Source organism: Coregonus lavaretus, assembly GCF_964263955.1.
Source record: "Coregonus lavaretus genome assembly, contig: HAP1_SCAFFOLD_288, whole genome shotgun sequence".
NCBI classification, from domain to species: Eukaryota; Metazoa; Chordata; class Actinopteri; order Salmoniformes; family Salmonidae; genus Coregonus; species Coregonus lavaretus.
In genome coordinates, this window is record NW_028165217.1 from 404,958 (window position 1) to 468,382 (window position 63,425).

The 63,425-nt window shown below is 43.6% G+C and overlaps 2 protein-coding genes across 6 annotated transcripts; both read right to left on the minus strand.

Moving 5' to 3' along the window:
- Positions 1–9,511: 9,511 nt before the first annotated feature.
- Positions 9,512–18,551, minus strand: LOC311116114 (histone-arginine methyltransferase CARM1-like). 5 transcript variants are annotated; one of them, XM_084191241.1, is made up of 16 exons: positions 18,168–18,551; positions 17,211–17,336; positions 17,003–17,109; positions 16,647–16,751; positions 16,362–16,472; positions 15,640–15,817; positions 14,952–15,042; positions 14,491–14,572; positions 13,869–13,954; positions 13,442–13,531; positions 13,159–13,296; positions 12,942–13,031; positions 12,525–12,622; positions 12,337–12,420; positions 11,710–11,778; positions 9,518–11,479 (listed from the first exon to the last, which is right to left on the minus strand). In XM_084191241.1, exons 1-16 carry the CDS (start codon positions 18,307–18,309, stop codon positions 11,337–11,339), a joined length of 1,740 nt encoding a protein of 579 aa, XP_084047367.1. In that variant the 5' UTR covers positions 18,310–18,551; the 3' UTR covers positions 9,518–11,336. The 5 variants fall into 5 exon arrangements, with proteins under 5 accessions (XP_084047368.1, XP_084047367.1, XP_084047366.1 ...); XM_084191240.1 differs by having other exon boundaries at positions 12,495–12,622; XM_084191242.1 differs by lacking the exon at positions 11,710–11,778 and having other exon boundaries at positions 9,512–11,479; positions 12,495–12,622.
- Positions 18,552–26,843: 8,292 nt separating this feature from the next.
- LOC311116125 (pancreatic secretory granule membrane major glycoprotein GP2-like) lies at positions 26,844–59,601 on the minus strand (the record flags this gene model as incomplete). Its single annotated transcript, XM_084191256.1, has 13 exons — positions 26,844–26,969; positions 34,251–34,429; positions 37,394–37,480; positions 37,794–38,057; positions 54,822–54,897; positions 55,263–55,422; positions 55,652–55,897; positions 56,426–56,577; positions 56,779–56,984; positions 57,387–57,873; positions 58,120–58,193; positions 58,496–59,152; positions 59,535–59,601. 13 exons carry the CDS (start codon positions 59,599–59,601, stop codon positions 26,844–26,846), a joined length of 2,781 nt encoding a protein of 926 aa, XP_084047382.1.
- Positions 59,602–63,425: the final 3,824 nt, after the last annotated feature.

A 63,425-nucleotide genomic window follows, 5' to 3' on the forward strand; every position in this document is an offset into this window, starting at 1 on the left:
GGGGATGTTTTTCATGGTTCGGGCTAGGCGCCTACAGCATACAATGACATTCTAGACCAGCCAAACTCAATTGGCGGACTGCGGTCTGGGTCCGGACCCAGAGAAAGGTCAATCCGGACGGGACAACATCACATTGTTATATAAAAGTAAATACATTATTTTTAGACAGCTTAAAAAAATTAAACGGGTGCAGTGGCCTCAAACTCAGCAACCTCTCGCTCTCTCTCGAAGCAACGCCCACCTCTACTAGTTCCCTGTCTAATCCAATCGCGTGGTTATATGTAAATACAAGAGGCAGCGTTTTACCCAATCACATTAATCAAAATATCCTCAGCGGAACCTTGGGACAAGCAGGCAGAAAGAAACAGAAATATCTGACTGCGGTTCAACTGTGAATATCACAGATAGGAGCTTAGTTACCAGTATCTTTGTTAATATGGCTTGTTCAAAAAAATTTAAACTTTACTCTGAAAACCGTATATTCAAAGACGATTGGACGGAACAGTATTTATTCATTCTCCCCGAAACTAGCATAAAACCAATGTGATGATATGCAGTGAGTCCGTAGTTCTCGTGAAAAGTGCCAGTGTTAAGCGCCATTATGACACCAGACATAGTAAATTCGATCAGACGTATCCTATGAACACGGAGGTGAGAACAAACAAGATTAAACAACTCAAATCCCAATATGAGAGGTCCACCAAAGTCCTTTTCAATTCCCTGACAGCCCAGCAACGTGCAACGGCGTGTTCACTGAGGATAGCTTGGGTTTTGGGAAAACACAAAAAAACATTTTCAGACTCTGAGATGGTAAAATAATGCGTGTGTGAAGTTGCTGACACCTTGCTTGAAGGTAGACAAAAAGATGAGGTCAGTGAAGAAAATGTGGCTTTGAAGGATCAGGTTGGTGATGGTGACCCTGTCCCTTTCTGGGGAAAGATGGTGCCTGCAGCGGACGTCCCTGTTCGCTAGAATCTGGCACTAGACATCCTGACTATGTTTGGCTCCACATACAGCTGTGAAACAGCCTTCTCCACAATTAACTTTATTAAAAACAAATACCACACCAGGCTCACCAATGAACACCTGCACCAGTGTCTCAGAGTTGCTCTCACACCAATTGTGCCAAAGTTCACAGCATTGGCAGGAGACAGAAAGTGTAATTTCTCTCATTAATGCAGGGCAAGGACCAGACTGACTTATATATTAATATTGCATGGCCCACAGTGACGTTCTGTGCATTCAGATTATTATTTTTGTTCAACTCTCCTTTGTTCTTCAGAAAACATGCACTTTATTTTAATAAAATACTTTCTATTTTTTTTTTATTCAAGGCCCATGTACAAATGGTTCACAGTGCACTTTTTGCACAGACAGTTATGCAACCACTTTTGTTCTTCAGAAATGTTGATGCAATGTTGCACATGTTTACATTCAAAATAAGTTGTATATTAAATGAGACTAAGAATTTGAATTAATTACATTTGATATATCAACTAAGTTGTAGACGGCTATGTTTGTTACTACGCTGTACCACAGTGCCGATAAAGGACAATATCCATCCGGATCTTTGCCACCTAGGAAATTTGTGTCACTGGACCTTCTCAAATAGTAGTTGAATACCCCTGCGCTAGACGATTCTGTGCTTCCAACTTTGTGGCAACAGTTTGGGGAAGGCCCTTTCCTGTTTCAGCATGACAATTCCCCCGTGCACAAAGCCAGGTCCATACAGAAATGGTTTGTCGAGATCGGTGTGGAAGAACTTGACTGGCCTGCACAGAGCCCTGACCTCAACCCCATCAAACACCTTTGGGATGAATTGGAACGCCGACTGCGAGCCAGGCCTAATCGCCCAACATCAGTGCCCGACCTCACTAATGCTCTTGTGGCTGAATGGAAGGAAGCCCCTGCAGCAATGTTCCAACATCTAGTGGAAAGCCTTCCCAGAAGAGTGGAGGCTGTTATAGCAGCAAAGGGGGGACCAACTCCATATTAATGCCCATGATTTTGGAATGAGATGTTGGACGAGCAGGTGTCCACATAGTTTTGGTCATGTCGTGTATGTATATAACATGATATATGCTGACTCACTGAGGACGGTGCTCTCTCTGCTGTTGTGACGCTGCAACGTCTTCCACAACGGACAGTCAAACAGATACTGCTGCTTCACCACACAGGCCCTCTGCTGCTCAAACTCACACCTCTGCACATGCAGACACACACTGTAAATACATAATAAAATAACCACAGTCTAACAACACTTCACTAACCACCCATTCCTTTAATCTTTCAATCCAAGGAGCCTGTTTTCACTCCCTCCCCCCCCTCCTTTGTGGCTCTCCCTTCCGGTCCCTCACCTCGTGGCCCAATCGGATGGCGGCGTCGGTGAAGGCCCGTCTCTCCCTCTGGAAGCTCCGCTTCTGGAGTTCTAGCTCCGCCCAGCGGTCCTGAAGCCGCTCCCACTCTTCCAGGAAGTAGCAGTCTGTCAGAGCGGCCGGGACCGGAGTGATCACACTGTCCTGGGGAGAGGAGGGGAGGAGGATGACATGGAGAAAAGGGGAGGGAAAGTAGGTAGAGATGGAGGAGAGGAGAAAGCGAGAGAAGGGGGAGAGAGAGAAGGGGGAGAGAGATGAGCAAGTAACCGTCCGAAATGTCAAAGCTTGCCTTAGCTGCCAAAGTTAATGCATAGACTAGCTCAGCGGGTTAACATTCTTGTGGTGCACGGGTTTGAACCCAGCTGGTCACATACTTGTGTTTCTATGAGCCCCAGTGTGTGTCGGTTTCTTTAGTAACGAGCTGTACCATTGTAATGTGGGTTGGTTTCTTTAGTAATGAGCCGTAACATTGTAGTGTGTCGGTTTCTTTAGTAACGAGCCATAACATTGTAGTGTGTGTCGGTTTCTTTAGTAACGAGCCGTAACATTGTAGTGTGTGTCGGTTTCTTTAGTAATGAGCCGTAACATTGTAGTGTGTTGGTTTCTTTAGTAACGAGCCATAACATTGTAATGTGGGTAGGTTTCTTTAGTAACGAGCCATAACATTGTAATGTGGGTAGGTTTCTTTAGCAACGAGCTGTAACATTGTAGTGTGTGTCGGTTTCTTTAGTAATGAGCCGTAACATTGTAGTGTGTTGGTTTCTTTAGTAACGAGCCATAACATTGTAATGTGGGTAGGTTTCTTTAGTAACGAGCCATAACATTGTAGTGTGTGTCGGTTTCTTTAGTAACGAGCTGTAGCATTGTAGTGTGTCGGTTTCTTTAGCAACGAGCTGTAACATTGTAGTGTGTGTAGTCCACCTGTAGTAGATGCTGCTGCAGTTTGACCAGCTGTTGACTCTGATCCAACTCTGTCTCTAGCTGAGCCAAGAGCTTATCCTGGTCAGTCCCCACAGCCACGTGACCTAAACACACACACACTGTCAAACCCCTGTAGTAACATTGTTTTATTCATAAACTAATTCATGTTAATCTCCTACTAGTCGCTGTGTGCGTCCGAAATGGCCCTATGGTCAAAAGTAGTGCACTACATAGGGAATATGGTGCCATTTCGTGCCTCATCCCCCCCTCACCCTGACTCAGGAGGTTCCCTAGTCTCCTCTGCACACCCTTCCATCCATGGACCACACCCCCTGTCACATGGTCGCCCAGGGACTCCTCTGATTGGACCAGCATCTTGTCGTCGTTAGGGTCCTCTTCCTGGTCACCTACAGTGTCCAATAAGGTCTGGGGGAAAAGTTACAAAGTAGTAGCTTTAAGCCAATCAGCTCAATCCTCTCTCGCAACCATACCCAGTGTTGGGTCCAGTTGCCAAACGTTGCTGAATATTGCAGATAGAAATGCCATAAATAGACTTTACATTATTCCATATTTCTACATGTCGGAAAGGCATGTTAGTTCTACATAACATATTTCTATCTGAACGTTCCAAAACATTGTGTCCTGCTGACCATGCCCAAGTTCCAGTTCCCATCCATAGCGCCGTTACTCCAGCCCCAAGACCCTACTCATTGAATGGTTACAGATCTGAAGGGACTTAATACAAGGGTTGATAAGTTGTTGCTTTTGCTGTACTGCTTTCACCCATTTATTCCTCTCAGATCTGTGCACTAGGAAGGGCTGTAGGGGCTAGGGCAGTGTTTCCCAATCCTGGCCCTGGGGACCGGAAGTGGAACCAATTGTGTTAGTGCTAAGGCCCCCCTTTTGGTGGAGACCACTCCCCAGGACCAGGAAACACACCGGGAGGGAAGTTTCGCCTAGCTACAAACCTAGGACCAGCATCCCCTCCCCCAATCACAACCTTTACCATTAGTGGGGAAAATGCAAAACAGCGTCTAGGGCCACCTTCACCTCTGAGCTATAGGAGCCGTCTAACCTGCTCCATGTCTGCTCTGAGCTATAGGAGCCGTCTAACCTGCTCCATGTCTGCTCTGAGCTATAGGAGCCGTATAACCCGTTCCATGTCTGCTCTGAGCTATAGGAGCTGTCTAACCCGTTCCATGTCTGCTCTGAGCTATAGGAGCTGTCTAACCCGTTCCATGTCTGCTCTGAGCTATAGGAGCCGTCTAACCTGCTCCATGTCTGCTCTGAGCTATAGGAGCCGTCTAACCCGTTCCATGTCTGCTCTGAGCTATAGGAGCTGTCTAACCCGTTCCATGTCTGCTCTGAGCTATAGGAGCTGTCTAACCCGTTCCATGTCTGCTCTGAGCTATAGGAGCCGTCTAACCTGCTCCATGTCTGCTCTGAGCTATAGGAGCCGTCTAACCCGTTCCATGTCTGCTCTGAGCTATAGGAGCCGTCTAACCCGTTCCATGTCTGCTCTGAGCTATAGGAGCTGTCTAACCTGCTCCATGTCTGCTCTGAGCTATAGGAGCCGTCTAACCTGCTCCATGTCTGCTCTGAGCTATAGGAGCTGTCTAACCTGCTCCATGTCTGCTCTGAGCTATAGGAGCTGTCTAACCCGTTCCATGTCTGCTCTGAGCTATAGGAGCTGTCTAACCTGTTCCATGTCTGCTCTGAGCTATAGGAGCCGTCTAACCCGTTCCATGTCTGCTCTGAGCTATAGGAGCTGTCTAACCCGTTCCATGTCTGCTCTGAGCGCGTGCAGTAGAGTGGTGAGTTTGTGTCGGAGCTTCATGGCCTCCCTTAACTCCGCCTCTCGCCGCTCCAGCATCACACGTAGCGCCGCCTCCTCCTTCCTGGGGTACATTAAAATCAGGTACATTAGTGCTAGGCTGGAACAAAAGCCTGCGTCTCAATCTCCTGGATCAGAATAGGTGACCTCTGGGGTCCGATTTGGGGACAACCGGAGTCTACAGCCCCAGTGGTCAACTATGGGCCCTGGTCTAAAGTAGTGCACTATAAAGGGAACAGGGCGCCATTTGGGACGCAGCCTCCTACCTTCCGTTGGTCCCGGCTGGTCGGTCTCTCTTCACCTGGCCTCTGGGCACTGGGTTCAACAGTTCCATGGCTACAGAGAGAGAGAAAGGAGGAGGGAGAGAGACACAGAGAGAGAGAGCGAGAGAGAGAGAGAGAAAGGAGGAGGGAGAGAGACACAGAGAGAGAGAGCGAGAGAGAGAGAGAGAAAGGAGGAGGGAGAGAGACACAGAGAGCGAGAGAGAGAGAGAAAGGAGGAGGAGAGAGACACACAGAGAGAGAGAGAGAGAGAGAGAAAGGAGGAGGAGAGAGACACAGAGAGAGAGAGAGCGAGAGAGAGAAAGGAGGAGGAGAGAGACACAGAGAGAGCGAGAGAGAGAGAGAAAGGAGGAGGAGAGAGACACAGAGAGAGCGAGAATTTACAAAAAAACAGAGCAAACTAGAATGCTATTTGGCCCTAAACAGAGAGTACACAGTGGCAGAATACCTGACCACTGTGACTGACCCAAACTTAAGGAAATCTTTGACTATGTACAGACTCAGTGAGCATAGCCTTGCTATTGAGAAAGGCCACCGTAGGCAGACCTGGCTCTCAAGAGAAGACAGGCTATGTGCACACTGCCCACAAAATGAGATGGAAACTGAGCTGCACTTCCTAACCTCCTGCCAAATGTATGACCATATTAGAGACACAGACTTCCCTCAGATTACACAGACCCACAAATAATTTGAAAACAAATCCAATTAGGATAAACTCCCCTATCTATTGGGTGAAAAACCACAGTGTGCCATCACAGCAGCAATAGTTGTGACCTGTTGCCACAAGAAAAGGGCAACCAGCGAAGAACAAACACCATTTTAAATACAACCTATATTTATGTTTATTTATTTTCCTTTTTGTACTTTAACTATTTCCATAATATGACATTTGAATAATGTTTACTGTTAATGTTTTGTTTATTTCACTTTTGTTTATTATCCATTTCACTTGCTTTGGCAATGTTAACATATGTTTCCCATGCCAATAAAGCCCTTAAATTGAAATTACATTGAGAGAAAGAGAGAGACCGAGAGAAAGGAGGAGGAGAGAGGAAGAGAGAGAGTTTGAAAAAGAGAGAGAGAGTGAGACAGTGTGTGTGTAACACAAACAGAATGGGTAAGAGAGTGATTTAGGTAGGTAGAAGGCGAGTGATAGAATGGTGTGTGTGTGTAAGACTGGGAGAAAGTTAGAAAGATGGAGTGATATAGAATGTGAGAGGGCACATTAAGTGAGAGAGAGGGTTAGACAGACATCCTTACAGGCGCCTCTCTCTCTGTGTCTCTCTGTGAGTTGGCTTAGTCTCTCCTTCAGTCTGGCGCTGTGCTGCTCTTTACGCCTCAACTCTGACCCCTGCTGGCTACACCGAGACTGCAGGCTGGAACCCTTCAGAATGTGTGGTTGTGTGTGGGGTTGAAAGAGATGAGAAGGGGAAAAGGTTATTCATCAACATCGTCAATATTTTCCATCAAACTCATGATACATTACACACACCTTCTCCCTCTCTCGCCTCAGTGCATCCTGTAGTCTGGCAACGTGCTGGTCTCGCTCAGACAGTTGCTCCTGAGAAGAAAAGACAGAAGTTGTTAACACACACAAACACACTATTCTAGCGCTCTCATTCTCACCTGACTGACTCTCAAACCCACACAAATGTTTCTTTGTTAAGCACACACACACTAGCTTACCCCAAGGGAGGGCCCGATCTCCCTGTGCTCGTCCCTGCCGGTCCACCAGGAGGCATGGAGAGACAGGTCACTGAGAGGTGGGCTAGGCTCCCCATGGAGGAGGTATGTGTCCTGGAGGTCTGGGGAGAGAGAGAGGGAGGGAGGGAGGGAGAGAGAGAGAGGGAGGGGGAGAGAGAGAGAGAGAGAGAGGGGGGTTGGATGGTGGTGTGAGCGGAGTGAGGTAGATAGGGAGGTAGAGGTAAGACAGGAGGGAAAGAGGTATATACAGTGCTGGACTTGGACTGAAATAGATTCCGGTACTAATTTTGGGTGCCAGTACTGATTATATTTAGGTGCAGGAGCTCCACAATACTTCTGAGCTAATATTCTGTAAAAGGAACAGGAGCTCAAGCAGTAGAACATGTGAGGTGCCGGTACTCCGCTCCGGTGAGCTCCTGCCCAAGTCAAGCACTGGGGTATATAGATGCAGAAGTGAGAGATTGGGAAGGATGGTTATCATGAGTGTAGGGCCACGTTCAGTAGATTGTCCTCCTATATCAAGATGTGTGTCTTAATATACAGCTTTACCTGAATACTCCTGTCCTCTTCTCTGAGGCTGGGACCATGCTGCCCGTCCCTGCCCCCGTCTATAAGCCATCTGGGTCAACATTTATGAACATTTACTATCACAAAAGGTAAATACCTTAACAGGTATTCAGGTGTGTGTACTGTAGGTGTTGTGTTTGCAGTTTTACCTGAGCGGAGAAGTTTTCTGCTACACTGGCAGCCATCTTGAATTACCACCTGGCAAGTGGCAACCAGGTGCTAGCATTTCAGCTAATCAATAACCTCATTAATTGACAAGCTCACAGCACTCTTTTTTCATACTGTTTGGTCGTGTTTCTCTGCTCAGACGTTGGTGACGCATACCAGATCTTACAATGCCTGGATAGGTATTTTACGTACACTATATATACAAAAGTATGTGGACACCCAAAGTAGTGGATTTGGCTATTTCAGCCACACCCGTTGCTGACAGGTGTGAAAAATCGAGCACACAGCCATACAATCTCAATAAACTAACATTGGCAGTAGAATGGCCTTACTGAAGAGCTCAGTGACTTTCAACGTGGCAATGTCATAGAATGCCACCTTTCCAACAAGTCAGTTCGTCAAATCTCTGCCCTGCTAGAGCTGCCCGGTCAACTGTAAATGTTGTTATTGTGAAATGGAAATGTCTAGGAGCAACAACGGCTCAGCCACGAAGTGGTAGGACCCACAAGCTCACAGAATGGGACCGCTGAGTGCTAAAGCGCGTAAAAATCATCTGTCTTCAGTTGCAACACTCACTACCGAGTTCCAAACTGCCTCTGTTAGCAACGTCAGCACAATAACTGTTCGTCGGGAGCTTCATGAAATGGGTTTCCAAGGCCGAGCAGCCGCACACAAGCCTAAGATCACCATGCGCAATGCCAAGCGTCGGCTGGAGTGGTGTAAAGCTCATTGCCATTAGACTCTGGAGCAGTGGAAACGCGTTCTCTGGAGTGATGAATCACGCTTCACCATCTGGCAGTCCGACGGACGAATCTGGGTTTGCCGGATGCCAGGAGAACACTACCTGCCCGAATGCATAGTGCCAACTGTAAAGTTTGGTGGAGGAGGAATAATGGTCTGGGGCTGTTTTTCATGGTTTGGTCTTGGCCCCTTAGGTCCAGTGAAGGGAAATCTGAACACTACAGCATACAATGTGTATCAGCTAACCACGTTATAGCAATCTGATGCCCAACAGCACAGTTGATGACATAGCACGCAACCATCGGTTGATGCATGCAACGTCTGAGCAGGGGACGACCTATGTGTGCAAAACAATTGGGGAAATGGAAGCTATTTTGATTACTGACAATCCATTTAAAATGGCTTGGAATAAAATGATGTACTGTTGGCCTATAATAGTGTGTAATGTAAATGTTGATTGTCTATATCAAGGGTTGCAAACTCATTTCCTGGAAGGCAGTAAAGTACAAGGGAGGAGTGAAAAGCAGCAGATACTCCCGGAACGGAGTTTGACACCCCTGCTTTATATACTAGGGCAGAAGGATTCAACTATTAACCTACGAGGAGCCTGCTGGTTTTCTGTTCTACCTAATAATTAACTGCGCCCACCTGGTGTCCCAGGTCTAACTCAGTCCCTGATTAGAGGGGGAACAATGAAAAAAATGGAGTAGAACTGGTTTAGAGGTCCAGAGTTGAGTTTGAGGATTCTAGGGCCTACAGTAAAGTATCAACATATATCACCATGTCCCTATGAAATGGATGGGGCTCATCTAATACTTAATACTGCCATGAGACAATCCACATACATTAGAAATCTGAGAATGCACACAACTATATATTAGGAAGAATCCATACAATATATACAGATTAGAAAGCCGATTAGTTCTCCAGCGATGTTTAATTTCCCCCTTTGGAGGGCCTTTCTGTTTTATCTTTATATTTTTTTGGGAAATGGAAGAAAACAATTAAATAAAAACTAAACTAAACCATTAACATTTAAGACCATTTGACCAAACAGAAGATGGACTGAGTCTTTAGCTCAGGGATGGGTAACTCCAGTCCTCTGAGTGTCACACTTTTGCCCCACCCACTTGGGAGCCAGGCCAAACCAATCAGAATGAGTTTTGCCCCACAAAAGGGCTTTATTGCATACAGAAATGCTCCTCAGCACTACCCCCTCCTCCTCAGACGATCCCTCAGGTGAAGAAGCCGGATGTGGAGGTCCTGGGCTGGCGTGGTTACACGTGGTCTGCCAAATTCTCAGAAATGACGTTGGCTGCGGCTTATGGTAGAGAAATTAACATAAAATTATCTGGCAACAGCTCTGGTGGCTATTCCTGCAGTCAGCATGTCAATTGCACGCTCCCTCAACTTGAGACATCTGTGTTATTGTGTTGTGTGACAAAACTGCACATTTTAGAGCTGCCTTTTATTGAACCCAGCACAAGGTGCACCTGCGTAATGATCATGCAGTTTAATCAGCTTCTTGATATGCCGCACCTATCAGGTGGATGGATTATCTTGGCAAAGGAGAAATGCTCACTAACAGGGATGTAAACAAATTTGTGCACAAAATTTGAGGGAAATAAGCTTTTTGTGTTTATGGAAAATTGCTGGAATCTTTTATTTCAGCTCATGAAACATGGGACCAACACTTTACATGTTGTGTCTGCCGGGAGACTCTGTCTATACCCTATATAGCGTACTACTTTTGACCAGAGCCCTAACGGACCTGATCCAAAATAGTACACTAGGGAATATGGTGCCATTTGGGACATCCTAGGACGTTGCACGAAGTCTCTCACAGTTCCCGCTAAACACTTGTTAAACAGCTAAAATATTATACCCTAAACACCATATAACAGGGGCCCTATTCAGTAAGGTGACATGTTTCCTTTTTTAACATGACAGACATAGTAGTGTTGCATTTCTATCAGCAGCGATGCACCCTACAGAACCGAACCCCTGGCTAGTCTAAAGCTACTACAAACCCCAACCTACAGAGACAATCTTGTGTCCCGATTGGCTAAAACCTGGATCACCCTCTCTCCCTTGCAGCTGCCGGTCGGCTAGACACTCAGACCGTTTGCTTTGATTGGTCGGTTGAATCGGTAACCTGGGGTGAAAGGTCAGGATTCAAGAATTTATCGATCGGGACGTTCCGTCAAAAGCGACGGGCTGGGGAAGAGGGGAGTGATTGGTAAAACTTCACAGAAGCTCAAAGTCCTTTCTGTCCTGCAGGAGGCTGTGTGTGTGTGTGTGTGTGTGTGTGTGTGTGTGTGTGTAAGTTTCTAAAACCCCTATAGCAACAGTAAGTACATAGGATCCTTATAAATGTTTCTATGTGGGCTGTGGATACATAAACATAATTGTTACAAGCAAACACCTTTTAGTCAGCCTCAGAATGTGTTGGGACGAAAGGAGATGTTTAGCCAACATTACTTAAACCTATCCACGGTTGCAATTAAGTGGGAATAAGTAGGAAATCAGAAAATGTGGGAATTCTACAACGCTAAACCTAACCAATCCTTTCAGTGTCTAGTTGATTCTGGACCGGGCCTGATAGATCAGGGATGAAAGAATGGAGGGATGAATGGAGGAGTGAGGGACGTCCATATTATCAGTCCGTTTTGGTTTCCTTCCAGCTGTTGGAAGTCCAGAGAAGTGGAGGAAGGAGGGGGACAGGAGAGAAGAGGTTGGGAGGACTTAGCTCCCATAGTGCATTGTATTGCTAGGGATTGCCATGGGAGACGCCATGGAGATGGAAGGCCCGCCCATGGTGAACTGGCTGTTGTTGTTGATTGGGTAGTGAGGACTGTTGCCGGGCCCTGATTGGCCAGTCACCGCTCCTGAGGAAGAGAGAAACAGGAAGTGAATTGGGGTCTTCAAAGAACGGTTAGGGCCAGTTTCCCGGACCCAGATTAAACCTAATCCTGGACTAAAAAGCACTTTATCTCTAAAATAAAACACAAACATTAAAACAACTAATGTCAGGCCATACATTAGCTGAACTGTCGACCAGACTGGAAGACATTAGCAACAGAGCTGTAGCTCTGTAACCATGGTGACACTCACTCACCCTGGCCCACTCCTGTACTCATGATAGACCCAACTCTAGAAGATGTATGGTTCACTACCCCTGTGTTCACTGCCCACACACACACACACACACACACAGAGGAGATAATTCACAAATTGGCCAATTTTATTTGGATCAACAAAACACAGCAAAACCAATATACAAAAGGTCAGTTACAGATGGATTATCTGGAGTCAAACATATAGATACAAAACTGCCATTACACGCAGCACAGCACAGTTAGGTTTGCAACATTCCAGTAACTTTCCCGACATTTCCAGAAATCCCAGTAGGAGGATTCCCGTATTTCCTGCTTTTTCCGGTAATATTCCAACTGGGATTTCTGGAAAAACTGGGAATTTGGGGAACATTTCAGATATGTTGTAACCCTATACAGCAGGGGTATTCAAATGTTACCCTGTGAAGTCTAGACTACTGCTGGTTTTCTACCTGGTAATTAATTGCACCCACCTGTGTGTCCCAGGTCTAAATCAGTCCCTGATTAGAAGGGATGCATTTTAAAAAAGCAGTGAAACTGGCTTAGAGATCCAGATTGGGATTTGAGGGCTATATAGCACAGCACAGTAAGGAGGGTAGGGATTGGTCAGTCACACACACATAGCGTACCAAGAGGGATGAGATTGTTGTGAGACACTGTGGAGCCCATGCCACCAATGACTGTACTGAGGTCATACGCTGCAGGCATCCCTCCTGATAGACAGAGAGAGAAATTAAAAACAGGAAATAAACAATTCTGTATTCACCTGTGTGTGTGTGTGTAGTACCTGATTCATGCAGTGTGTGTGGGTGTGTACCCTGGTTCATGCTGTAGACTCCTCCATTGTTCCACATGTTCTCTGAGGGGGAGGAGTAGTGAGAGCCTGGGGGCGGGGCTGACGTGCTGCCTGTGTACCTGCGGAACACACATGTCAACCAATCAGATGGGGACATTGTGCTAAATATCCAAATCAGATGGGGTCGGTGGCGGCGAGCTCAGGGACAGCCAATCATATACAGAGGACTTGAAGATGTCTATCAGGGAGAGAAAAGAGGAGGAAGAGGAGATTTTAGAGGATGAAGAGAGAGAGAGACAGACAGTAGGAGAGAGAGAACAGAGAGACAGACAGTAGGAGAGAGAGAACAGACAGTAGGAGAGAGAGAACAGAGAGACAGACAGTAGGAGAGAGAGAGAAAGGGAGAGCGTGAGAGGAGCGGTATAGAGTGTTTCTGACCTGAAGAATGGGTTCTTGAGATCCAACAGGTTGCTTGACTTGCTTCCTGTCTGGTCCACCTGGGCCACCATGCTGATGTCATAGCTCTGTCTGAGTGCACAGGTCAGATTAACCCTTTAGGGTGGGGGTACCTTTGCAGGTGTGTGTGTGTTCAGTGTGGGGGTTTACTTTTCAGGTGTGTGTGTGTGGTAAAGTTATCCGGGTGTGTGTGTCTCACCTCTTGTTGGCGATGAGCGTTGCGGTGCCGGAGAGGGTGTCTCCTGCCTTGGTGAAGAGAGGGGACTGGAGCAGACAGCGGACCTGGTACCAGTGGGTTAGAGGCTCCGTAGGGGAGGTGGAGAGCCACACTGTCACCCTGGACACACACACACACACACACGGTTAGATGAACACACAGGCACACACAAAAGATGAAGGACAGCAAGTCAATCAAGACTGACAGAGTTTACATAATACCACACGGACACACACACACACACACACACACACAGGGGACTCACGCTGAGCCGATGAAAGCCACGTCGAACCAGAAGGCCAGACCATGGACCAGACCTGATGTCATCATGTGGAACTTAAAGGGAATCTCCATCCTGAGATGAATAAAGAAAGAGATGGAGGTTTAAGGAGGAGTAAACTCTCAGCAGTATCCTCAGTCACCACAACCCTCAGACTAAACACAACATCAGGGCCTGTATTCATAAACCGTCTCAGAGTGCTGATCTAGGATCAGGTCCCCCCCTGTCCATTCATTATAATCTAAAAAAGGCTAAACTGATCCCGGATCAGCGCTCCTACTCCAAGTCTCTTTCTGAAGGAGAGAGAGGAGGGGCAGATGTCATCATGTGGAACTTGAAGGGAATCTATCCTGAGAGAGAGAAGAGCTTTCTGAATACAGGCCCTGAAGGAGAGAGGAGGTGATGGACTCACCTGTGCAGATCCCCCTCTTTCGCGTCCAGGAAGTTGACGGTGTATTTGACAGACTTGGACATCAGGATACGGATATCAAAGGTGTCCTGAGAGAGATCATTACATTTATGTAATGGATATTTTTTTCATTATATATATATATATATTTTTTTCTTTAGTATTATAGCTACTATTCTTATTGTTGTCTGTTCTTTTCATAATTGTTGTGTATCACTTCGCTTTGGCAACATTCACCTTTTCATTCATGCCATTAAAGCATGTTGAATTTGAGAGGGAAAGTTGGTGTAGAGAGAGAGAGAGAGAGAGAGAGACAGAGAGAGAGAGAGAGAGAGAGACAGAGAGTGAGAGAGAGAGAGACAGACAGAGAGAGAGACATAGAGAGACAGACAGCGACAGAGAGAGAGAGACAGAGAGAGAGAGAGAGAGAGAGAGAGAGAGAGACAGACAGAGAGAGAGAGACAGACAGAGAGAGACAGAGAGAGACAGAGACAGACAGACACAGACAGAGACAGACAGACAGAGAGACAGAGACAGAGACAGAGAGAGAGAGAGAGAGAGAGAGAGAGAGAGAGAGAGAGAGAGAGAGAGAGAGAGAGAGACAGAGAGAGAGAGGAAGTCTCACCACTATGGGTTGTCTGAAATACTCATCTACTGCAGCTTCTCTCAGTGATGACAGATCAACACCATGGAACGATGGCTGATACCTGAGAGACAGAGCGGGAGAGAGAGAGAGACCGTGGGAAGTGGGTTTAGTTAGATGACTTAGTGACAGTTAAATATTTTTGTATCGTTGTAACAAAGGCATGGTGAATTTGCTTTCTCGCTCCCCAGCAATACTTTCCAGGTAAAAACTGCTTTAAAAATAAAGTAAATGTAAGTGTGTTTGTTCACCAGAAGTTAGCCTAAGAACACAATACTTTCCACATGTAAAAAATAAGCTTTGAAAATAAAGTAAATAAAGTGAAAGGTTATTTACCAGAAGTTGGAGAAGTAAGAACTAGGCTAGTAAGAACATGTGTCTCTGTCTAGGTGTTAAAAGGTGTGTTGACTGGAGCTTGTTAAATGAAGTCAAAGGTTATTCACCAGAAGTTGGCCTTGGTGAACTGTTCCATGTATAACTGTTCGTCTGTGAAGGGAGCCAGGTGGACGTCGCCTAACGTGGGGAACATGTTACCTAGGGGACGAGGGAGGGTTACCATCGGCAAAACACCTGGATACGCGTTCTACTAATTCCATTTCCTCCATCCCCATCTTTCTTTCCTCCCATATCTCCCGTTCTCCATCTCTTCCTCTCCATATTACCATTGAGCCGTAGGAACTTCTAGGCGTGTAGGTAACTCTCCAGCATTCTCTCTAACTCCCTCTCTCATCTCGCTCCCTCTCTCTTCTCTCTCACCGTTGGGCTTGAGGAACTTCTAGGCGTGTAGGTAACTCTCCAGCATTCTCTCTAACTCGCCAACTTCTTCCATCCATCCCTCCCTCTTCTCTCTCACCGTTGGGCTTGAGGAACTTCTTGGCATGTAGGTAACTCTCCAGCATTATCTCTAACTCCCTCTCTCATCTCGCTCCCTCCCTCTTCTCTCTCACCGTTAGGCTTTAAGAACTTCTAGGCGTGTAGGTAACTCTCCAGCATTATCTCTAACTCCCTCTCTCATCTCGCTCCCTCTCTCTTCTCTCTCACCGTTAGGCTTTAAGAACTTCTAGGCGTGTAGGTAACTCTCCAGCATTATCTCTAACTCCCTCTTTCATCTTCCTCTCTCTTCTCTCTCACCGTTAGGCTTTAAGAACTTCTTGGCGTGTAGGTAACTCTCCAGCATTCTCTCGTTGAAGAGCATGTATCCCATGGGTTCAGAGATGATGATGTCCACCTGCTCTGGTAGAGAGATCTCCTCCACCTTCCCTGCTATCACCACCACACGATCCCCCATACCGTTGGAGTTTACCAGCACCTACACACACACACACACACACACACACACACACACACACACACACACACACACACACACAGGGGGTTAGTGTGTGTGTGTGTCACAGGAGGTTGGTGGCACCTAAATTAGGGAGGACGGGCTCCTGGTAATGGCTGGAGCAGAATCAGTGGAATGGTATCAGATACAAACACATGGCTTCCTGGTGTTTCATACCATTCGCTCCGTTCCAGCCATTATTGTGAGCCGTCCTCCCCTGGTGTGTGTATGTGTATGGTAGGGTGTGTATGTGGTAGTGCGTATGTGTACGGTAGGGTGTGTATGTGGTAGTGCGTATGTGTACGGTAGGGTGTGTATGTGGTAGTGCGTATGTGTACGGTAGGGTGTGTATGTGGTAGTGTGTATGTGTGTGATAGTGCGTGTGGTCGAGGAGGCCTCTCAGTGTAGTCTAATTAACAACAGCTTTAGCACTAAGAATCACCATAATAAAACTGATCACAGCCAAAGAAACAAACCGACTCTCGTACCTTTTGCGTGGTAGTTAGTGTGTGTGTGTGTGTGTTACCTCTGCATGCTGAGCCATGGTGCTGGCCTCCACAGCGTAGACCTTCCTGGCTCCGGCCTGCGCCGCGAAGAACGACAGAATACCTGAACCACAGCCCACATCTAACACCACCTAGAACGAGGGGGAGGGAGGAAGAGGGGGAGAGAGGAAGAGGGGGAGCGAGAGAGGGGGTGGGGGGGGGGGGGAGAGCAAGAGAGGGGGGAGAGCGATAGAGAGATCACAGATCATTGGATTGGCAGCACACATCTAAATCAGTCACTGTGTGTGTGTTTGTGCGTGTGGTACCTTGTCCTTGAAGTCAACGTGGTTCTGAAGGATGGCACGTTGGTAGGTTCCAGTCCGAACATAGTCCTGCATCATGTTCTGCTGCTGAGAGAGATAGCCATAGAACTGGAGGGAAACAGGGGTCAAAGGGCAGAAGGCAAAGGTCATTGAGGCCAATCGGTCAAAATTCAGCAGTTATTTCCAATGTCTTTTAGACTTGATAACTCTGTGTGTGTGTGTGTGTGTGTGCAGTGGTTCAATGAATTTTACGGCAAAGGGTGTGTAAACAGCGTTTACTTGCGTTACCCCTCCAATACACCACTGTGTGTGTTGGACCACTCACAGTGGTCCCCCGCAGATGTGTGTGCATTTCTCACCTGAAAGTATTGCACGGCAGAGGACTCTTCCGTCCTGTCACTGAAGACGGAGTGTTCTGCATTGTGGCCCCGGCAACTCTTCAGAATATTATAGAAGGAACTGAACTCTACACAAACACACACAGTTAGACACAGACTGAACATCACCACTGATGAGGCAATCATTGCACAACTTCTGTAAACATCCACACACAGACCCACACCCTACCTGCAGGTGTGGAGAACTGTAGCAGGACACTGTTGCAGCCCAGCGTGATGATGAAGGACTGTTTCCCCACACGACTGCATTCCGTTTCCCTGGACAACGAACACTTAAAGACTGAGGTCTCATCTCCTGTTGACAAACCATCAGAGACAGGTAAGATATAGCCACACACGGCAATATTTCCGCAGGAAAGTATAATTAAAAACTTTTCAAAGCACTGGTAGTGAGTTCCGATTTATATCACCTGAAGTATGCGCAGAACCGTGTAAACACGTGCAAGAGCTTGGCAAGTAAGCCTGCATGCTTGATATACATTTGAACACACTAGTACCAGCGCTTTGAAAAGTTGATTTAATTATACTTTCCTGTGTTGTCTCATATTCCTACATGTAATGGACCAACCGCACGGGTAAAGTAAGTTAAATATAATTGTATTCAACACTCTGGCATGCAGAGGTCGAGAGAGGAAACTTTACTGATCACAACGACTCATTTATGCCCAATAATATAATTAAATTAAATTCAACGTCGGGTTTCCAGGCTAACTGACCGGCTACTCTACAATGAATATTTGTAACTACAGGACAAAGCCACCAAGACGCATATAGGCATAGCCAGCCTCAAAATTAGCATGCTAGTTAACTAGCTATCTCATAACGTTAATAAGATAATATTTTACATGTACTGTATCGATAGTGGGAATAACCACCCAATTTCTACAACAGCAACATTTGCTTGCTTTGAAAAACACATTTTCGGTAACTTGTACTATCCCAACGCACCGGCCCATCACAGTGAAATGCTACCTGGTTAGCTAGATGCTAATTAGTTAGCCACCGACTTACTCAACCCTATTCATTCTTCATAGCATCGTGAAGGGGTCTCGGGCTACCACAAGGTAAGCGCTAGCTAACTCGCGGATAATCAACACGCCGGGAGCTGGTTATAGCAGCTACTTACCGTTGGAGAGATTTAGGAGAGCCGTGTCTGGGGTGCTTTTAACCTCCAATCTCAGGGGCTGTTGCTCGGAGTGTCGCTGGATCTCTCCGTTCGCGTCCCCGATGGACCGCAACCGCACGCAGGGAAACACCGATACCGCCATCTTCGCTTCTGGCTGCTTGACTGGTTCGTCGGCTCACACTTCACGATCAAGCAAACTACGGTGCTGCTCACTACTGCTACCCCAACAGTCAGTCGGGGCATAACAGAAGCTGCATCTTGAGAAATACCAAGGCTATATATCCTTGTTTCTCAAACCTGGGGGATAGAGGATAGTCTAATGATGTATATGTACACTAGATGACTGTTTTGAAGCCAACGCCCGTAGTCTGCGCTCCAGCGGGTATATCTCACTGGTCATCCCCAAAGCCAACACCTCCTTTGGCCGCAATTCCTTCCAGTTCTCTGCTGCCAATGACTGGAACAAATTGCAAAAATCTCTGAAGCTGGAGACACTTATCTCCCTCACTAACTTTAAGCATCAGTTGTCAGAGCACCTTACCGATCACTGCACCTGTACACAGCCCATCTGAAATTAGCCCGCCCAACTACCTCATCCCTATATTGTTATTTATTTTGCTCATTTGTACCCCAGTATCTCTATTTGCACATCATCTCTTGCACATCATTCCAGTGTTAATACTAAATTGTAATTATTTTGCACTATAGCCTATTTTATTGCCTTACCTCCATAACTTGCTAAATTTGCACACTGTATATTATATGTATTTCTGTTGTATTTTTGACATTGTTTTGTTTTACCCCATATGTAACTCTGTGTTGTTGTTTTTATCGCACTGCTTTGCTTTATCTTGGCCAGGTCGCAGTTGTAAATGAGAACTTGTTCTCAACTGGTTTACCTGGTTAAATAAAGGTGAAATAAAAAAATAAAAATAAAAAACGCACCTCCATCTTGGCACTCCCCCGCCGTTGTAAAACATATTTTGGAAGCTATAGAAATACAATGTCTACTGTTGTTTTTGCCACCTGTATTCTAGTACAGACACCTTAATGCATACTATTAAATGATACTTTGTGAGCTAAACAAAACAACAAAAACATTTTCCTTAAAGTATAATTTGTAGAAAGTATTAATGTTACTGTTCCCACTACAACAACAAAAATACTTACATGTAATAGTGTCCTTGAAACATTTAATTGAAATACTGTAGAATTTCAGTTGTTCCTATGGAGGACTGCTCCTTCTGGGGAGTGCCAATATGGCCGACCGGTGGCTTCAAAGCCTATCATTGGCAAATACATAGCATCGGCAATCCATGGTTTATATACATCATTGGGGTAGACTGCTGGACTGTTCCTTTACACAGTACCCTGTCCTGTTTATTCTGTTTAGCCTTAGCCCAAACGTTATCGCTATTACCAGTTGTTGTCTTAGCTCTCTCTAATAACACCTGTGACTGCTTTATGCATCTCTCCCATGTCAATTATGCCTTGCCTATTGCTGTTTGGGTTAGTTCTTATTATACAATTTCACTGTAGAACCCCTAGTCCCTCTCAAACTGCCTCAAATAGTTCCTTTGTTCCACCCCCCATACACGCCGAGACCGGCTCAATCGGTGCCTCCAGTGATGCTATCTCTTTCATTGTTACCCAACGCTTAGGGTTACCTGAACTGTACTCATATCCTTCCATATCCTTTTCTGTACATAATGCCCTGAATCTTTTCTACAACGCCCGGAGAACTTCCCCCTTTATTCTATGTACCCAACGCACTAGAAGACCAGTTCTTAAAGCCTTTAGTCGTATCCTTATTCTAGTCCTCCTCTGTTCCTCTGGTGATGTAGAGGCTAACCCAGGCCCTGCAGCCCCCAGTATCACTCCTACTCCCCAGGAGCTATCATTTGTTGACTTCTGTAACCGTAAAAGTCTTGGTTTTCTGCACGTAAATATCAGAAGCCTCCTTCCTAAGTTTGAGTTATTCACTGCGTTAGCACACTCCGCCAACCCTGATGTTCTAGCAGTGTCTGAATCCTGGCTTAGGAAGGCCACCAAAAATTCTGAAATTTCCATCCCCAACTATAACATTTTCCGTCTAGATAGAACTGCCAAAGGGGGTGGAGTTGCAATCTACTGTAGAGATAGCCTGCAGAGCTCTATCATACTATCCAGGTCTGTGCCCAAACAGTTTGAGCTTCTACTTCTAAAAATCCACCTTTCCAGAAATAAGTCTCTCACTGTTGCCGCTTGCTACAGACCCCCCTCAGCCCCCAGCTGTGCCCTGGACACCATATGTGAATTGATTGCCCCCCATCTATCCTCAGAGTTCGTATTGCTTGGTGACCTAAATTGGGATATGCTTAACACCCCGGCCATCCTACAATCTAAACTAGATGCCCTCAATCTCACACAAATTATCAACGAACCTACCAGGTACAACCCTAAATCCGTAAACATGGGTACCCTCATAGATATCATCCTGACTAACTTACCCTCTAAATACATCTCCGCTGTCTTCAACCAGGATCTCAGCGATCACTGCCTTATTGCCTGCGTCCGTAACGGGTCCGCGGTCAAACGACCACCCCTCATCACTGTCAAACGCTCCCAAAAACACTTCAGCGAGCAGGCCTTCCTAATTGACCTTGCCCAGGTATCCTGGATGGATATAGATCTCATTCCGTCAGTAGAGGATGCCTGGTTGTTCTTTAAAAGTAATTTCCTCTCAATCTTAAATAAACATGCCCCATTCAAAAAATACAGAACTAAGAACAGATATAGCCCCTGGTTCTCCTCAGACTTGACTGCCCTTGACCAGCACAAAAACATCTTGTGGCGTACTGCATTAGCATCAAATAGCCCCCGCGATATGCAACTTTTCAGGGAAGTTAGGAACCAATATACACAAGCAGTTAGGAAAGCAAAGGCTAACTTTTTCAAACAGAAATTTGCATCCTGTAGCACTAACTCCAAAAAGTTTTGGGACACTGTAAAGTCCATGGAAAATAAGAGCACTTCCTCCCAGCTGCCCACTGCACTGAGGCTAGGAAACACTATCACCACCGATAAATCTACAATAATCGAGAATTTCAACAAGCATTTTGCTACGGCTGGCCATGCTTTCCACCTGGCTACCACTACCCCGGCCACCAGCTCTGCACCCTCCGCTGCAACTTGCTCATGCCCCCCCCGCTTCTCCTTCACACAAATCCAGACAGCTGATGTTCTGAAAGAGCTGCAAAATCTGGACCCCTACAAATCATCTGGGCTAGACAATCTGGACCCTTTCTTTCTAAAACTAGCCGCCGAAATTGTCGCAACCCCTATTACTAGCCTGTTCAACCTCTCTTTCGTAACGTCTGAGATCCCCAGAGATTGGAAAGCTGCCGCGGTCATCCCCCTCTTCAAAGGGGGTGACACTCTAGATCCAAACTGTTACAGACCCATATCCATCCTGCCCTGCCTTTCAAAAGTTTTTGAAAGCCAAGTCAACAAACAGATCACCGACCATTTCGAATCCCACCGTACCTTCTCCGCTATGCAATCCGGTTTCTGAGCTGGTCATGGGTGCACTTCAGCCACGCTCAAGGTCCTAAACGATATTATAACCGCGATCGATAATAGACAGTACTGTGCAGCCGTTTTCATTGACCTGGCCAAGGCTTTCGACTCTGTCAACCACCGCATTCTTATTGGCAGACTAAATTGCCTTGGTTTCTCAAAAGACTGCCTCGCCTGGTTCACCAACTACTTCTCTGATAGAGTTCAATGTGTCAAATCGGAGGGCCTGTTGTCTGGACCTATGGCAGTCTCTATGGGGGTGCCACAGGGTTCAATTCTTGGGCCGACTCTTTTCTCTGTGTATATCAATGACGTCGCTCTTGCTGCTGGTGACTCTCAGATCCACCTCTACGCAGACGACACCATTTTGTATACATCTGGCCCTTCATTGGACACTGTATTAACAAACCTCCAAACGAGCTTCAATGCCATACAACACTCCTTCAGTAGCCTCCAACTGCTCTTAAACACTAGTAAAACTAAATGCATGCTCTTCAACCGAACGCTGCTTGCACCCGCCCACCCGACTAGAATCACTACTCTCGACAGGTCTGACCTAGAGTATGTGGAAAACTACAAATATCTAGGTGTCTGGTTAGACTGTAAACTCTCCTTCCAGACTCACATTAAGAATCTCCAATCCAAAGTTAAATCTAGAATCGGTTTCCTATTTCGCAACAAAGCCTCCTTCACTCATGCTGCCAAACATGCCCTCGTAAAACTGACTATCCTACCGATCCTTGACTTCGGCGATGTCATTTACAAAATAGCCTCCAACACTCTACTCAGCAAATTGGATGTAGTCTATCACAGTGCCATCCGTTTTGTCTCCAAAGCCCCATATACTACCCACCACTGTGACCTGTACGCTCTTGTTGGCTTGTCCTCACTACATATTCGTCGCCAAACCCACTGGCTCCAGGCCATCTATAAATCACTGCTAGGCAAATCCCCGCCTTATCTTAGCTCATTGGTCACCATAGCAACACCCACCCGTAGTCTGCGCTCCAGCAGGTATATCTCACTGGTCATCCCCAAAGCCAACAACTCCTTTGGCCGCCATTCCTTCCAGTTCTCTGCTGCCAATGACTGGAACAAATTGCAAAAATCTCTGAAGCTGGAGACGCTTATCTCCCTCACTAACTTTAAGCATCAGTTGTCAGAGCACCTTACCGATCACTGCACCTGTACACAGCCCATCTGAAATTAGCCCGCCCAACTACCTCATCCCTATATTGTTATTTATTTTGCTCATTTGTACCCCAGTATCTCTATTTGCACATCATCTCTTGCACATCTATCATTCCAGTGTTAATACTAATTGTAATTATTTTGCACTATGGCCTATTTATTGCCTTATCTCCAAAACTTGCTACATTTGCACACACTGTATATATATATTTTCTGTTGTATTTTTGACTTTATGTTTTGTTTTACCCCATATGTAACTCTGTGTTGTTGTTTTTATCGCACTGCTTTGCTTTATCTTGGCCAGGTCGCAGTTGTAAATGAGAACTTGTTCTCAACTGGTTTACCTGGTTAAATAAAGGTGAAAAAAAATAAATAAATAAATAAACAAGGACAGTTTTGTTCTAGCCCAGCACCAACAACATACCTGATCAGCCAATCATCATCAAGCCCTTTTGGATTTGGTTGAATCAGACAGGTCTGGGCTAGAACAAAAAGTACACCCATTTGCAGTGGCCTCTAACCTAAAAATAATGTTTGTTTTGATGGCACATTGGAAGTAGGCCTTTCAAAAACGTTTAGGCATCAACAATCTATCCAAAGAACCACCCAGCTCAGCTGGTAGAGCACGGCGCTTGTAACGCCAAGGTAGTGGGTTCGATCCCCGGGACCACCCATACAAAAATAATAATAATGTATGCACGCATGACTGTAAGTTGCTTTGGATAAAAGCGTCTGCTAAATGGCATATTATTATTATTATTATTATTATTAAATAGTCACACACACACGTAGTTGTAAATGTGATTTACTAGGTCTGGAAACTCCGTTACAAAGTTAGTTAAGGCACAACAGAGGATTGACAGTGTATCAGGTATCAAATTAAAACTCATCATTTAAGGCAGGCAGCTAGACTCGACAGTTACTGTTCAATGATAAAAAGGAAACATAGACTGATGGAATCATAAAATGGCCACCATGGTGATGATGTGGCTAATCAGTAACCTGAAACAAGCTGGAGGACCAGCTGTGGCATTTGGAAATAAGTTAGTGTTGTTTATCTTATTGAAATACTTTCCCATTTGCTGTAATGTTATTGGTGACTGAATGTAGGCTGGGGGGGGGACAGGAGTATTTCTAGGGAGAAAGGCCAGGACAGGAGTATCTTCCTAAAAAGGTACAGGAGAGCACAACAATTTAACATTTAAGATCACTTCAGTATCATCATCATAATGGAACGAAACCTTTGATAAAAAGGTTGAGTATTTCATAAAATCTTAAATAAAATAGGTAGACGAAAGTTTAAAAGAAATATGTAACTACCAGTCTCTTGTATAGACTACAATTTTGGGATATGTGGGTAGTGTTTTGCATGAATTCTATATTCTAATTATATGGTTCTGTATCCCTGGGTTGATAATATCAACCTGTACCATGTGTTAGTTTGTACCAGGAAGTATACTGCATGTGGAACACAAGCAATAGAACTGACAGCATGTAGGCCAATAGGCTAGAACTGTAGGCTAAATATCAATACATACCCTGGTTAAAACAAACATTCAATTGTTGGTCACTTCCTTATTGTGCTGTATACGTTGTACACATAAGTTTGCATCCCAAATGGCACCCTATACTCTATTTAGTGCACTACTTTTGACCAGGGCTCATAGGGCACTGGTCAAAAGTAGTGCACTATATATGGAATAGGGTGCTATTTGGGACACAACCAGGGACACAGCCAGAGACAACATCAAAGGCACATTCACTGGCTGTCTGCCTGTCAGAGGCTATCATACTGGTGGAACGTACAGTGCATAGATACAATGTAGGGTTGCAAAACTACACTAACTTTCCAAAGCTTGCCAGATTTTCCAGAAATTCCTGTGGAGGATTCCTGGATTTTCTGCTTATCCCCTCCTGATTACAGGAATCTTCCAAAAGGAATTTCTGGAAAACTGGGGAATTTTGCAACCCTAATACAATGTCATCATCATAACAAATAGGATATCACATCAACATCCTGAACATACATGTATAATGGCACAACTAGGCTTTATCTTAATACATGGACTGTCTAGCCTGGTCCCAGATCTGTTTTTGCTGTCTTGCCAACTCCTATATGGTCATTGTTGTGCCTTAGCATGCCAGATCTGGGATCAGGCTTGAGGATAACATTGAGGAGAGGAAAGGGGGCTTCCATAGGACATACAGCAAGAACTCCTCCTCCACACACTGTGACTGCTACTGCAACGAGAGAGACAGAGAGACTGAGAGGGAGAGAGACAGACAGAGAGAGAGGGGGGAGAGAGAGAGAGACAGACAGAGAGGGGGGAGAGAGAGACAGAGAGAGAGGAGGGAGGAGAGAGGGGAGAGAGAGAGAGACACAGAGAGAGAGAGAGAGAGCGATATGGTAAATAAACAAAACACTATCATCAACCACACATAATTATTATAATTAGGAGCATCTGACATATTGCCAATTTACCAGCATCTATCCCATCCTAAAACACAGACAGGAGAGGAGACTGGAACACAGACAGGAGAGGAGACTGGAACACAGACAGGAGAGGAGACAGGAACACAGACAGGAGAGGAGACAGGAACAGGTGTGAGAGGAGACTGGAACACAGACAGGAGAGGAGACTGGAACACAGACAGGAGAGGAGACTGGAACACAGACAGGAGAGGAGACTGGAACACAGACAGGAGAGGAGACAGGAACACAGACAGGAGAGGAGACAGGAACAGGTGTGAGAGGAGACTGGAACACAGACAGGAGAGGAGACTGGAACACAGACAGGAGAGGAGACTGGAACAGGTGTGAGAGGAGACTGGAACACAGACAGGAGAGGAGACTGGAACACAGACAGGAGAGGAGACAGGAACAGGTGTGAGAGGAGACTGGAACACAGACAGGAGAGGAGACTGGAACACAGACAGGAGAGGAGACTGGAACACAGACAGGAGAGGAGACTGGAACAGGTGTGAGAGGAGACTGGAACACAGACAGGAGAGGAGACTGGAACACAGACAGGAGAGGAGACTGGAACACAGACAGGAGAGGAGACTGGAACAGGTGTGAGAGGAGACTGGAACACAGACAGGAGAGGAGACTGGAACACAGACAGGAGAGGAGACTGGAACACAGACAGGAGAGGAGACTGGAACACAGACAGGAGAGGAGACTGGAACACAGACAGGAGAGGAGACTGGAACAGGTGTGAGAGGAGACTGGAACACATACAGTAGAGGAGACTGGAACACAGACAGGAGAGGAGACTGGAACACAGACAGGAGAGGAGACTGGAACAGGTGTGAGAGGAGACTGGAACACAGACAGGAGAGGAGACTGGAACACAGACAGGAGAGGAGACTGGAACAGGTGTGAGAGGAGACTGGAACACAGACAGGAGAGGAGACTGGAACACAGACAGGAGAGGAGACTGGAACACAGACAGGAGAGGAGACTGGAACACAGACAGGAGAGGAGACTGGAACACAGACAGGAGAGGAGACTGGAACAGGTGTGAGAGGAGAGAATAGAAAGGGAGGGAAAAGAGGAGGAGAGGAAGAGGAGACGAAGGTGTACATCATTAGAACAGGCTGCAAGGACTCTGGAGAGAGAGAGAGAGGTAGTAATAATAATAATAACTATTATTATTATTTGGGGGGGGGGGTGCTAATATTTGTCCTGTTACACACACAAGTGTGTAATGTAAATGTGACACCCGCAGGGAGTGGGGTCATGGCCAGAGTCATTAGGGTTAAGAGCCTTGCTCAAGGGCACAGCGACAGATATTTCACCTTGTCGGCTCCGGTATCTGAACCAGCAACCTTTCAGTTACTGGCCCAATGCTCTAACCTCGAGGCGACCTGCCGAGAAGAGGAGGAAGAAGAGGAGGAGAGTGGATGAAGGTGTCGTAGGCTACCTCAGAACAGGCTGCAGGACTTGGGGGGTCTGAAGGGGTTGTCACTGGAGGGTACCCCCATCAGGAGAGGGTCCTTGTGAGCGTTCTGCAGACAGAAGTTCTTCAGGTCGACTGCAGCCTGAGACACCTGGGGTTAATTATAATAATAATTAATGACAGAGTCGAAGAAGAAATATGACTGGGACTGATGTATTATGGGGCGGCTTCCCAGACACAGATTAAACCTAGTCCTGGACCAGACAGTGATCTCAATGAAGAATGTCTATTAAAAGCTGTTTTTAGTCCAGGACTAGGTTTAATCTGTGTCCGGGAAACTGCCCCTAGATACTATATACCAGGGCTCTCCAACCCCATTCTTGGAGAGAAACTGTCCTGTAGGTTCACTCCAACCCTGTTCCTGGAGAGATACCCTCCTGTAGGTTTTTGCTCCAACCCTAATCTAGCGCACCTGATTCTAATAATTAGCTGGTTGATACGTTGAATCAGGTTAGTTACAACTGGGGTTGGAGCGAAAACCTACAGGAGCTATATGCACTATGGACCGGTTTTCCAGACACATCTCAAGCCTAGTCCTGGATTAAAATGAGCTTTCAATAGAGAATCTCCATTGAGCATGCTTTTAGTCCGGGACTAGGCTTAATCTGGGAAACCGGGCCTGTATGCTACTAATACATTCCAGGTGTAGACACAGTGGTGAGGTGACATGGAGTAAACAAGGGGTCCATACTGCATATTGACTGGCTGCATCACTGCTTGGTATGGCAATAGCACCGCCCTCGATCGCATGGCGCTACAGAGGGTTGTACGGACAGCCCAGTACATCACTGGGGCCGAGCTCCCTGGCATCCAGGACCTCTATATCAGGCGGTGTGAAAAGAAGGCCTGGAAAATCGTCAAAGACCCCAACCACCCAAGCCATAGACTATTTTCTCTGCTGCCGCACAGCAAGAGGTACCGGTGCACCAAGTCTGGCACCAACAGGCTCTTGAACATCTTCTATTCCCAAGCAATAAGACTGAGAAATAGCTAACAAAAAAGCTACACGGACTGAGTTAACCTTGTATCTTTATTAACCTTTTAATTCAAACTCTGCACTGTCTACACACACTCACAGGGCCATACACACTCACACTGTCACTCCAACACACACACAAACACTCACAGGGCCATACACACTCACACTGTCACTCCAACACACACACAAACACTCACAGGGCTGTACACACACACACTCACACTGTCACTCCAACACACACACAAACACTCGCACATAATATGCACATACATTTATACTGACTCTACACCCCCGCACACCAACTCACATACAAGCTGCTGCTACTCTGTTTATATTATATCCTGTTGCCTAGTCACCTTACCCCTATACATATCTACCTCCATCACTCCAGTATCCCTGCACATTGTAAATATGGTATCGGAACTGACTCTTTAAATATTTCCTGTATATAGTATGCTGACCTACTTACTTAATCGTGTATTTCATATTTCCTATTCTTATTTCTTGTGTTTTTTTCTTTCTTTCTAGTAATACATTGTTATTGATTATTGCATTGTTGGGTTTTGAGTTAGCAATAAAATAATTTCACTGTACTTGTGCCTGTGACATTAAAACTTGAAACCTATAGCGCACTGTACTGTAGCCTCCTGTACTGCACTGCTGCTACTACACAGCCTCATTTCCATAGTAACAGATCTCAACACAGAAGTTTTGAATACATTTGCTAGTGACTAAACTACAGTTGGGCTACAGCTGGATTTCCAATGCAAAGAAGAGAGTACTTCATGCCCTGTACAGGAAGTAGCCTGCCCCACTCATAGACGCTAACTACTTTAGCGCTTATTGACGATACATGTCTTCTGACCAGGGGAGGTTTGTTAGGAGTCCCGACGCTTGCTCTAAACATTAACTGCTTGCAGTCCTGTTTTGGAAACATAAGGAGCGCATCTTTCATATCAGCGAGAAATAAAATAAAAACACAATGTTTATTACTACACAACTTTATAGAGTTATGGTTAGTGTTCCCACACGGCCATATGTCCATGTTACAGCACTTGTTTACGGAAGACGGAGCTAATTAGCACATGTGGCGGCAGGTAGCTTAGTGGGTAAGAGCGTTGTGCCAGTAACCGAAAGGTCGCTGGTTCTAATCCCCGAGCCGACTAGGTGAAAAATCTGTTGATGTGCCCTTAAGCAAGGCACTTAACCCTAATTGCTCCTGTAAGTCACTCTGGATAAGAGCGTCTGCTAAATGACTAAAATGTAAAATGTATCTAGCTGCTCAGAACACCTGTGTGTAAAAGCCGATTCATACTTAATCCGAAATGAGGTCTGGAGGCTCCGTATACAGAGGCTGTGACGCAATTGTGGAGGCCAAATCGAGATAATCGTCGATTTCGAAACGAAATGTATGCTGATATGCCCTTTTTTATGCTGATATGCCCTTTATCTTTAATGTCAGCTAGAAATAATCTTTCAAATCAAAAATATAATGGCTACAGTAACTGTATATTATTTTCTTCAAAGATTCTACCTGAGAAAAGATAAGGGGCATATCAGCATAGGTTTCGAAAACTGTTTAACAGACGTTAAAACACAGCATCAGAATTGTAGCTTACATACACAGAGCCAAATGTGGGCGAATATAATGGCTGAAAACCCTACATACGGAGAAGGGTTTTCGGGAGCTAGAAGCAGCCTAGCATGTGTAGGCAGAGGCAGTTATATGACAAGTTTACTTGGAGAAGGAAAAACCGGCTTCGGAATATTACTAGCCCGTGGGAATGTTAGTGAACTGAGAACTGACCCATCCAAGATAGGCCTACACTCTGACTTTCAATCTATTTCACGCTTTCTACCCCGCAGGCCACCGATACAGGACCAGGGTCCTAGGACTGTCTCGATAACCAAAATAATAAAGGCTATCAAATAGGATAGTAATTCATAATTCCATCAACTTTTGCCTACTATGTCAACAATACTAGCCTACTGACAGGAGGCGACGATGTAGGCTAGCCTACTGTTCAATAGACATTTGTAACATGACAACATTGATACAAGGCAGCAACATGTATAACTGCATTATACCTAACATGAAAACTTAATTAAGAAAACTTTGCAACATTGTAACTTCGTGTTTGCTACTTTGTTTCACGTCACTAGCCTAGCCTGCTCAAGACGGCTATGCTGTCCCAGCGACAGGAATGTCGTTTACAGCTCTTCCGTGTTTGTTTGGTGCTAGTGTTGTTAATGTGATCATTTTTTACCTTGATCCTCCGGACACTGGCTTCCAACCGCAGCTGTTTCACGACTCTCTGCGCGATGACCAAGTTGCTGCTGGCGTTGTTGTTTGACATGTCGAGGGTCAGAAGTGTGACAATAGGTTATCCTACTAGGGCGACCGTGAGAAAGTAGCAGAGTTTGTGAAGCAGTCTGTCTGTCGCTCTGTCTCCGCCCACTCGACACAATGTTCCCTCAACAACATTGTAATTGGTTGTCGGTCAATCGATCACTAAGTACGTTTACATGCGCACTAATAATTTGATATTAAACTGATTATGGGTGAAGGCCGAGTATGGCATTAGTAATGTAAGTACCTTACTCGGCGTAAGGTCACTATCGAAGTAAGCATATGCTGATTAAAACACCTGGGTTTCTGAGCAGTCTTCCGAATGATTAGGACATGAAAACAGTTTAATCTGCGTTTCTGCGGTGTATTTGATATGCGCATGTGCAAGCCTCGCTATTACACGCGAGTGGAGTTCGTTCGGAAACACTGAAAGTATGCGTTTTAGAAAGAATTAACATATACATTGACATTTGAAGCCCCACCTCTTTAAAGAATACCTGGGATAGGTATAAAGTAATCCTTCCACCCCCCCCCCCCCAAAAAAAAGAAAGTGTAAAGTGGTTATCCCACTGGCTATAGGGTGAATGCACCAATTTGTAAGTTGCTCTGGATAAGAGCGTCTGCTAAATGACGTAAATGTGCCCTTGAGCAAGGCACTTAACCCTAATTGCTCCTGTAAGTCGCTCTGGATAAGAGCGTCTGCTAAATGACTAAAATGTAAATGTAAAAATATACACTTTATATCTCCTAACTCAGAATCAGTATTCGCAAAAATAACGTGGTCACTGCGGTAGAAGGTTTATTTTGATTGGCGATTTTCTGCATTTATCAAAAGGCCCATCAGTATGATATCCTAATTTCAGATGTGCCCATATAAACAGGCTTATTAGGGAACTCGTTCTTCTTGCAAAACGTGCTTGATGTGGTCGTTTCTTGACATCAGGAAACGCCCATTGGTGCCTGTCTTTGGTCAGTTCCGATTATATTAGACTGACCGTTTCTCGACACAAATGATTTGTTTATATAGCAGGCTAGGAGAATGAGGTTAGGAAAAGGGTTAGGTTTAGCTACAATGAATAGGTTGGATTAATCTTGCCCAGGCGCCGGTGTAGCGTGTTTTGCACCAGAATGTGCGGTAGTGGAAAGACATAGGAAGAAGGGAGATCATGATACAGAAAGCAGTGGAGCGTCTAGTAAAGAAAGCATTAAGAGGGCCAAGGTAGGAAGCAAGAGTAGTGATGTGGTGGAAAGTGGTGAGTGATTGTGTTTGATGAGACCACAGGGCCTCACTTACACCCTCACCGACTAACTAATGCCGTAGAGAAAGAGGTAGGTGAAGTGAAATATGCTCGGTTCATTGGAAATGGTAGATATGTTAATATTTTGTGGTAGCCAGGTTCAGCAAGATAATATTTTGAAAATGGAAAAGCTTAATGGGAAGAAGATTAAAAGCCATGTCCCTGGTGTTTATGCTAGATTAAGGGGAGTTATCACTGGGGTCCCAATATCTATGTCCACAGATGATATTAAAGAAAATGTGGCAGAGCGATTGAGGCCAAAAGGTTGATCAGTAGGAAAGAGTCCATTATTGGATTAGGAGTGAGGACTTTTCGGAAGAAGCCATTCTTCTACTTCGTTTTACACTTCAAGTCACTCACTTCTTGTTAGAGATGTATTTCAATTTAAGTGTCCCTAAATGCAATGTTAATTGGGCTCCCGAGTGGCGCAGCGGTCTAAGGCACTGCATCTCAGCGCTTGAGGCGTCATTACAGACCCACTGTATCATTACAGACCACGGCGTCATTACAGACCCACTGTATCACAACCGGCCTTGATTGGGAGTCCCATAGGGCGGCGTCCGGGTTTGGCCGGTGTAGGCTGTCATTGTAAATAAGAATTTGTTCTTAACTGACTTGCCTAGTTAAATAAAAAATGTATTATTTGGCATTGAACAAATGGGCGGGCAGGCAAGTTCCCTATGTGGTCAGAGAAAGCATTATATTTGTAACAAACAATATATATGGCTCCAACAAAATAGAAAAAGTGCACACGTTTACCCACAACAGACGCCCCTAATTAGCCCAGAGACAGAAAACACCTGAATGCATTTTGCCTCACGGTTTTAAAGGGGTAATCTGCAGTTGAAACAATAACAAAGTGTACACCCCACCACTGTTTAAGGTGAAGGATGGGGATGGAGAGAGAGAGCCACTCTGATTCATAGAAAGAGCTATGGATGCAAGGACTGACCGTCCATGATATCAAAATGATAATTTTAACCATGTTTTGGGGCAGTAGTGTTTGTTTACATTTACATTGTTTACAAACATGGGGATGGGGTACAACAGTTGAACTAAGCTCATGTTATGAGGCATTTATAATATATATTCTTCACGAATCAATGGGTATTTCATGTATTATTCAGTAGATATACCATGTCATTTATTAGTATTTATTAGTTTTTTTCTTATGATTGATTGTACGGTACACATGCTATCAGATTGCCGGGTGGGAATGCGCACCCCGCAAATAATAATTATATATGTGTGTGTGAATGTATGTATTGTATGAATCCTATGAATTGAAATAATAAAAAATTGATGTGAAAAAAATGTAATCAATGGGTTTATCATTAAGTTCAAAAATCGATGTAGCAACTGCAGATGGCCCCTTTATAGCCTACATTAAGAAATAACTAGGCAACAGTTCGAAGTCAAATGACGAAGGGACGGGAAACTCGCATGGTGTCCATTTGACACGGCTAGTCTATTTATTAGTCTACATTACCCCCTGCTGGCGTAAACTGTTTACTGCAGGGCAAATAGACACCTAAATACATTTTACATTTTAGTCATTTAGCAGACGCTCTTATCCAGAGCGACTTACAGTTAGTGAATACATATCTTTTTTATACTGGCCCCCCGTGGGAATCGAACCCACAACCCTGGCGTTGCAAACGCCATGCTCTATCAACTGAGCTACATCCCTGCCGGCCATTCCCTCCCCTACCCTGGACAACGCTGGGCCAATTGTGCGCCGCCCATGAGTCTCCCGGTCGCGGCCGGCTGCGACAGAGCCTGGATTCGAACCAGGATTTCAAGTGGCACAGTTAGCACTGCGATGCAGTGCCTTAGACCACTGCGCCACTCAGGAGCTTAAATAGACTATTATTAGACAATGAGCATCATCATCATCATCATCAGAGTTATTAATTGTCTTCATCAGATCACAGCAACACACACAGCAACTCAGGTTTGGTTGGCACTTACACAATGATTTGAGGAAATGATCAGTCCTCAAAAACAATGCAAGTCTATGTGTAAACAACATATACAGTACAATGAAAACACACTGTAGTGCATATATTCATTACTAGAATCAAAACAAGTATTTCTGTGCCCTTGAGAGTTATTTGGTTGTGCTGGGCAGTTTATTAGGCTCCAGATGAAATAAGTTATGATGAACTTCACAGGGTGGTGAAAGTGCACTGGGATCTTGACGCTCCTTTCCAATAAATATCCAGGGTCTTATTCCGGTGACATGATGATCAATGCTCGACTGCTGTTTGACAAATAAAATATTATTGCTATTATCCATAATAATCTCATCATGTAGACTAGCCTACCCGCTATCTGCGAGCTGTTGGCTAGAACGCACGTGCCAAGACCAGAGTAGGCACATTTGCTATTTAACGCAACAGTTTTTGTGACAAAACTATCGGTAGAGTTGGAAATGAGATGGAAACACATTGAACTTTAGATTTTATTTGGTACATGAAAACTTAAGTGAAAAAGTACATTTTGTGAGCACTACATTATCACCCACTGATTTTTATCTGAAACAAGTCCGTTTGGTAGAAACACACCACTGGTGGGAAAATACGCATATTTTCTTTCGCAGGTTTTAGAATATTCGCATGAAAATCTGTCACCAATTGGATGGAAACCAAGCTAATAATCATCAAAACTCTTCCAGTATTGAACAACCTACAGTCAGACAATGAGGTAATTTGTTCTAATCTCCCAAGTGTTTCTACAGCGTACCTCCCTGCACGCCATCTGGTACCACACCGTGCCGTGAGCCTCCTGGTGGGCGGAGCAACTGGAGTCGGCCAGGTGAGCTGTGGAAGCGTTCAGACCAGCAGCCTCCAGGTAAACCCTGTTGAGACCCACCTGTACCAGGCTCCGCCCACACACCAGCTCTGGAGCTGTGATAGTGTTGCCTTGGTGGTGGTGACGGGTATGGTGTGAGTTGATGTATTTGTTGCAGGTTTAGGGGCTGCTGTGGTAGTGGTCTTAGTCGTCGTCGTTGTTGTGTCAGCTACAGGTGCTGTTGTTTTGGGTTCAGGTGTTGTTGTGGTTGTTGTTTCAGATACTCAAGTTGTTTTAGTGGTGGTTTCATGTACTCAAGTTGTTGTAGTGTTGGTTTCAGGTATTGGAGTTGTTGTAGTGGTAGTTTCAGGTACTGGAGTTGTGTTGGTGGTTTCAGGTACTAGAGTTGTGGTGATGGTTTCAGGTACTCCAGTTGTTGTAGTGGTGGTTTCAGGTACCCGAGTTGTTGTAGTGGTAGTTTCAGGTACTCAAGTTGTTGTGGTGGTTTCAGGTACTCTAGTTGTGGTGGTGGTTTCAGTTACTCGAATTGTTGTAGTGGTTTTAGGTACTCGTTGTGGTTTCAGTTACTGGAGTTGTTGCAGTGGTGGTTTCAGGTATTGGAGTTGTTTTAGTGGTGGTTTCAGGTACTGGAGTTGTTGTAGTGGTGGTTTCAGGTACTGGAGTTGTTGTAGTGGTGGTTTCAGGTACTGGAGTTGTTGTAGTGGTAGTTTCAGGTTCACGAGTTGTTGTAGTGGTAGTTTTAGGTACTCGAGTTGTGGTGATGGTTTCAGGTACTCATTTACATTCACGTCATTTAGCAGACGCTCTTATCCAGAGCGACGTACAGTAGTGCGTTCATACATTTTCACACTGGTCCCCCGTGGGAATCAAACCCACAACCCTGGTTTTGCAAGTGCCATGCTCTACCAACTGAGCCACACGGTACTCCAGTTGTGGTGGTAGTTTCAGGTACTGGAGTTGTGGTGGTGGTTTCAGTTACTGGAGTTGTGGTGGTGGTTTTAGGTACTTGAGTTGTTGTAGTGGTAGTTTCAGGTACCCGAGTTGTGGTGATGGTTTCATGTACTTTAGTTGTTGTGGTCATTTCAGGTACTCGTTGTGGTGGTAGTTTCAGGTACTGGAGTTGTGGTGGTGGTTTCAGTTACTGGAGTTGTTTTAGTGGTGGATCAGGTACTGGAGTTGTTGTAGTGGTAGTTTCAGGTACTGGAGTTGTTGTAGTGGTAGTTTCAGGTACACAAGTTGTTGTAGTGGTAGTTTAAGGTTCTCCAGTTGTTGTAGTGTTGGTTTCAGGTACTGGAGTTGTGGTGGTGGTTTCCGGTACTGGAGTTATGGTGGTGGTTTTAGTTACTTGAGTTGTTGTAGTGGTAGTTTCAGGTGCACGAGTTGTGGTGGTGGTTTCAGGTACTGGAGTTATGGTGGTGGTTTTAGGTACTTGAGTTGTTGTAGTGGTGGTTTCAGGTACTGGAGTTGTTGTAGTGGTGGTTTCAGGTACTGGAGTTGTTGTAGTGGTGGTTTCAGGTACTGGAGTTGTTGTAGTGGTAGTTTCAGGTACTGGAGTTGTTGTAGTGGTAGTTTCAGGTACACAAGTTATTGTAGTGGTAGTTTTAGGTACTGGAGTTGTTATAGTGGTAGTTTCAGGTACTGGAGTTGTGGTGGTGGTTTCAGGTACTGGAGTTATGGTGGTGGTTTTAGTTACTTGAGTTGTTGTAGTGGTAGTTTCAGGTACACGAGTTGTGGTGGTGGTTTCAGGTACTCCAGTTGTTTTAGTGTTGGTTTCAGGTACTGGAGTTGTTGTAGTGGTAGTGTCAGGTACTGGAGTTGTGGTGGTGGTTTCAGGTACTAGAGTTGTTGTGATGGTTTCAGGTACTGGAGTTATGGTGGTGGTTTCAGGTCCCCAAGTTGTTGTAGTGGTAGTTTCAGGTACTTGAGTTGTGGTGATGGTTTCAGGTACTCGCGTTGTTGTGGTAATTTCAGTAACTGGAGTTGTGGTGGTGGTTTCAGGTACTCCAGTTGTTGTATTGTTGGTTTCAGGTACTGGAGTTGTTGTAGTGGTAGTTTCAGGTACTGGAGTTGTGGTGGTGTTTTCAGGTACTAGAGTTGTGGTGATGGTTTCAGGTACTGGAGTTATGGTGGTGGTTTCAGGTACTTGAGTTGTGGTGATGGTTTCAGGTACTCCAGTTGTTGTAGTGGTGGTTTCAGGTACCTGAGTTGTTGTAGTGGTAGTTTCAGGTACTCGAGTTTTCGTGATGGTTTCCGGTACTCTAATTGTTGTGTTCATTTCAGGTACTCTAGTTGTGGTGGTTTCAGGTACTCGAGTTGTTGTAGTGGTTTTAGGTACTCGAGTTGTAGTGGTAGTTTCAAGTACTCTAGTTGTGGTGGTTTCAGGTACTCGAGTTGTTGTAGTGGTTTTAGGTACTCGAGTTGTAGTGGTAGTTTCAAGTACTCTAGTTGTGGTGGTTTCAGGTACTCGAGTTGTTGTAGTGGTTTTAGGTACTCGAGTTGTAGCGGTAGTTTCAAGTACTCTAGTTGTGGTGGTTTTAGGTACTCGAGTTGTAGTGGTAGTTTCAAGTACTCTAGTTGTGGTGGTTTTAGGTACTCGAGTTGTTGTAGTGGTTTTAGGTACTCGAGTTGTAGCGGTAGTTTCAAGTACTCTAGTTGTGGTGGTTTTAGGTACTCGAGTTGTAGTGGTAGTTTCAAGTACTCTAGTTGTGGTGGTTTTAGGTACTCGAGTTGTAGTGGTAGTTTCAAGTACTCTAGTTTTGGTGGTGGTTTTTGGTACAAGTGTAGTTGTTGTAGTTGTGGGTTTAGGGATAGCTGTAGAAGATTTCTCTTTGGGAGAGTAAAATGAGAGGAGGGTGACTGAGAGGGAGAATGGAGAGAGAATGAAAGAGACAGAGAAAAAACAAGGTATAGAGTTACTATCAGTCAATATGAGCATGAGTACTCCCTACTGTCAAAAATACAGACATTAAGAAACTCAACTACAATACATTGTACACCTTTGCCTTCCACCATGGTCCTGACACAACAAACTGTATATACACTAAGGAGTAAGATGTGTTTTTCTTAACACTCACCTTTCCTCTTGAACCTCCAGTTGATCTTGTTGTCACTCATACAGGTCTCATCGTTTCTACAGGTAGAACACACCTTGGTGTTGACGTCTGGAACAGCAGAGGGGAAGGGGGGTTCATGGATTTGGTGTGACTAGTTAGGTTATTCCACACACTATTGTCTTAAACATTCTTGATAGAGAATTCCACACACTATTGTCTTAAACATTCTTGATAGAGAATTCCACACACTATTGTCTTAAACATTATTGTCTTTAAAAGTCAGTGACAAGAACATTACGATGGTACATACCTGCACAGTAGGCCAAGCTGCACGCTGTTGGATGGACAAACTTGTAGACATAGTAGTTTCCATAGCAGGCTTTGACAAGGATAGGATTTTCTCTTAACATGCAACAGTTACCAGCAAAGCTCCCACAGACGCCCCTCTGAACCACCCCGTCTGACAGCTGGGGATGGGGATCTGTTAGCCACATGGGGAAGGCAGTTCCACACATGTACCTCTCCACACACCTCTCTGGCATTTGAACACTGGTGTTCTCCAGGAAAAGGCGATACCAGCCCTGCCAGTTGACATACTTGTCGCAGTGGTAGCCATTAACGTTGACATTGTTGTTGGTGGCACGCCAGCCATCATTCAGTACGGTGTAGTGCTGGCAGGGATCAGCTATTAAGGGAGTTGTAGTTGAATGAAAGAATGAAAGAGAGAGAAACAAGGGAAGGTACAATTACTGTCAGCCAAGGTGAGAATGGATACTCCCTACTGTCAGAAACACAGTCATTAAAAAGAAACTAAACTACAAGGCATTGCACACCTTTGCCTTCCACCATCCCAGCTATCAATTCTAGGGAGAGAGAACGTTTTTGTAATATTACCTGTAATGTTCCCGTAATGTTTGAGTTTCCAGTTTTCCGTTAGTTAGGGGAACATTCTATCTATGTTAACAAAAACCTTCGGAGAACCTTTGTAGCATGTTTTGGTGTTAAAGTTAGGAGAACATTCCTTTAATGTCAAGCAGAACTTATCTAGAATGTGGTTACAATGTTCTCCGAATATACAACATTAATGTTCTAGACGCATTTTAGAACATTAATGTGACCAGTTTTCTGTGGGTTAGGAGAATATTCCATCAACGTTCCACCAAACATACACAGAACATGGTTGCCATTTTCTCATAATATACAGTGCATTCGGAAAGTATTCAGACCCCTTGACTTTTTCCACATTTTGTTACATTACAGCCTTATTCAAAAATTGATTAAATTGTTTTTCCCCCTCATCAATCTACACACAATACCCCATAATGACAAAGCAAAAATAGGTTTTTAGAAATACTGAAATATCACATTTACATAAGTATTCAGACCCTTTACTCAGTACTTTGTTGAAGCACCTTTGGCAGCGATTACAGCCTCGAGTCTTCTTGGGTATGACGCTACAAGCTTGGCACACCTGAATTTGGGGAGTTTCTCCCATTTTTCTCTGCATATGTTCTCAAGCTCTTTCAGGTTGGATGGGGAGCATCGCTGCACAGCTATTTTCAGGTATCTCCAGAGATGTTCTATCGGGTTCAAGTCCGGCCTCTGGCTGGGCCACTCAAGAACATTCAGAGACTTGTCCCGAAGCCACTCCTGCATTGTCTTTGCTGTGTGCTTAGGGTCGTAGTCCTGTTGGAAGGTGAACCTTCACCCCAGTCTGAGATCCTGAGCGGTCTGGAGCAGGTTTTCATCAAGGAGCTTTCTGTACTTTGCTCCGTTCATCTTTCCCTCAATCCTGACTAGTCTCCAAGTCCCTGCCGCTGAAAAACATCCCCACAGCATGATGCTGCCACCATCATGCTTCACCGTAGGGATGGTGCCAGGTTTCCTCCAGACGTGACGCTTGGCATTCAGGCCAAATAGTTCTATCTTGGTTTCATCAGACCAGATAATCTTGTTTCTCATGGTCTGAGAGTCCTTTACGTGCCTTTTGGCAAATTCCAAGCGGTCAGTCATGTGCCTTTTACTGAGGAGTGGCTTCCGTTTGGCCACTCTACCATAAAGGCCTGATTGGTGGAGTGCTGCAGAGATGGTTGTCCTTCTGGAAGGTTCTCCCATCTCCACAGAGGAACTCTAGAGCTCTGTCAGAGTGACCATCGGGTTCTTGGTCACCTCCCTGACCAAGGCCCTTCTCCCCCGATTGCTCAGTTTGGCTGGGCGGCCAGCTCTAGGAAGAGTCTTGGTGGTTCTAAACCTCTTCCATTTCAGAATGATGGAGGCCACTGTGTTCTTTGGGACCTTCAATGCTGCAGAAATGCTTTGGTACCCTTCCCCAGATCTGTGCCTCGACACAATCCTGTCTCAAAGCTCTACGGACAATTCCTTTGACCTCGTGGCTTGATTTCTGCTCTGACATGCGCTGTCAATTGTGGGACCTTATATAGACAGTTGTGTGCCTTTACAATTAATGTCCAATCAATTGAATTTACCACAGGTGGACTCCAATCAAGTTGTAGAAACATCTCAAGCATGGTGAATGGAAACAGGATGCACCTGAGCTCAATTTTGAGTCTCATAGCAAATCCATTTTAGAATAAGGCTGTAACGTAACAAAATGTGGAAAAAGTCAAGGGGTCTGAATACTTTCCCAATGCACTGTACAACATTAGTTTTCTGAGGGTTAGGAGAATATTCCATCAACGTCACATCAAACATACACAGAACATGGTTGCCATAATGTATTGTACTGTACAGTACTGTACTCTACTGAGCTCTACTGTGCTGTCCGCTGACATCCAAACTTGTCTAACATTGACGTCTATGATTGGTTCAGATTTGGTCCGGTCCAAATTTGGTCTTGTTTGGGGGCGGAGCTCATTAAAATAATAACCAGTGTGTAGAATAATACCCAATATGCAAATGAGGATATCATATTTCCACCTTTGTGTACCTGATACATCACCATGAAGAGAATGACATTCATATCCATAATTATGTATTTCTGTGTAGTACAGATCAGGGACCCATGATGAAATTCCGTTACCTCAATTCTGTTACCGGGTGTAAATTCACTTCACTCACTGTAGTTCAATAACCAAAATATTTTTTTTCAAACCCAAGGAGTCATATAATAGCTGACAAATCTTTGAATCTTTATTCGGAGCTGATATTTCACAGAGTTTGTGAAAAACGTGGTCACATAAAAAACGGAGGTAGATTTGACTGAAATTCTGTTACCAAACTTTGCATCTGCACAGTTCTTCCAGTAAATGTGTTTTTGTAAAAATGTCTGTGTAAATTGTTTTAAGTAGTCATTCTGCATAGAGTTGTATGGTTTGTTCAACTTTGAAATATATATATATTTTTTGGCATACATTTTAACGTAAACCGTGGAATTTCCCAGCAGCCTATAATTTTGTCTGTCAAAAAGGGGTGTTCTCTTATCAGGGGTGTTTCTATACTCTTTTAAATGGGGAAGCCAAGGGTGGGACCAAGAACCAGTCAAGGGTGTCCATTGGAAATCACCAAATTGTGTCATGAATAGCGATGAAAATTGGCTTAAACTACAATGCATTGTATTGAATAACTGTTTCAACTGTTAATTTGTATCTGCCCTAATTTATTCAAATAAATCATAGGGAAAATATTCAAGTTAAATAAGTTCAGTGGCAACTATTTTTTTACCTCCAAGGAAGTTTTTGAAGCTTATTTACTGCATTTCTACACAATAAAAAAAAAAAGCTTTAAAATTATATTTGGAGAACAGCAAAAACAAGCAAGAATTACTCCAGCCGTCATCACCTTGGTTACTGTCACTTCATTCACCTCAGTTGATAAGGGACATACAGTGGGGAAAAAAAGTATTTAGTCAGCCACCAATTGTGCAAGTTCTCCCACTTAAAAAGATGAGAGAGGCCTGTAATTTTCATCATAGGTACACGTCAACTATGACAGACAAAATGAGAAAAAAAAATCCAGAAAATCACATTGTAGGATTTTTAATGAATTTATTTGCAAATTATGGTGGAAAATAAGTATTTGGTCAATAACAAAAGTTTCTCAATACTTTGTTATATACCCTTTGTTGGCAATGATACAGGTCAAACGTTTTCTGTAAGTCTTCACAAGGTTTTCACACACTGTTGCTGGTATTTTGGCCCATTCCTCCATGCAGATCTCCTCTAGAACAGTGATGTTTTGGGGCTGTCGCTGGGCAACACAGACTTTCAACTCCCTCCAAAGATTTTCTATGGGGTTAAGATCTGGAGACTGGCTAGGCCACTCCAGGACCTTGAAATGCTTCTTACGAAGCCACTCCTTCGTTGCCTGGGTGTTGTGTTTGGGATCATTGTCATGCTGAAAGACCCAGCCACGTTTCATCTTCAATGCCCTTGCTGATGGAAGGAGGTTTTCACTCAAAATCTCACGATACATGGCCCCATTCATTCTTTCCTTTACACGGATCAGTCGTCCTGGTCCCTTTGCAGAAAAACAGCCCCAAAGCATGATGTTTCCACCCCCATGCTTCACAGTAGGTATGGTGTTCTTTGGATGCAACTCAGCATTCTTTGTCCTCCAAACACGACGAGTTGAGTTTTTACCAAAAAGTTCTATTTTGGTTTCATCTGACCATATGACATTCTCCCAATGCTCTTCTGGATCATCCAAATGCACTCTAGCAAACTTCAGACGGGCCTGGACATGTACTGGCTTAAGCAGGGGGACATGTCTGGCACTGCAGGATTTGAGTCCCTGGCGGCGTAGTGTGTTACTGATGGTAGGGTTTGTTACTTTGGTCCCAGCTCTCTGCAGGTCATTCACTAGGTCCCCCCGTGTGGTTCTGGGATTTTTGCTCACCGTTCTTGTGATCATTTTGACCCCACGGGGTGAGATCTTGAGTGGAGCCCCAGATCGAGGGAGATTATCAGTGGTCTTGTATGTCTTCCATTTCCTAATAATTGCTCCCACAGTTGATTTCTTCAAACCAAGCTGCTTACCTATTGCAGATTCAGTCTTCCCAGCCTGGTGTAGGTCTACAATTTTGTTTCTGGTGTCCTTTGACAGCTCTTTGGTCTTGGCCATAGTGGAGTTTGGAGTGTGACTGTTTGAGGTTGTGGACAGGTGTCTTTTATACTGATAACAAGTTCAAACAGGTGCCATTAATACAGGTAACGGGTGGAGGACAGAGGAGCCTCTTAAAGAAGATGTTACAGGTCTGTGAGAGCCAGAAATCTTGCTTGTTTGTAGGTGACCAAATACTTATTTTCCACCATAATTTGCAAATAAATTCATAAAAAATCCTACAATGTGATTTTCTGGATTTCTTTTCCTCAATTTGTCTGTCATAGTTGACGTGTACCTATGATGAAAATTACAGGCCTCTCTCATCTTTTTAAGTGGGAGAACTTGCACAATTGGTGGCTGACTAAATACTTTTTTTCCCCACTGTAAATAACATTCTCGGACAAACGCATGCAGCAGGGTTAGGCAACTAGATTCAGCCGTGGGCAAATTGACCACAAAAAGAGATTTGTATTTGAAAATAACAATAATTTCATAGCTGTTCAGTGGCTCTCTCCATAGTTCTAAAGCCAGCCAGCCAATCACAGCTGTCAAATCAGCTGATTTTGACCAGCATACACCCAAACCACTCTGTTGTTTCCTAACAGGCCAAGCAGGAGAAACAAAAAAAAAAGCTGCTTTTTAACATCATTAATTATATTTATTTGTACGGACGTTTAGCTATTTATTTCATATTGTAATTCATTTTAGGGGAATATTTCATAGAAATCTGGAACACTGGACAGATAGTTTAAATAGGAAGAAATAGGCTCCATCAAAAAGCCCTCTTGTTGTTAGTTAAGTCTAATTAAAATGAAGACGGCTGAAATGAATTACTGCCACCGTACACAGCACAGACATTGGTTAGGCACCACAAAAAAAACCTTACAGCCAGTGGAACCTGATGAGGCGAGGACAGCTCATAAAAATGGCCGGAATGGAGTAAATGTAATGGTATCTAAAATGTTTTTTTTTTCTCATGAGTTTGATACCATTCCATTCACTCCATTCCAACCATTTACTCCATTCCAGCCATTATTATGAGCCGTCCTCCCCTCAGCAGCCTCCATTGATTACAGTGTAATGCAGCCTAGTTTTATTTACACCATCCCAGCAGCGCAAAAGACTTGGGAAGGAAGTACATTTTCTTAGAAATATAACTTTGCTCTGTGCCTCTCAGAGCATGCACCTCGTATAGCCTAAGTCTATAAACTATGGATAATTTGATTGAGACCACACTAAAAAGCCTGTAGGCGAACTTCATATTTTGCGGCCAGTGGAGAATCAGAACTGAGGGGTGGCATCGGGCACACATCGAGATATAACCTAATAAGCAACTAATTCTAAAACACTGACAAATGTTGAAATGTCATCAATTACAAATTACATGATCCTCCTCTGGACTAGATGTAAAAAAACAAAACACAAAAAACATCCCCTTCACTGAGATTTAAAAAGCATGGCCCTCCCCCATTTTCCTCCAGGTCCCCGTTCTGTAAATGTAGAACCGTCCCTTGTGATAACCATAGGCTGTGGTCAAAAGTAGTGCACTATATAGGGATTAGGAAGCCATTTGGGATGAAAGCTAATCTCTCTCTCCAGAATTGAAACATTGGCAATAAATCATCCTAAACTTGAGAATACAAGTGCTGGGCAATTAATACATAATACAGTGAGATAAAGGAACGAGACGTCCGCACACGGAACATGGCTGTTTTGGGTGCAGGAATAAAGCAAGCAGCAATATTCTGAGTGGAGCTCTCATTCCTTCACCTAAACGTGAATAAGACAATCAACCCTTTACCTGAGCTGTCTGCAGTAACATGCTTAAAGAACAGGAGCACCAGCAGAACACCCAGTGACATCATTCCATTCAGCATCTCTTCAGATCAGACACAGGACTGAGAAAAAAAAATACCAAGAAGTGTAAAATTGTGAGGAGCAAACTGAAGTGAAGAGGAAATTCAACAATCTTGGAGGGCAGTGGAAACTAAACCCCCCCAAAATATAGCTGAATATACCAAAAACAAGATGAGAAATTTGATTAACAGCAACTCAAAGCTTAGGTAATCTTACCAGTCTGGAGTGAGCCTGTTTGTGGTATTGTCTTGATGCTTACGTTATGGCCTCTGTCTCCTAGAGTATGGTAGAATGTACCAAACCTGCTTGATTTATATACAAATGCCGAAGAGGGGAGTGATCGTTTCAAATGGCCAGTGACTGACATTAAAGGTTGCCCTATTGCCTTGGGCAAGTGAACGGAGCAGTCACGCAAGTTGAGCCTGCTCCGAGGTTGACCCATTGGGCAGGTGACTTAAACAAAACAGTAGCTGGCCGTGTCTGAAATCTGTCTTGCCTACCACTTACTTAAACTACATACTGTGTACTAATCCTACTACTTACTTAATATACATACTGTGTACTAATCCTACTACTTATTTAAACTACAGTGAGGGAAAAAAAGTATTTGATCCCCTGCTGATTTTGTACGTTTGCCCACTGACAAAGACATGATCAGTCTATAATTTTAATGGTAGGTTTATTTGAACAGTGAGAGACAGAATAACAAGAACAAAATCCAGAAAAACGCATGTCAAAAATGTTATAAATTGATTTGCATTTCAATTAGGGAAATAAGTATTTGACCCCTCTGCAAAACATGATTTAGTACTTGGTGGCAAAACCCTTGTTGGCAATCACAGAGGTCAGACGTTTCTTGTAGTTGGCCACCAGGTTTGCACACATCTCAGGAGGGATTTTGTCCCACTCCTCTTTGCAGATCTTCTCCAAGTCATTAAGGTTTCGAGGCTGACGTTTGGCAGCTCGAACCTTCAGCTCCCTCTACAGATTTTCTATGGGATTAAGGTCTGGAGACTGGCTAGGCCACTCCAGGACCTTAATGTGCTTCTTCTTGAGCCACTCCTTTGTTGCCTTGGCCGTGTGTTTTGGGTCATTGCCATGCTGGAATACCCATCCACGACCCATTTTCAATGCCCTGGCTGAGGGAAGGAGGTTCTCACCCAAGATTTGACAGTACATGGCCCTGTCCATCGTCCCTTTGATGCAGTGAAGTTGTCCTGTCCCCTTAGCAGAAAAACACCCCCAAAGCATAATGTTTCCACCTCCATGTTTGACGGTGGGGATGGTGTTCTTGTGGTCATAGGCAGCATTCCTCCTCCTCCAAACACGGCGAGTTGAGTTGATGCCAAAGAGCTCGATTTTGGTCTCATCTGACCACAACACTTTCACCCAGTTCTCCTCTGAATCATTCAGATGTTCATTGGCAAACTTCAGACGGGCATGTATATGTGCTTTCTTGAGCAGGGGGACCTTGCGGGCGCTGCAGGATTTCAGTCCTTCACGGCGTAGTGTGATACCAATTGTTTTCTTGGTGACTATGGTCCCAGCTGCCTTGAGATCATTGACAAGATCCTCCAGTGTAGTTCTGGGCTGATTCCTCACCGTTCTCATGATCATTGCAATTCCACGACGTGAGACCTTGCATGGAGCCCCAGGCCGAGGGAGATTGACAGTTCTTTTGTGTTTCTTCCATTTGCAAATAATCGCACCAACTGTTGTCACCCTCTCACCAAGCTGCTTGGCGATGGTCTTGTAGCCCATTCCAGTCTTGTGTAGGTCTACAATCTTGTCCCTGACATCCTTGGAGAGCTCTTTGGTCTTGGCCATGGTGGAGAGTTTGGAATCTGATTGATTGATTACTTCTGTGGACAGTTGTCTTTTATACAGGTAACAAACTGAGATTAGGAGCACTCCCTTTAAGAGTGTGCTCCTAATCTCAGCTCGTTACCTGTATAAAAGACACCTGGGAGCCAGAAATCTTTCTGATTGAGAGGGGGTCAAATACTTATTTCCCTCATTAAAATGCAAATCAATTTATAACATTTTTGACATGCGTTTTTCTGGATTTTGTTGTTGTTATTCTGTCTCTCACTGTTCAAATAAACCTACCATTAAAATTATAGACTGATCATGTCTTTGTCAGTGGGCAAACGTACAAAATCAGCAGGGGATCAAATACTTTTTTTCCCTCACTGTATAACTTCTAGTCCTACTAAAGCACATAGCTAGATAAAGGCACAGCAGGCAGCAGGCTGCAAATCTGTTTTCAAAGATGTACAAAAACAACTTACATTTGAACACCACCGCAGAAGCTTCGCTATTCGCCATCTTCCAAGTTGTTTACTTGAAGAGCTCCAGCTATCAACAAAGGCTCTAGCTGTGTGCAGCAAAAATTTTTCAGAAAAGTGTGCCACAAATTTTACTACATGAAAAGCAGAAATGAGTATAACATCCTGTCATTTAAAGCATACTCGATTTTTGAAAATTCATATACTATCACACTTATTTTCACATACTGAGAATGTGTCATGCACGAATGTGTCGTTTTCCCGCTATTCGTTCATTTCGGTAGCACATCCCCATTTCTAAGAGCACTTCCAGGGTTGTGGGTTCGATTCCCTTGGGGGACCAGTACGAAAAAGAAAGAAAATGTATGCACTCTGGATAAGAGCGTCTGCTGAATGACTAAAATGTAATTATCAGCTGTTGTCAAAGCCAAAATGAGTATGACATCCAGGTATTCAAAGTATACTTGATTCTAGAAATGTCACATACTATATATAAATGTAAAAAATCTGCATGTTCATACGGCCTACTATTTAGCACGCCACTGTGTGACCGGATTCTTTTCCCAATGGGCTAAACAACCGCACCTTCTGCACATGTGCTAGTTGGGCTGCCCAGAGGTGGAACAGGCTACTCTGGTGAATTTCAAATTGTTAGGTGTTGCATAATCATTGAGAAGCAAAATAACCGTTGTATGTGGTTAAAATGCAGAATGATTGCACCAATGCAATGTGTAGACAGGGCTAGGCTACATGTTACATGTGATGTTGTCATGTAGGCTAAATGCGTTTGGTTTCACCCCACATTTAGAATAAGGATATTGCAACGGTCGTCCAGCCTCTGCCTTTTCAAAAACTGAAAACAACCAAACTGCAAAGAATTCCAGTACCCTAAAACTGATCTTTCTGGTTCCTGTTTAGGTAAAAAAAACAGAAAATGGCAGTTGCTCAAATTGAGCCTGCTCTGAGAATTTTCTCCTGATAACAACCAACATTCAAAGAATTCCAGCACTGGTCTTTCTGATTCTTCCCCTATGTGTAGTTGAAAGGCAGGCAATTAAATGAGTTTTTCTGTGTCAATTTCATTTGATCTACATTTCAATCAGGCTTCAGAAAACAGCATGGCGCTACTACTGCGGCAACAAAAGTAGTTAATGGTAGAATTGATAAAGAAAAGGAAAGCCGCACACTCTAGGAGCTCAGATGCAATAATTTAATATCCTAATAACCAACGTTTCGACAGACAAGCTGTCTTCATCAGGGTATAATGACAAACACTGCGGGTCACTAGTTTATATAGTGTCAAAGGTCACACACAGGGAGAGGATCAAGAGATTCAATCATAGAGATCATACTGCTGGTGTCTTTTACAAAGGAGGGGAGCTGTTCTGCGAGAGGTCTAATAAAAACGTCAACAAAGGTTGATAAAGGGGCTGTTACTGCATCAATGCCCGCTACAATATGGCGCCCTGGAGGTTTTGTAACATTCTTGTGTAATTTTGGCAAAGTATAGAAAGTGGTAATTTTAGGGTGTTGAATAGCCCAAAAATCGTGTTATTTTATTCCAGAGAATTTTTTTTTGTATGTTCTGTTTATCTGTGAATTAACCAATGCTATTAGGCCACACCCGGCCATGATTACAGACACCTGCGTGTGTCCTTTGACACTATATAAACTAGTGACCCGCAGTGTTTGTCATTATACCCTGATGAAGACAGCTTGTCTGTCGAAACGTTGGTTATTAGGATATTAAATTATTGCATCTGAGCTCCTAGAGTGTGCTGCTTTCCTTTTCTTTATCAAGTGTTCTACTCCGTCAGCCAGCACCTCGCCTAAATAGGTGTGCGTTTCTTTCGCCTCTATATTAATGATAGAATTGATGCCATGGACAAGAAACAGCACTATGTCTCCCTTTTCATTGATCTGTCAAAGGCTTTTGACACCATTGATCATGACATCATGTTGCAAAGACTTGTCAACATAGGATTATCTGATCAGGCAGTCTCATGGTTCAAGAGCTACCTGTCAGATAGAACTCAGTGTGTCCAGTTTGATGGCAACTCTCCAGAAGGGGGTGCCACAGGGCTCTGTTCTTGGACCCCTGTTGTTTACTGTTTATATTAATAAAGTTGGTAAAAATGTGTCAAACGCTAGTTCATGTTTATGCTGATGACACGGTTATTTATTGTGCAGCAACACTGAATAAAGGCCTTTGATGAACTGCAATGTGCCGTTACTGTTGTCCAGGCTCAGCTCTGTCAGCTGAAGTTGCTTTTCAGTTCAAATAAGACAAAGTTTATGGTTTTCAGAAAATCTAAGATGAAACCTCAGACTCTTCTATGTATAGTCACTATGCAGGACATGCAGATAGAAAGGGTATCAACTTACACGTACTTGGGTTTCTTGTTAGATGAGTGTCTCACCTTGAAACCCACATAGAAGGTCTTGAGGAAAAAGCTTAGGCTCAAGTTGGGGGTTTATTTTATTTTATAGTCTTTCTTTTGAAGCGAGAAAGGGACTTGTTTCCACCATCTTCTTGCCTGTAATGGACTATGGTAATACCCTGTTCATGTTTGCCCCTGTGGCGTCTTTACCTGTGATGGAGACTGTGTACACTGTGTTAAAACCCCTTAGAGTCGATGTCCACGCCCCTGCGGAAATGTAATTAGCATCATAAAAAAATCACCATAAAAATCTGTCTGTTTAAGCTAGAGATATCTGTTTTTTTGCATGGGCTGCTTCTCAATCCATCGCATCCGCCGATGTCGGCCTTCCGCATCTGAAAGGTGAAAGGTGGCAGAGCTACAGCGGTGTGTGTCAGACCATGAATGGAAGTATGCTGAACAAAAATGTAAGCGCAATATGTAAAGTGTTGGCCCCATGTTTCGTGAGCTGAAATAAAAAGATCGCAGAAATGTTCCATACGCACAAAAATCGTATTTCTCACTCTCTGTTAGTGAACATTTCTCCTTTGCCAAGATAATCCATCCACTTGACAGGTGTGGCATATCAAGAAGCTGATTAAACAGCATGATCATTACACATGTGCACCTTGTGCTGGGGATAATAAAATACCAGTAGTGGTATTTGTAGCTGGTCCTCTGTAGCTCAATTGGTAGAGCATGGTGCTTGTAACGCCAGGTTAGTGGGTTCGATCCCCGGGACCACCCATACATAAAAATGTATGCACACATGACTGTAAATCGCTTTGGATAAAAGAGTCTGCTAAATGGCATATTATATTATTATTATTATACCACTCTAAAATGTGCAGTTTTGTCACACAACACAATGCCACAGATGTCTCAAGTTTTGAGGGAGCGTGCAATTGGCATGCTGACTACAGGAATGTCCACCACAGCTGTTACCAGAGAATTGAAACTTAATTTCTCTACCATAAGCCACCTCCAACGTCGTTGTAGAGAATTTGGGAGTACGTCCAACCGGCCTCACAACCGCAGACCACGTATAACTACGCCAGCCCAGGACCGCCACTTCTGGCTTCTTCACCTGCGGGATTGTCTGAGACCAGCCACCCGGACAACTGATGAAACTGAGGAGTATTTATGCCTATAATAAAGCCCTTTTGTGGGGAAAAACTATTTCTGATTCAAATCAAATCACATTTATTTATAAAGCCATTTTTACATCAGCAGATGTCACAAAGTGCTATACAGAAACCCAGCCTAAAACCCCAAACAGCAAGCAATGCAGATGTAGAAGCACGGTGGCTAGGAAAAACTCCCTAGAAAGGCAGGAACCTAGGAAGAAACCTGGAGAGGAACCAGGCTCTGAGGGGTGGCCAATCCTCTTCTGGCTGTGCCGGAGGAGATTATAAGAGTACATGGCCATTAAGGCCAGATTGTTCTTCAAGATGTTCAAACGTTCATAGATGACCAGCAGGGTCAAATAATAATCACAGTGGTTGTAGAGGGTGCAACAGGTCAGTACCTCAGGAGTAAATGTAATTTGGCTTTTCATAGCCGAGCATTCAGAGGTCGAGACAGCAGGTGCGGTAGAAAGAGAGAGAGAGAGAGAGAGAGTCAAAATAGCAGGTTCCGGGACAAGGTAGCACGTCCGGTGAACAGGTCAGGATTCCATAGCCGCAGGCAGAACAGTTGAAACTCAATCAGCAGCACGACCAAGTGGACTGGGGACAGCCAGGAGTCATCAGGCCAGGTGGTCCTGAGGCATGGTCCTAGGGAGAGGGGAGGGAGAGAGGGAGAGAGAGATAATTAGAGGGAGCATACTTAAATTCACCCAGGACACCAGATAAGACAGGAGAATTACACCAGATATAACAGTCGGACCCTAGCCCCCTGGCACATAGACTATTGCAGCATAGATACTGGAAGCTGGGCCTGGCTCCCCATTGGCTGGGCTTGGCTCCCAAGTGGGTGGGCCTATGCACTACCGGGCCCACCCATGGCTGCGCCCCTGCCCAGTCATGTGAAATTGGTCTCCATTTTGCTCTATGTCCCACAAGTTTCATGGGACTCCTCTGAAGGTAACCGGTAAAAGTTTTAAAATGAATGGAAGTATGGAGGTAGTTTTGTGCCTACCCCAAAAAATTGGGTTAAATACATGTAAATAATATACATATATATATTTCCTGAGCTTTTTTATATCTCCTAGATAAAGGACAGACAATTCAAAAACATTTTCATAAAGATTTTTTAAAAACTGTCTTTTTTTCCATTTATGAATGTGTTATTCAATGTGTTTCTATGGGCTTTAGTAGTCAAAGTCCAAATTCAATATTTTATCAAATCATTTATTTATTTTTTCGGGATACCTAAAGTTCAAAATTCAAAATCAAATAGCTAAAGGATCCATGGTATGAACATCTTAAAACAATTCCATATGTTAGCTTTGAACCCCCAAACGGCTTAGACTCTTAGGAATTAACCTGTCTCCTCCCCTTCACCTACACTGATTTGAAGTGGATTTAACAAGTGACATCAATAAGGGATCATAGCTTTCACCTGAATTCACCTGGTCAGTCTGTCTTGGAAAGAGCGGGTGTTCTTAATGTTTCGTATACTCAGTGTGAAAATAAGGATATACATTCCTGAGGCACTAAAGTAAAGGCACTAAAGTAAAACTGCTAAAAATGTTAGCAAATAAATTGACTTTATATATCTGAATACAAAGCTTTATGTCTGGGGAAAATCCAACACAACACATCACTGAGTACCACTCTTCATATTTTCAAGCAAGGTGGTGGTTGCAACATGTTATGGGTATACTTGTCATCGGCAAGAATTAGGGAGTTTTTTTTTTTAAGGATAAAAATAAACAGAATACAGCTATAAGCACAGGCAAAATCCTAGAAGAAAACCTGGTTCAGTCTGCTTTCTAACAGACACTGGGTAACAAATTCACCTTTCAGCAGGACAATAACCTAAAACACAAGGCCAAATCTACACCGAAGTTGCTTACCAAGATGACATTGAATGTTCCTGAGGGGCCTAGTTACAGTTTTGACTTAAATTGGCTTGAAAATCTGTGGCAACACTTGAAAATGGCTGTCTAGCAATGATCAACAACCAATTTGACAAAGCTTGAAGACTTCTTAAAATAATAATTTGTAAATATTGTACAATCCAAGTATGCAAATCTCTTAGAGACTTACAAAGAAAGGCTCACAGCTGTAATCGCTGCCAAAGGTGATTCTAACATGTATTGGCTCAGGGGGTTGAATACTTACATTGCATTTGGAAAGTATTCAGACCCCTTCCCCTTTTCCACATTTTGTTACGTTACAGCCTTATTCTAAAATTGATTAAATTAATTGTTTTCCTTATCAATCTACACACAATACCCCATGACGACAAAGTGAAAATAAGTTTTTAGAAATGTTTGCACATTTATTAAAAATAAAAAACAAAATACCTTATTTCTTTACAAAATAGACCGCTGCACCACTCGGGAGAATATAATGACTTTTAAACAGATGAAGAGATTGAAAACATGAAGAAAGAATATTAAAAGGAGAATTCCCCCACTTTTCAACCTCATATTAATTATCTCCAGCACGATGTCAGTATCTACGTACAGTGTGGTCCGAGATTATTGACACCCTTGAAAAAAGATGATCAATTATGATTGTATAAAATAAATAATTCAAATAATGAGCTATATTGTATGCTAAAAAAATTGGGGAATGATGTAAGGGATAAACGCAGACGTTCTGTACATTGCCTTGGAAATAATGGATGACACAGCGGGACGAGACAGAGCCGAGTTTGATTGCAAGGTGTCCCGATATCTTATTTTTTAAATCTTATTTTTTTCAACTGTCTCATTATCTGGTTTTAATGTCCATTCTAGAATGCCCTTCTAGCCAATCAGAAACTAATATTCAACAATGCTGTGGTATAAATAATTTTATACTTATACAATTGCTCAGATACAAAAAAATATTTTAACAAGTCATACTTTTTCTCTCAAAAAGGTAATTAGTGACACCCCTAAAGATTCTTATCAATAAAGTAGTCAAAAATGTAGTATTTGGTCCCATATTCCTAGTACGCAATGACTACATCAAGGTTGTGACTACAAACTTGTTGGATGCATTTGCAGTTCGTTTTGGTTGTGTTTCAGATTATTTTGTGCCCAATAGAAATTAATGGTAAATAATGTATTGTCATTTTGGAGTCACTTTTATTGTAAATAAGAATAGAATATGTTTCTAAACACTTCTACATTAATGTGGATGCTACCATGGTTACGGATAATCCTATATGAATCGTGAATAATGATGAGTGAGAAAGTTACAGAGGGTCAAAGAACATACCCCCAAGACATGCTAACCTCTCACCATTACCAATAACAGGGGAGGTTAACATGTCTTGGGAGTATGGGACAAAATACTAAACTTTTGACTACATTATTTATAAGAATCTTTAGGGGTGTCAATAATTTTAACCTCTACCGTTTTGAGAGAAAAAAGTATTACTTGTTAAACAAAATATCTTTCTCTGAGCAATTGTATCAGTAAAAAAAATATATAATTTCCCTTTTATTTTGGCATAAAATACAGCTCAGTATTTGAAATATGTATTTTAAACAATCATTATTGCTCATATTTCTCAAGGATGTCAATCATTTCGGACCCCAGTGTGAAAATGGCGTGTTTCTATGATCGGTGGTTAAAAAGATAAGAAGAAAGGTCCTAAAAAACAGTAGGATCTAAAGTTTTAAAAACCCAGGGGTTTTTGTAGCCAGGTTTTTGTAGCCAGAGGGAGGGTATTTTCTTGCTCCACACCCACACATCCACACACAAATCTCATAGTATTTGAAAATCAATGTTTTTAAAATATTTGTTGTACATTTGTTGATGTCATCGGGTAGAACTTTGTAACTTTTTTGTTGTTGTTGTTGCAAAACTTAGAAATGTGCAGTTTTCACATATGTAGACAATTTGTTTCCTCTTTCTAAGTCTGCTGTTGTGTGTCGTGATGATGCAGACTTCTCCCAGTGTTTTTGTGGTAATACTGACGCCTACTGGTTCATCATTGTCTTGACTGATCCCAATGAGAAAGAACCAAGCTATAGCAATGGTACAGTACATGCCCAGTACATTATTCAAACATGAATACATTGATACATACATTTATCATCTTTATTAACACTATTAAATTGCTGCACATACAAAGCATTTTAGAGTAATAGGATTAAATAATATTTTCTTTAAAATAAAAGTTATTGCTGCAGTGCAAACTAGAAAAGGGAGATGTTTGTGTTGCTATAATCCCAATTATATTTCCAGTTATTTTCACGTTTCAAACATTAGTGGCCAGCACATAGACTTTCGGTCCTCAAGCCTTAGTTAAAGGTTCAACAATTAATTTGTGTTGGTTCAAAAATAAATATTTTCCCAATTATTCTAGCCATGCCAGAAATATAAAAATAGCCTTAAAATTTTTATTTTTATAACTGGATGTATGTAAGATATGAAATGGCTTGGTTTATGACATAAATTATGTATAGGTGAGATAGGTTTATGAACTTCACATAAATAATTTAGATAATTGGATGCATTGTTTATTTAGGATACAGGAAGCATGACAGGGATTCAGGAAGATCAATCTTCATTTTGGGACCCTGAAAGTCAAAAACAAATACACGGTTAGTTAGTTAGTTAGTTACCTGAGTGTCCATCACTGACATCAAAATAATTTGTTTGATTGACATCTATTAACTTATTGGTTTTGAGTAATAACTTATGAGGTCATACTAACAGGTGATTGGTCCGATGGTGAGGGGTTCGAGGGGGACGGAGGAGGTGACAGAGCGGTATTTCCTTTTGGCGCACACCTGAGGAGAGAGACGAGAAGGAGTCAGAGAGACCAGAGAGAGACAGAGAGACTCGAGAGACATAGAGACTCAGGAGAGTCAGAGAGACCAGTCACTGAGACAGAGAGACTCAGGAGAGTCAGAGAGACCAGAGACTGAGACAGAGAGACTCAGGAGAGTCAGAGAGACCAGAGACTGAGACAGAGAGACTCAGGAGAGTCAGAGAGACCAGACACTGAGACAGAGAGACTCAGGAGAGTCAGAGAGACCAGACACTGAGACAGAGAGACTCAGAAGTGTCAGAAACCACCACACACAAAATGAGTGAGACCAGAGAGAGACCACAAACTGAGTGGATGAGCCAGCGGGAAAGATGCAGGACTCACTGGAGTGCAGGAGGTACTCCTCTGGTCACACAGGCTGAGTCTGCAGTGCAGGAAGACATCCCGGTAGTCCCCCTGGTAGAGGAACAGCAGAGCAGAGAAGCGAGCCCTGAGGGACGAGCCGCTCTCCTCCACCCTCACCTGACGGAATTCAGTCGGACATCTAGGAAACAGGGTCAGGGTTTAAGAGTTAGATAACGCATCACAAAATACACAAACATTAGGGGCCGGTTTCCCAGACACAGATTAAGACTGGTCCTGGATTAAAAAGCATTCTCAATGGAGAAGCTCCATTTAAAGTGTTTTATAGTCCAGGACTAGGCTTAATCTGTGTCTGGGAAAACCTCCTCCATATGTTCCTTGAGTATGAACCAAGACACACACACACATACTTGTTCTGAATGATGTAGTATCGCATGATGTCCTCAGGGTCGGGGGATTGCGTGGCATAGCAGTCCTCCAGAACGACCACAAAACGCTCAGTCTCGGACTCCTCTACGGACACACCCACGTGCAGCACGGAACCCACCGGCAAGGTGACTCCGCCCGCTGGGTAAGCCTCTGTGAAGTTGTCGTTGCGGTACAGAGTCATGTTGGAGCCCACTTTGGAGCCCTTACCGACTTTGGCATTCTTCAGCCTGTCAAAGGGGTGAATAGGAGATTTAGTTAATAAGAGATGCAGTCAGAGATGATGAATGACAAACAGTGCCTTGGGTCTGACAAATACACTTTACAGGATAAATACAATTATTTGTTATTCTTATTAATAATAATAATAATAATAATAATAATAAATACACATTATTTTTGAAGTGCTTTTCAAGACACCCAAAGTCACTTTACATAGGCAAGATAATAAATGATTATTATTATTAATATTATAAGCTAACACAATTACACAGCCAGCTTCAACTGAGTATTTTCTTGGAATAACAAGAACAACCAGTACTGTGATGAGTGGACGGAGGGGCAAAACTATTAACTATCTAAAGGATCATCAAGAAACACAGTTTTAGAGTAATAACTGTCTATGCATTAACAGAATACTGACAGTTCAACATGTGTTAGCCTACATTGTTCTACATTGTGTTACATTGTGTTACATTGTGTTACATTGTGTTACATTGTCCATGTTCTACATTGTTTACTGTAACGTCTCCACTTACGACAGGTAGGGTTTGATGGCCACATCCAGGCTGGTCTCTGATTCCAGAGGATAGGCACAGGAGAAAGGCACGCTCACGGGTCGGGTGAAGGACACGTTGTGAATGTGGTAGATGAACAAACTGTTGGAGAAGATGGCGTCAGTTCCGTTTGTCTGGGAAAAGGGGGAAAAGGGAAGAAGATTAGAAGCTAGGAGAGGACCTCTCACCAGTTCTCAATACAATTCTTGGACAATTGGATTTCAGTTCATCAATTAATCATTTTCTGTTGATGGCAACATGTCTCACATCAAGTGTTCTCTGTTGAAAGTTTTGGTGAGGAATGGGGTGAACTGGTCGGGGGGGGGGGTTCTCACCTCGAGAGTGTTTCCACAGGTGCCCTCCATGCGCTCCACCTGGTACCATACCATGCCGTCACGCTCTTCGTGAACGTTGCACCGGGGGTCGGCCAGGTTAGCAGTGGTGGCGTCTAGACCAGCGGCCTCCAGGTTCGTCCTGTTGAGACCCACCTGTATCAGGCTCCGCCCACACACCACCTCTGGGCGGAGCAAAACAGGCTGATCTGTAAGAGAGAAAGAGAGGGAGAGAGGGTTAAGAAAAGACAGAAAACAGGAAAGAATGTTATTCAAGAACCCCAAATGAAAAGAAGGAATTACACATTCTCATATACACTCTTAGAAAAAAGGGTTCCAAAAGGGTTCTTCGGCTGTCCCCATAGGAGAACCCTTTTTGGTTCCAGGTAGAACCCTTTTTGATTCCAGGTAGAACCCTTTTTGATTCCAGGTAGAACCCTCTAGGGAAGGGGTTCTACTTGGAACCCAATAGGGTTATACCTGGAACCAAAAAAGGGTTCTTCAAAGGGTTCTCCTATGGGGACAGCCGAATAACCCTTTTAGGTTCTAGATAGCACCTTTTTTCAAGGAGTGTACATAGGACCTCAATCAGGTGTTTTCTGAGGACTCACTTTGCCTCTCACACCACCAGGTGACGCCATCATTGCTCACGCAGGTCTCCCCCGCTCTGCAGGTACCACACATGGCTTTTGGCGTAGTCATGGCAACCTGTGACTGCGTTGTTGTTGTCGTGCGATTGTTGTCTACTGGTGTTTTTGTCGAGGTGACATCTACTGGTGATTTTGTCATAGTGATGTTTCTTACGGGTGTTTGTGTTGCCGTGGTGATCTTAACAGGTGTTTGTGTTGTTATTGTGTCTTTTACAGGTGTTTGTGTTGTCGTGGTGACCTTAACAGGTGTTTGCATTATCGTGGTGATCTTAACAGGTGTTTGCGGTGTCGTGGTGATCTTAACAGGTGTTTGTGTTGTCGTGGTGATCTTAACAGGTGTTTGTGTTGTTGTGGTGTCTTTTACTGGTGTTTGTGTTGTCGTGGTGACCTTTACAGGTGTTTGCATTATCGTGGTGATCTTAACAGGTGTTTGCGGTGTCGTGGTGATCTTAACAGGTGTTTGTGTTGTCGTGGTGATCTTAACAGGTGTTTGTGTTGTTGTGGTGTCTTTTACTGGTGTTTGTGTTGTCGTGGTGACCTTTACAGGTGTTTGCATTATCGTGGTGATCTTAACAGGTGTTTGCGGTGTCGTGGTGATCTTAACAGGTGTTTGTGTTGTCGTGGTGATCTTAACAGGTGTTTGTGTTGTTGTGGTGTCTTTTACTGGTGTTTGTGTTGTCGTGGTGACCTTTACAGGTGCTTTTGTTGTTGTGGTTGTTGCAGTTGTTGTTGTGACTGGTTTTGGTGTTGTGGTGAGAGCTGCCACATCTGGAACAAGGAGTTAAACAGGAGACACAGTTATGAGGGAACATTCATCGCTCATGTTTTGAAATAACTAGTATGCTGGTATTACTAGAATCATACAATAGGCCTATATGAATGTACTGGATGAATATGCTGAGTACTGTTGATATCTAGGGCCATAAGAAGAACATCATGGTGTATATAACCAGCTTTACTAAGCAGTAAACAGTAAAAAAAAAAAGCTACAATAACTTCAATTCAAAAGGCAGAACAACAACAAGCCAAGCCCCCCTCAGAACTTGGAAAAGCAGACAGCGAAACCTTACATGCACAATAGGCGAAGTAGCACCCGGGCGGCATGACGAACTTGTACACAAAGTAGTTCCCGGGGCAGGCCTTGACGTGGATGGGCTGAGACTGCACCCAGCAGCATACCCCTCTGAAGCTGGCGCAGACTGCACTCCGGACAATCGCATCCACCTGCTGGGGGTGAGGGAACGCCAGCCACAAGGGAGCCTGGGTGCCGCACATGAACGACTCCACGCACTTGTCCGGCATGGACACACTCTGGTTACCGATGAACATGCGGTAATAGCCATCCCAGTGGACGTTGCGGTCGCAGTGCTTCTCGCCCTCATTGTTGTTAGTGGAGCGCCACGCTTCATTCAGCACTGTGTGTCTCTTGCAGGGGTCGGCGCACTGCTGGATGCCGTCGACCGTGATGCAGTCCTCCCCGTCGGCGCACTCATAAAAGCCGCAGTTGAACCGGACATGGGCAAGGTTGCTGTTGGAGGTGGGATAGGAGCGGCGGACACGGCGAGGGGCGTGGTGGTCGGCGCCGGCGTCGTTGTGGCCAGGTGTGCAGATGAGGCCGTCGCCGGAGAAGCCCTTCTTACAGGTGCATGTGATATCACCTGCCATGAGTGAGGTGTGGTGGCAGACGGCTTGTTCGTGACATGCCTCGCAGCTGGTGACAATCGTACCTGTGGGAATTTGGGAATATATGGGTTCATCTTCTTTTTAGGTTGTGGTATCATGATACACCTGAATTGTTTTGATGCAACCATTTTTAGGTTCTGAGACTAAAGAGCAGAGAAAATACAGAAGTAAATTGTGTGGTGGGTTATATACTATTATACTGTATATAAATACTTAGTAAATACAATACTTAATACATAATACATGTATCCCTATACTGTCAACTCTAACCAAATATATTTTATCTCAATATGGCAGAACTAAAATAACACACTCAAAAAGAAAATCAAATTTAGAAAATGATGTATTGTTTGTCATATATAGTATTCATTATGTAATATACATAAATATTTAGATGTATTAAATATATAGTATAATTGTCTGTACCTGAGGTATGTCCAGTGCTGGACAGAACCAGTAGAGGCCCCAGCAGAGCTACCAAGATCATCCTCATCAACAGTAGTTACTTATACAGGGGCAGAAACGGGGAACACAACCTGAAGGAAAAAACACTTATTTTATTCATCCACACTTTAGCCACAATTTACCTCTACTGGAAAGGCAGTCACTTTTAAATGCACTCTAAATAAATGTTTGATTTGATTTAATTGTATCTATACAGGTCATCTATGTGATTTTAAAAAATATATATATATTTTAAAGGACAACTGTCACAAGACTGCAATAAACCACGTTAAAAAACAAATGTTATGAAACATCAAATATATACATTTTTGCATAGTAAGCATAAACATACACATTCTCGGGAGGGTATTATAACATTTCAAACTTAGTCAGTTCAGATATACTCATTTCACCAAACCAAAAAGATCTAACTTTGTTGAACCATACAGTATGACTAGTGATCTGAGAGGAGTTCTGACTTACCAAATCTGGATGCTGCCTGCTAGAACCCACCTGTTAGCTGGGCATTTATACACTGGTTACAGGGGAGTGGGGAAACGTGACACATTGTGCAATATTCCCAGGGACAATACCCTAGCCTGGGTTCCAGTCTGTTTAGCTGTCATTCCACTCCTTGCCACTCCTTGTCATGACAAACAGTTTGGCAATGACACAGAGTACAAGGAGTGAAATGTCAGCAGAAACTGACTGGATTTCAGGCTAACAATAGGCCTGGAAGAGGTTGAATCACAACTATCAACGTTCATACGTAAGGAATGCAACAAACAAACCATTCAAACCTGGGCTGTGATTAAGCTAAAGTCTATATGCTTTGTTGGGTAGCGTGTCAGATAAATTGGATGTTTTCAAATGGATTAAGCGAACTTAAAAGAAATCTCCAAAACCTTTTCAATCAACAGGACAGGTGTGGTGGCTGATTGGTGGCATTAAGGGCAACACCAGAGGATTTATGAGGTGAATAATGCCTCACGATAACCCAGAGAACCACTGAACATTTGGCTGACATCTTACCCCCAAGACATGCTAACCTCTCACCATTACAATAACAGGGGAGGTTAGCATTTTTTGGGGGGTGGATATGATATTTATGCCTCTGTAACTTTCTTACTCATTATTCACATTTCATTCAGGATTATCTGTAACCATGGTAGCATCCACATTAACCCATAAGTGAATTTGTCCCAATACTTTTGATCCCCTAAAATCGGTTGACTATAGACAAAAGGTGCTATAATTTCTAAACGGTTCACCCGATATGGATCAAAATACCCTCAACTTAAGGCTGACAGTCTGCACTTTAACCTCAAAGCCAGTGAATAATTTCAAATCCAATGTGCATAGAGCCAGAACAACAAAAACAATTGTCACTGTCCCAATACTTTTGGAGCTCACTGTACATCTACAGTTGAAGTCGGAAGTTTACATACACTTAGGTTGGAGTCATTAAATCTAGTTTTTCAACCACTCCACACATTTTTTCTTAACAAACTATCGTTTTGGCAAGTCGGTTAGGACTTCTACTTTGTGCGTAACACAAGTAATCTTTCAAACAATTGTTTACAGACAGATTATTTCACTTATAATTCACTGTATCACAATTCCAGTGGGTCAGAAGTTTACATACACTAAGTTGATTGTGCCTTTAAACTGCTTGGAAAATTCCAGAAAATGATGTCATGGCTTTAGAAGCTTCTGATAGGCTAATTGACATCATTTGAGTCAATTGGAGGTGTACCTGTAGATGTATTTCAAGGCCTACCTTCAAACTCAGTGCCTCTTTGCTTGACATCATGGGAAAATTAAAATAAATCAGCCAAGACCTCAGAAAAAGAATTGTAGACCTCCACAAGTCTGGTTCATCCTTGGGAGCAATTTCCAAACGCCTGAAGGTACAATGTTCATTTGTACAAACAATAGTACGCAAGTATAAACACCATGGGACCACGCAGCCGTCATACCGCTCAGGAAGGAGACGTGTTCTGTCTCCTAGAGATGAACGTACTTTGGTGCGAAAAGTGCAAATCAATCCCAGAACAACAGCAACGGACCTTGTGGAGATGCTGGAGGAAACAGGTACAAAAGTATCTTTATCCATAGTAAAACGAGTCCTATATCGATATAACCTGAAAGGCCGCTCAGCAAGGAAGAAGCCAATGCTCCAAAACAGCCATAAAAAAGCCAGACTACGGTTTGCGATTGCACATGGGGACAAAGATCGTACTTTTTGGACAAATGTCCTCTGGTCTGATGAAACACAAATAGAACTGTTTGGCCATAATGACCATTGTTATGTTTGGAGGAAAAAGGGGGACGCTTGCAAGCAGAAGAACACCATCCCAACCGTGAAGCACAGGGGTGGCAGCATCATGCTGTGGGGGTGCTTTGCTGCAGGAGGGACTGGTGCACTTCACAAAATAGATGGCATCATGAGGAAGGAAAATTATGTGGATATATTGAAGCAACATCTCAAGACATCAGTCAGGAAGTTAAAGCTTGGTCGCAAATGGATCTTCCAAATGGACAATGACCCCAAGCATACTTCCAACGTTGTGGAAAAATGGCTTAAGGACAACAAAGTCAAGGTATTTGAGTGGCCAACACAAAGCCCTGATCTCAATCCTATAGAATATTTGTGGCCAGAACTGAAAAAGCGTGTGTGAGCAAGGAGGCCTACAAACCTGACTCAGTTACACCAGCTCTGTCAGGAAGAATGGGCCAAAATTCACCCAACTTATTGTGTGAAGCTTGTGGAAGGCAACCCAAAACGTTTGACCCAAGTGAAACAATTTAAAGGCAATGCTACCAAATACTAATTGAATGTATGTAAACTTCTGACCCACTGGGAATGTGATGAAATAAATAAAAGCTGAAAGAAATCATTCTCTCTACCATTATTCTGACATTTTACATTCTTAAAATAAATTGGTAATCCTAACTGACCTAAGACAGGGAATTTCTACTAGGATTAAATGTCAGGAATTGTGAAAAACTGAGTTTAAATTTATTTGGCTAAGGTGTATGTAAACTTCCGATTTCAAATGTAATTGTTCTTGTCATGTTCCCTTTATCTTTCAGTGTTTTGTCTTCTGTTTGTACTATAGATATGCCTGTTTCAACTGTGCTGCGCGCACGTAATACATCTCCAATTAGGTCACGCTGAATCAGTGGATTAATAACAAGAAAAGATCTGACTTAATACCTAATATTCCCAACCCTTTTCTCTTTGCTTTAGATGAACAACAATAGCCAGTTGTCACCATGATGACATTATGTAAACTACTCACGCTGAGGGAAAGGTGAACTGCTCCCACTCATCTAAAAACAGCCTCAAATGGCACCCTATTCCCTATATGGTGCACTACTTTTGTTTACTAAGATGGTCAAAAGTAGTGCACTATATAGGGAATAGGATGCCATTTGAGACAGAGCCATAGTGTTCCACAGGCATTGTCCCTCTCTATGGCTTATAGACGATACAGGAAGTGTTTTGTTAAGTCACTTCTACATGCTTGAACAATTTGAGAGCTAGGTATTCAATGTTTAGAGCCCCTGTGAATCCATGAAACTCATGTATGAAGTTAGCACATACGTTTAAAAAAAATGGTTGCACCCTTATATTTCCCGTCGAGAAGAGGGCCTGACAACACTTCTTCTCTCCCCAGGAGGCTAAAAAGATTTGGTATGGGCCCTCTGATCCTCAAAATGTTCTACAGCTGCACCATTCAGAGGATCTTGACTGGCTGCATCACCGCTTGGTATGACAACTGTGTCGAGGCACAGATCTGAGAAATGTGATATTTCAGTGTTTTATTTTTTAATACATTTGCTAAAATGTCTAAAAACCTGTTTTTG

Coding starts and splice junctions, on each gene's coding strand:
- LOC311116114 (XM_084191240.1), bottom strand. CDS start 18,309: ATGGCGGTATCGGTGTTTCCCTGCGTGCGGTTGCGGTCCATCGGGGAC. Junction 17,337..18,167: donor TCTCCTAAATCTCTCCAACG/GTAAGTAGCTGC, acceptor GTTTGTCAACAG/GAGATGAGACCTCAGTCTTT. Junction 11,779..12,336: donor CAACAATCTCATCCCTCTTG/GTACGCTATGTG, acceptor GTGTGTGGGCAG/TGAACACAGGGGTAGTGAAC.